This window comes from Heterodontus francisci, chromosome 9 (genome assembly GCF_036365525.1).
Source record: "Heterodontus francisci isolate sHetFra1 chromosome 9, sHetFra1.hap1, whole genome shotgun sequence".
NCBI lineage: Eukaryota > Metazoa > Chordata > Chondrichthyes > Heterodontiformes > Heterodontidae > Heterodontus > Heterodontus francisci.
In genome coordinates, this window is record NC_090379.1 from 12,824,585 (window position 1) to 12,886,349 (window position 61,765).

Here is a 61,765-nt window from a genome sequence, read left to right on the forward strand (position 1 = left end):
ACTGCCGTGGCTATTTGCAATCTATGCAGAAGAACGGAGGAAGGAGCGTGTAGATTCTGTGCAGAGGTAAGAACTGCCCTGAAGCCATATGTCTCATGAGCTATACGCTGATGACACCCAGCTCTACCCCACCAGCACCTTTCTCGACTCCTCCGCTGTCTGAATTCCAGTACTGAATGAGCAGAAGTTTCCTCCAGTTAAATACTGGCAGAACTGAAGCCATTGTCTTCAGCCCCCTGCCACTGACTCCATCCCTCTCCCTGGCCACTGTTAGACCCTTCAAAACCTTGGTGTGGTGTTTGACCTTCAGATGAGCTTCTGACCCCATATCCACAGCATCACCAAGACTGCCTACTTCCACCTCTGTAACATCACCCGACCCCTCCCCTGCCTCAGCTCATCTGCTGCTGAAATCCTCATTCATGGTTGCCTATAGACTCGACCAAGTCCAGTTCACCATCACCCTCCCTGTACTCGCTGAACTACATTGACTCCCTGTCCAGCAACATCTTAAGTGTAAAATTCTCACCCTTGCTTTCAAATCCCTCAATGGCCTCGCCCCTCCCCCTGTAACCTCCTCCGAGATGACCTGTGCTCCTGCAGTTCTGACCTGTAGTGCATCGCCACTTTTAATCACTCCGCCATTGGCTTTCAGCTGCCTAGGCCCAACACTCTGAAATTCCCCCTCTAAATCTCTTTGACCAAGCTTTGTGGTCACCTGATCTAATATCTCCTTATGTGTCTTGGTGCCGAATTATTTTTGATAACGCTCCTGTGAAGCGTCTTGTGACGCTTTATTATTTTAAAGGCGATGTATAAATACAAGTTGTTGTTAAGTTCACAGATTCTAAGTGTTGAAGAAACTGGGAGAGAGGAACGAGTGCAGGAACGAGTCAGTGAACGTTTTTCTTTTTCCCCCTTTCCATCTCTTTTCTTCTCTGCTCTGCCACTGTTTCCACAGCAACAAGTTGCCCCATCGTACATTCTCCCTGTGCCAAATAAGCCTGGATAATTATCTGAAGAGAAAAAATTTGCAGACCAACAGGGGAAAGATGGGGAGTGAGCCGAGCTAACTTGCTCTTGCAGAGAGCCAGCGTGGACATGATGGGCCAAATGGCCTCCTTCTGTGCTGTAACCATTCTATGTATACACCTGTGCATTTCCAGCAGGGACCCTGAGGCCAGTTGTAACACAACCTTCTGCTACCCTGACTAGTTGATTCAGCATAGACCAGGGTAATGAAGCTCGGGGACTTGCTGGTCTGCATGGCTCTGCTTCTTCACTGTGCTATTTGGCAGAGCCATTTAAAAATGTGTCTTGAGTTTGACCTGTCACTATAATCAGTCTTCTGACTGAAATGTTGGCATGTTAGTAGGCTGTGACACAAATGTCAGTTCCAGTTCAGCCTATTCCTGTTCAGTGCCAGGGCACAGGGGAGCCAGGGAAATGGGCCCCCAAAAACTTTAGGATTTCCAAAGCTTTAGGAAGGTGATAGTCAGTAATTGAATGTGGAAGGGTGAGGGTGTTTTTTTTTCAGTTAAGTATGTAAATCAGCAGGCTGCAGAGAAGTGAGCTGCTGGAAGTTTTAGTCAGGGACAGCTGGCACCGTGTGCTGGCCACTCTGAAACAGGAGAATCTCATTCTGAGCTGCGAGCAGCCCGGGGACCCCGCCGCCTGGAATGGTCTCACCAACGGAGCCGGCTCGCAGAGTCCTCAGCCCGGATCCCTAAGTCCGAAAGCCACCGGGATCCGCAATGCCTACACCAAGCTCCCGGAACAAATCCCTGAGACCATCAGCAACAAGAAACGAAGCGTCAGGGTCATCAAGCACGAAGTCGGGGGCCTGGGGATCAGCATCAAGGGAGGCAGGGAAATCGAGCTGCCAGTCCTGATCTCAAAGATCTTAAAAGGTCCGGCAACCGACAAGACCAAGGCCCTGCGCACCCTCTCCCCCCTCCATCGCTCCCCCTTCCCCCACTGGCATCCACCTATCCCTGAGCAGGGGCCCTAACAACTCCACTGCCTTGTGGGTGTCTCGGGAGAGACCAAGGCTAAGGGAGTAAACCCGAACAGAAAATCCGGAGCGGAACCCCGAAGGCAGTCACGTGTCACCTTTGGCATGTTTCCGGCAGTTCCTGCAGCCATACCGGTGCCAAACGTCGTGTCCTGCACTCCTTTGGACCCCACCAGGAAGGCCGAGAGGGGTGTTTTGACGCTTGGGCAACTCACAACCTCCATACATCCGCCCAGGCATGTGCCATGGAGAGGTCACTCCATAGTCGCCTCACAGCGACCAAAAACAACACGGAAGGCAGCAGTTACGGGTTACAAGCCCAGCTCAATTGGCGTAGAGATTGGGCGCCATGGGTTGCCTTTGTTGGTGGGAGACGTCATTGCAGCTCACTGGACAGCTACCGCCTGCCTCAAACCGGGCAGCCCCCGGTCAGTAAGGTTCTGTCCCGCCACAGTCCACCTGCTTCAATGGGTGCTTGGAGCTCAGGGTCACTGCCGACCAGCGGACTGTAACACCGCAACAAACAGCATGACAAAAAAAGGAAAGCAGGTACCAGCCCTTCATTTTGCAAGCTGGAACGTCAGAACTATGTGTCCTGGCCTGGCGGAAGACCTTACACAAATCAACGATTCTCGGAAGACTGCCATCATTAACAACGAGCTCAGTAGACTCAATGTGGGCATTGCAGCACTTCAGGAGACACGCCTCCCTGCGAGAGGATCTCTAAGAGAACAAGACTTCACCTTCTTCTGGCAGGGCAGGGATCCTGAAGAACCAAGACAGCACGGAGTGGGCTTCACCATCAGAAACTCCTTGCTCAGCCTGATAGAGCCATCTTCAAATGGCTCAGAACGCATACTGTCCATCCGACTGCTCACCGCCTCTGGTCCAGTACACCTACGCAGCATCTATGCTCCAACACTCTGCTCCCCACCTGAAGTTAAAGACCAGTTCTACGAGGAACTCCATAATATCATTAGTAGCATCCCCAATACTGAACATCTGTTCCTGCTGGGGGACTTTAATGCCAGGGTTGGGGCTGACCATGATTCATGGCCCTCCTGCCTTGGGCGCTATGGAAGGATGAATGAGAATGGACAGAGACTGCTTGAGTTGTGTACCTATCACAACCTCTGCATCACCAACTCATTCTTTCATACTAAACCCTGTCACCAGGTTTCTTGAAGGCACCCAAGATCACGTCGTTGGCACCAGCTGGACCTCATCGTCACAAGGCGAGCCTCTTTAAACAGCGTTCAAATCGCACACAGCTTCCACAGTGCGGACTGCGACACCGACCACTCCCTGGTGTGCAGCAAGGTTAGACTCAAACCAAAGAAGCTGCATCACTAAGCAGAAGGGCAGCCCGCGCATCAACACTAGCAGAATTTCTTATCCACAGCTGTTACATAAGTTTCTAAATTCACTTGAAAAAACCTTTCAAAACACTCCTACAGGGGATGCAGAGACCAAGTGGGCCCACATCAGAGACGCCATCTATGACTCAGCAATGATCACCTATGGCAAACGTGAGAAGCAGAATGCAGACTGGTTTCAATCTCACGTTGAAGAGCTGGAACCTGTCATAGCCACTAAGCGCATTGCTCTGTTGAACTACAAGAAAGTCCCCAGCGAGTTAACTTAAAGCAGCCAGAAGCATGGCACAAAGAACAGCCAGGCGCTGTGCACATGACTACTGGCAACACCTATGCAGTCATATTCAGCTGGCCTCCGACACCGGAAACATCAGAGGAATGTATGATGGCATTAAGAGAGCTTTTGGGCCAACCGTCAGGAAGATCGCCCTCCTCAAGTCTAAATCAGGGGACAGAATCTTTGACCAACACAAGCAAATGGACCGCTGGGTTGAGCACTACCTGGAACTGTACTCCAGGGAAAATGTTGTCACTGAGACCGCCCTCAATGCAGCCCAGTCTCTGCCAGTCATGGATGAGCTGGACGAATAGCCAACAAAATCGGAACTCAGTGATGCCATTGATTCTCTAGCCAATGGAAAAGCCCCTGGGAAGGACGGCATTACCCCTGAAATAATCAAGAGTGCCAAGCCTGCTATACTTTCAGCACTCCACGACCTGCTTTGCCTGTGCTGGGATGAGGGAGCAGTACCATAGAACATGCGCAATGCCAATATCATCACCCTTTATAAGAACAAGGGTGACCGCAGTGACTGCAACAACTACCGTGGAATCTCCCTGCTCAGCATAGTGGGGAAAGTCTTCACTCGAGTTGCTTTAAACAGGCTCCAGAAGCTGGCTGAACGTGTCTACCCTGAGGCACAGTGTGGCTTTCAAGCAGAGAGATCCACCATTGACATGCTGTTCTCCCTTCGCCAGCTACAGGAGAAATGCCGAGAACAACAGATGCCCCTCTACGTTGCTTTCATTGATCTCACCAAAGCCTTTGACCTCGTCAGCAGACGTGGTCTCTTCAGACTACTAGCAAAGATCAGATGTCCACCAAAGCTACTAAGTATTATCACCTCATTCCATGACCATATGAAAGGCACAATTCAGCATAGCGGTACCTCATCAGACCCCTTTCCTATTCTGAGTGGCGTGAAACAGGGCTGTGTTCTGGCACCTACACAGTTTGGGATCATCTTCTCCCTGCTGCTCTCACATCCGTTCAATCCTTCAGAAGAAGGAATTTTCCTCCACACAAGATCAGATGGCAGGTTGTTCAATCTTGCCCGTCTGAGAGCAAAGACCAAAGTACGGAAAGTCCTCATCAGGGAACTCCTCTTTGCTGACGATGCTGCATTAACATCCCAGACTGAAGAGTGTCTGCAGAGACTCAGCGACAGGATTGCCGCTGCCTGCAACGAATTTGGCCTAACCATCAGCCTCAAGAAAACGAACATCATGGGACAGGATGTCAGAAATGCTCCATCCATCAATATCGATGACCACGCTCTGAAAGTGGTTCAAGAGTTCACCTACCTAGGCTCAACTATCACCAGTAACCTGTATCTGGATGCAGAAATCAACAAGCGCATGGGAAAGGCTTCCACTGCTATGTCCAGACTGGCCAAGAGAGTGTGGGAAAATGGTTCACTGACACGGAACACAAAAGTCCGAGTGCTTCAAGCCTGTGTCCTCAGTACCTTGCTCTACGGCAGCGAGGCCTGGACAACGTATGTCAGCCAAGAGCGACGTCTCAATTCATTCCATCTTCGCTGCCTCCGGAGAATACTTGGCATCAGGTGGCAGGACCATATCTCCAACACAGAAGTCCTCGAGGCGGCCAACATCCCCTGCATATACACCCTACTGAGCCAGCGGTGCTTGAGATGGCTTGGCCTTGTGAGCCCCATGGAAGATGGCAGGATCCCCAAGGATACATTGTACAGCGAGCTTGTCACTGGTATCCGACCCAACGGCCGTCCATGTCTCCACTTTAAAGACGTCTGCAAACGCGACATGAAGTCCTGTAACATTGATCACAAGTCGTGAGAGTCAGTTGCCAGTGATCGCCAGAGCTGGTGGACAGCCATAAAGGCGGGGCTAAAGTGTGGCAAGTCAGAGACTTAGTAGTTGGCAGGAAAAAAGACAGAAGCGCAAGGCGAGAGCGAACTGTGTAACAGCCCCGACAACCAATTTTATCTGCAGTGCCTGTGGAAGAGTCTGTCACTCTAGAATTGGCCTTTATAGCCATTCCAGACGCTGCTTCACAAACCACTGATGACCTCCAGGCTCTTACCCATTGTCTCTCGAGACAAGGAGGCCAAAGAAGAGAAGATGTAAATCAGGCTCAAAGGAGCTTGGGTGAGCAGGAGGGCCACAAGAAAAAATTTGGAGAGGGGAGAGCGAGAGGGAAAATGAGAGGAGGAGTCGGGAAGAGGTGCAACTTTGGTTTTTGTGAGAAAATGTAGACTGGTGTCAGATGACTGGAGATGAAATTGGCACTAATTCAAGGAATTGTTGGGTGTTGGAGGAATAGGTGGAGTGAGGAGAGCAAACCACAAATGTGTGCTGCGGAGGCCACTGGAGGCCTCTCTGGGCTGTACTTGGGAATAGTATTCCTGCCGTCTGGTGCGATCAACCTTTGTCGGAGGAAGAACTGGTCATTTATTTTTACCCTTCTGTCACCTTTTACATGGTCCATATCTCCGACACTTCCCTTCCCTTCATCAGCTTCTCTGTCTCCATCTCCGGGGATAGGCTGTCTACTAATATTCATTATAAGCCCACTGACTCCCACAGCTACCTCGGACTACACGACTTCACACCGTGCCTCCTGTAAGGACTCCATTCCATTCTCCCAGTTTCTCCATCTCCGACGCATCTGCTCTGATGATGCTACCTTCCATGACAGCGCTTCTGATATGTCTTCCTTTTTCCTCAACCAAGGATTCTACCCCACTATGGTTGACAAGGCCCTCAACTGTGTCAGGCCCATTTCCTGCACCTCCACCCTCACCCCTTCCGCTCGCTCCCAGAACCGCGACAGGGTTCCCCTTGTCATCACTTTCCACCCCACCAGCCTCCACATCCAAAGGATCATCCCCCGCCATTTTCACCACGTCCAGCGTGATGCCCACTACCAAACGCATCTTCCCTTCCCCTCCCCTGTCAGCATTCCGAAGGGATCGTTCCCTCCGTGACACCCTGGTCCATTTCTCCATTATCTCTACCACCTCGTCCCCTTCCCACAGCACCTTCCCATGCAATGTCAGGAGGTGTAAAACCTGCACCTTTTACCTCCTCTCTCCTCACTATCCAAGGCCCAAACACTCCTTTCAGGTGAAGCAGCGATTTACTTGTACTACTTTCAATTTAGTATACTGTATTTGCTGCTCACAATGTGGTCTCCTCTACATTGGGGAGACCAAACGCAGATTGAGTGACTGCTTTGTGGAACACCTCCGTTCAGTCCGTAAGCATGACTCCGAGCTTCCGGTTTCTGGCCATTTCAACACTTCCCCCCTGCTCTCATGCCCACATCTCTGTCCTGGGATTGCTGCAGTGTTTCAGTGAACATCAACGCAAGCTCGAGGTACAGCATCTCACTTACCGATTAGGCATGCTACTGCTTGCCGGACTGACCATTGAGTTCAATAATTTCAGAGCATGATGGGGCCCTCCACTTATTTTCATTTTTTTTCTTTTTTCTTTTTATTTTATTTTAGTTTGTTTCATCATTCATTTTTTTTGCCATGTGCCTGCCCACTATTTTTTTTCATGTTTGTGCTTTGGGCCAGGGCTGTTCGTTTTTCTGTCCATTAATACCCTCTCTGCACTAACGCTTTGTCTTTTAACACACCATTAACATACCGTTTGCCTTTACTCCATGACCTCCTGGTCAGTTATTCTCTGTGACCCTGTCCTATCAGCACTTTGCCTTTTATTATCTCTTGCCCCATCCCCCGCTTTATTTGCTTAAAACCTATTACATTTCTAACCTTTGCCAGTTCTGATGAGGGGTCACTGACCTGAAACATTAACTCTGCTTCTCTCTCCACAGATGCTGTCAGACCTGCTGAGCATTTCCAGCATTTCTTGTTTTTATTTCAGATTTCCAGCATCTGCAGTATTTTGCTTTAATTTATTTCTGAATCCTGTCTCCCCAGGGCTGACATTGGGCTTGTGTACAGCACTCTCCCAGAAACCGGCCTCACCAATCGGATCAGGGCACTGTTTGAGCACGCTGTTCAGACTGAGGCTGGTGCGCACTGTGTTTTACTCTGGAGGATGTACCTGAACTTTATGGTAAGAGCCAACTGCAGACATTGGTGCCAGTGGGTAGGAGGAGCCTCCTGTTCTGCAGCCACCCTGAGCGTTTACATTTATATAATATCCTTAGTGTACCTGTAAACCTATCAAATCATAACCCTAGGGGTCGACTGAATGATTAATGGCAAACCCTTTGGGTGGATCTGACACTTGAAAGTTGATGACAAAATAATACGGTAAATTGGCTGGTACCCTTTGGTTATAAGTCATAGGATCATACTGCACTGTAGGATGCCATTCGGCCCTTCGTACCAGTGCTATCTGTCTGAAAGAGCTACCAGTAAGTCTCAGTATTGTGTGCAATTTTTATTCAAAAAAAGTATGCAACTTTTTAAGAAGGGACTCGAGTTCCTGAATGAAGTGGACATTGAAATGTAGCTGGGAGAGGGAGTGCAGGCTGGTTAAATTCACTCAGTGATGGATAACCATTGACTTCTGTGCCTCACTTGATTACCTCAGAGTCTGAGAGGAACTTTATAAATTATTTTCCATTAGTGGCCACTATCGATTACTTTGCCTCCTTAGAGTTAGTTGCTGATTAAAGGTTGGGAACAACACTGAGGTTACACTTCTCGTGAATTGTGTGCCCTGGAGCGAGTGTAGAGCAGATTTACTAGAATAGTTTCAGGGATGAGGGAATTATGTGGAGAGACTGGAGAAGCTGGAATTGTTCTCCTTGGAATACAGAAGGTTGAGAGGAGATTTAGTAGAGGTGTTCCAAATTATGAAGCGTTTTGATGGAATAGATAGGGAAAACCTGCTTCCACTGGTAGGAGGGTCAGTGAGCAAAGGACAGATAAAGATAATTGGCAGAATAACCAGGGGAGTTGAGAATTTTTTTTTATGCACCAAGTTGTTGTGATCTGGAATACACTGCCTGAAAGGGCGGTGGAAGCAGATTCAATAGTAACTTTCAAAAGGAAATTGGATAAACACTTGAAGTGGAGAAATCTGCATAGCTGTAGGGAAAGAACAGGGAAGTGGGACTAAATGGATGGCTTTTTCAAAGAGCTGGCACAGTCACAATAAGCTGTACAGTCTCCTTATGTGCTGTATGATTCTATTCTCATCATGGACAAGAAGTGCATTGAATTACATAGAGTCTACAGCACAGAAACAAGCCATTCAGCCCAACCAGTCCATGCAAACATTTATGCTGTACTCAAGCTGCTTTCCATCCTTCCTCATCTAACTCTATCAGCATAACCCTCTATTCCCGTCTCCCTCGTGTTTATCTACTTTAAATGACTCTATACCTTTCGCTTGAAATACTCCCTGTGATAGCGAGTTCCACATTCTCACCACTCTGGGTAAAGAAGCTTCTTCTGAATTCCCTATTTGATTTCTCGGTGACTATCTTATATTGATGGCCTCTATTTTTACTCTTTAGTTTAGTTTAGATTTACAGCACTGAAACAGGCCCTTCGGCCCACCGAGTCTGTGCCGACCATCAACCACCCATTTATACTAATCCCATATTCCTACCACATGCCCACCTGTCCCTATATTTCCCTACCACCTGCCTATACTAGGGGCAATTTATAATGGCCAATTAACCTATCAACCTGCAAGTCTTTGGCATGTGGGAGGAAACTGGAGCACCCGGAGGAAACCCACGCAGACACAGGGAGAACTTGCAAACTCCTCAAGTGGAAACATTCTCTCTCTCTTTCTCTCTCTCTTTCTCTCTCTGTCTACTCTAAAATTATGAAAGGTTTTGATAAAGACCTCTATTAGGTCACCCCTAAGGAAAAAGAGAGCAGTCTGCTTGTGCTTTCCTGGTGAGTATAGCCTCGCAGCTTTGGTTACATCCTTGCAAATCTTGTTTGCACCCTCTCCAGTGTCCCCATATCCTTTTTATAATATGGTGACCAGAACTGTTCACAGTACTCCAAATGGGTTCTAACCAGAGATGCAGTGAGCCCATACATTTGAGCACCAGCCTGTGTTGGACCCACCTGGGTTTGCAATGCCAGAGGGGATAAGTGCATTAACCTTTGTTAATATAATAAAAGGTTCTCCTCCATCATAACTACTTATCATAATTTTGTTCCCATCTTCTATTGCATGCAGTTCACTGCTGAAATTTCCCTGTTGATGAGAAGTTCCAGTTCTAATATATTTCTTTTTTTCAACCCTCCCACATAACAGGCTACTCAAGGAAATGTTGAGAGAATTAAGGGTGTGTTTTACAGAGCACTACAGGAGTGTCCATGGGCAAAGGTAGGACAGCAATTGAGGCTCCGAACCTTTAACTATTTAACAAGGTGGATATCACGTTGCACCTAGGATCATCAGACTGCTGTTTGTATACCATGGCTAATGTTTTAGATGTTCTGTGCACCAGAATGCAGTGTGCATCTCTAAACTCTGGCTCAGATGATTATGGGCTTGAGCCAATACCTAAGTTTGAACTCATTGCCTAAAGATTCTTATAGGACAGGATCAGACAATTCCGCCCCTTGGACCTGTACCACCATTCAGTTAGATCATAGCTAATCTGTACCTCATGTCTCCTTTACCCGCCCCGCCCCCCCCCCCCCCCCCCCCCCCCAAAACTTTTGTTCTTTAGCCTTTAACATTCGTACCCAACAAAAATCTGATCTCAATCTGGGAAATTTTGGGGGGACAGAGTTCCACATTTCCGCTATTCTTTGCATGAAAAAGTACATCCTGATTTCACTCCTAACTCTAACAGTCAATGAAATACTTTGAAAGTGTAGTCATTTTTATAATGTAGGAAATGCCAATTTGCGCACAGCAAGCTACCACAAACAACAACGAGGGAATGACCATTTTGGTGGTGTTAGTTAGAATCGTAGAAAAAATTATGGCACAGAAGGAGGCCATTCAGCCCATCGTGTCTGCACCGGCCAAAAAATCCAGCCACCCCATCTAATCCCACCTTCCACACCTGGTCCGTAGCCTTGCAGGTTACAGCACTTCAGGTGCATGTCCAGGTACCTTTTTAAATGAGTTGAGGGTTTCTGCCTCCACCACTGATCCGGGCAGTAAATTTCAGACACCTGCCACCCTCTTGGTGAAAAAGTTTTTCCTTATGTCCCCTCTAATCCTTCTACCTTAAATCTGTGCCCCCTGGTAATTGACTTCTCCACTAGGGGAAACAGGTCTTTCCTGTCTATCTATGCCCCTCATAATTTTGTATTAATTAATCAATTAAGTCACTCCTCAGCCTCCTCTATTCTAAGGAAAACAACCCTAGCTGATCCAATCTTTCTTCAAAGCTGCAACTTCCAAGCCCTGGCAACATTCTTGTAAATCTCCTCTGCACTGTCCCCAGAGCAATTATGTCCTTCCTGTAATGTGGTGACCAGAACACTACGCAATACTCCAGCTGTGGCCTAACCAGCGTTTTATACAGTTCCAGCATTACATCCCTGCTTTTGTATTCTGTACCTTGGCCAATAAAGGAAAGCATTCCGTATGCCTTCTTCACCACTCTATTTACCTGTCCTGCTACCTTCAGGGACATGTGGACATGCACTCCAAGATCTCTCACTTCTTCTACCCCTCCCAATATCCTCCCGTTTATCGTGTATTCCCTCACTTTGTTTTCCCTCCCCAAATACATTACCTCACACTTTGTTGGTGGAGACACCATGAAAGCAAGCTGCTTTTCCTCAAGTAATGCCATGGGATCCTTCACCTGAACAGATGGGGCCTTGGGTTAGCATCTAAGATGATGGTACCTCTGACAATGCAGCGCTCTGTCACTAATGAATCGGGAATGTCAGGTTGGGTTTTGTCCTCAAGTCCTGGAGTGGGACTTGAATCTGTGACCTCGGAGGCAAGACTGCTAGCCACTGAGCCAAGGCTGATGTGATGAATGTTCTGTAAAAATACTAAGTACCTTCTTCCTCATTCCTCAGGTCCTGTACCTGGATGCAGTTGGCCACTTACCTGGGCAGCTCCAAGAAATCGTGGACTTAATGACTGAAAAGGAGATCCGGATCCGGGTTCCTATCGAGGAGCTGGAAATTCTCATGGAAGATTGATTAGGGAAGAAAGAAGACTTGCATTTACACAGCACCTTTCACAACATTGGGACATCCCAAAGCACTTGACAGCCAATTAGTCAGTGTTATAAACCTAGGGAAATGAGGCAGTCAGTTTGTGCACTGCCAAGCTCCCACAATCAGCAGTAGTGAGATAAATGATGTGATAATGTATTGGCTGAGGGATGAATGTTGGCCAGGACAGCTGTTATGCAGGCAAATATGGCAACACTTTGGAACGCAGCAAGATCCCGCCCCTCCAAAAAGTGCAGCAATTAACTCGGTGATACCGGTTGAGTGGGCAATACCACCAGCCGGGATATCGAGAGAACAACCTGCTCTTCAAATGGTGCCATGAGATCTTTGACATCCACCAAAACCGACTCGATGGGGCTTGGTTTAACATTCCATCCGACGGATGAATCATTGAAGCATTCAGTAGTAGGATTTAAAGAAAAGCAGAATATTTATTTTGTAATAAATAATAAACATGTACAGTTTGTTTATTTGTATTTTTACTGTTTGCTAAGCTGGAGATTAAAAATTACTGAGTAAGGTGCATGGCAATGCAATTTATTTATTCCTCAATCTCCTTTTGGATGCACTGAGAGTCTGAGAAGCGTGGGGTAGGAAGCTCCCACTGTTATTGGAGGGGCATTAAACCCTTCTAGCTGGGCTAAACCAAAACACTTTCAATCTTCATACTCAATGATACGGCACAGAAGTTCATTCAGCCCATTGTGCCTGTGCTAGCTCTTTGAAAGAGCTATCTAATTACTCAGATTCCCCCTGCTCTTTCCCCACAGATCTGCAAATGTTTCCCCTTCAAGTATTTATCCAATTCCTCTTTGAAAGTTACTACTGAAACTGCTTCGACCAGCCTTTTTCCAGATCATTGCCCTGTAACTGAATTCAGTTTGTGTGTGGAGAGGTGAGGTTGCCCTTTGTATATTCTATGTATGGATTCCCCTCGCGACTGTTTGCATCACCTTAGAGATTGTGGTTCTTTCACTGGCACTTACAAGGTTGAAATTCAGTTCAGTATTATGCATCAGATTTCATTGTCTTTTTTATTTGCTTTAAATGGCACTAACAGGAGGATTTCAGAGTCCCACTTTATTTGCAGTAACATACAAAATGTACATTTAATCCCAGGTGGGATATGGTTCCATTTACCAGCAGCAACCCACTATTATCTTGATCTTCATGTGAGCTTGATTTTCTTTTGTCAGCATGCTGTTTGACAGGGAGTGGGATCCATCCATACACATTAATTATTATTTTTAATTAAGTCACAGGATTTGTTGCCCATCCCTAATTGCCCTTGAGAAGGTGGTGGTGAGCCGCCTTCTTGAACTGCAGTCTATATGGCGTAGGTACACACACAGTGCTTTTAGGGAGGGAGTTCTAGGACTTTGACCCAGCAACAGTAAAAATATGTTTCCAATTCAGAATGGTGTGTGATTTGTAGCAAACCTTGGAGGTGGTGATCCCATCCATCTGCCGCCCTTGTTCCTCGGTTCTTAAATTTGGGTCTGGAAACCCCTTAGGAGTCCATACTTTCCAGGGGGTCTACTAAATCATGTGAAAATGCAGCACAAGGTGGGCTGGCTATCTCGCCTAGGAGAGGAGCACTGGGAGTGGCATGACGGTAAATACCTGTTTTCTTAAAAGCATTGCTAAATGGAGCACCTTTTTATATTATGAGTATTGTAATTTAGATGGGGGTCTGTGATTGCTAATCCATTTGAAAATGAGTCCTTCAACCACAAAAGTTTGAGAACCCTGTCCTAGGTGATCGAGGTCCCGAGGTTTGGAAGGTGCTGTCAAAGAAACTTTGGTGAGTTGCTGCGGTGCATCTTGTAGGTGGTACACACTGCAACTATGTTATGCTGGTGGTGGAGGGAGTGAATGAGGTGGCAGATGGAGTGCCAAACCATTTTCCAACATGAGTAACTTATAACGAAGGGGCAATGCTGTCCTGATTTATTATTTGATTTTACTCTTGGACAGTAAATCCCCTGGGACTCGTAAGCCTCAATATCAAACTGGGTGGTGCGTTTATTAATGGAGGCAACAGAACCTGATTATTTCTTTAAAACCTATCATTCCTCTATTAATGGTTGACAAAAGAAGACAATAAAGCGGGTGTAGTTCAGCCAGTTCTTATAAATATTCAATGAGCAGATATGAATGGTAGATATCAGATTGTGTTTCCAGCAATAAAGTGCATTTAGATGGTGCCTTTAATGTTGTAAAACATCCCAAGACGCTTCACAGGAACATTATCAAATAAAGTTTGACACTGGGCCACATGAGATATTAGGATGGGTGACCAAAAGCTTGGTCAAAGAGGTAGGTTTTAATGAATTGCTTAAAGGCTAAGAGAGATGGAGCGGTATAGCAAAGCACTTCCAGATCTTAGGGCCAGCTAGCAATGAAGAAAATCAGGGATGTGCAAGAGGTCAGAATTGGAGGTGTACAGAGATCTTGGAGGATTCAATGTAGTATACTGTATTCGCTGCTCACAATGTGGTCTCCTCTACATTGGGGAGACCAAATGCAGACTGGGTGACCGCTTTGCGGAACACCTCCGCTCAGTCCGCAAGCAAGACCCCGAGCTTCTGGTTGCTTGCCATTTCAACACTCCCCCCTGCTCTTGTGCTCACATCTTTGTCCTGGGATTGCTGCAGTGTTCCAGTGAACATCAACGCAAGCTCGAGGAACAGCATCTCATTTACCGATTAGGCACACTACAGCCTGCCGGATTGAACATTGAGTTCAATAATTTCAGAGCATGACCGGCCCCCCATTTTACTTTTATTTTTAGGTTTTTTTCTTTTTCCTTTTTTTTATATATATTTGTGTTTATTTTATTTTATTTCAACTTAGTTTGTTCAGTTTGCTTACCCACTTTTTTTTTCATCTTTGTACTTGCGGCTGTTCAATTTTCAGTCTGTTAACACCCTATCTGTACTAATGCTTTGTCTTTCAACACACCATTAACATATTGTTTGCCTTTGCTCCGTGACCTTCTGGTCAGCTATTCTGTGATCTTGTCCTGTCTACACCTTCTCCTTTGTTATCTCTTGCCCCACCCCTGCTTTACTTGCTTATAACCTTTTACATTTCTAATATTTTCCAATTCTGATGAAGGGTCACTGACCTGAAACGTTAACTCTGCTTCTCTCTCCACAGATTCTGCCAGACCTGCTGAGTATTTCCAGCATTTCTTGTTTTTATTTCAGATTTCCAGCATCCGCAGTATTTTGCTTTTATCTTGGAGGATTGGGGGAGGTTACAGGGATAAGGAGTTGGTGGGGTGGGGGGGGGGGGGGGGTGGTGGTGGATGGCAAGGCCACAGAGGAAATTAAAACGGGGATGAGAATTTTAAAATCAAGGTGTTGCAGGTCCGAGAGCCAATGTATAAGTGAGCATAGAGGGTGATGGGTGAACGGGACTTGGTGTGATGTTGGGGTACAAGCAGCAGAGTTGTGGATGAGCTCAGCTCAGGTTTTCAGAGGATGCAGGGTGGGAGACCAGCCAGGATAGCATTGGAATAGTTGTACCTGGAGATAACAAAGACATGGATGAAGGTTTCAACAGTAGATGAGCTGAGGCGGGGTAGATGTTAGAGGTGGAAATAGGCGGTCTTGGTGACGGAGCAGGTATAGTCATCTGAATGGTGGCCAAGTTAATTATACATTTGTTCACATCTTGCAAATGAGATTTTGTTTTAACAGTCCCAATGTCCTGAGTGATTTTTATTATCTTTTGTAGTGAATTGGGAATTGGTTTTGTTTTATGGATGTTTTTTATATTGAATTGTCCAGTATAAGACAACTATTTTAAGGATCCAATGACATCTCAGTCACCAACAGAAATAACTTGTATTTAAATAGCACCTTTAACATGGAAAACTGTTCCAATGAGTTTCATAGAAACATAATCAGACAAATATTGACATGGAGCCAAAGCAACAAGATAGTAGGAGGGGTGAGTAAAAGCTTGAGGAGGTGGAATTTAAAGGGGGGGGGGGGGTCTTAAAGGGAGAATGAGAGGCAGAGAGATTTAAGGAGGGAATTTCAGAACATAAGGATTATATGACTGAAGGCCGATGGTGGAGTGAAGAGAATGGGAGATGCTCAAGAGGCCAAAGTTGGAGGAATGCAGAGTTTCCAGAGGGTTGTTGGGCTGGAGGAGGTTACTGAGGCAGGGAGGAGTGAGGTCATGGATGGACTTGAACGTAAAAGATGAGAATTCTGAATTCAAGTACAGAGTGCTAAACTCAGCTTTACACAAATGATATCGAGGACTGAACAGATCTGTTTGATGTCCTATTAAATAACTGTTCAGCTAGCCCAATTGTCCCTGATTCTCACAAACCAAACAGCTTTTCTGGGTTATAATAATTCTGGGTTCAGTTTTGTGCAACTAATTTAATGTTAAGACTAAAATATTTGCTTGACAGCATTGGCCCTTCTCATTTTATATAAGGAAGATACAGATAGAAGTTATAATTTTGTTTAAATTTGTTTTGAGCTGATTAGGACATGCAGCTTTTTGATGTGGTAGCAGTTTTATTGCTGTTTTGGATCAAGTCCATGTTTTTCTGTAGTGTACTGCCTCTTGTCTAATTATGTCTTCAGTGAGTTGGCTGTAGTGTCATTTCCTAATTCATCAGCAGTCTTCTAACTTCAAGCTGGTAGCTCACACATACTTATTATCCTATACTTGTTCCGCCCCCACACTGCTCCAAATACGAAAGTAGACTGCCAGCTAGTGGATTACTCTCAGCTATACTTGAACATGCTCACTCCCTGCTATGGGTAACCTATTTATACAGACTTCAAAGGAGGAAGAATATCTTGGTTTTTAAACCCAAGGTGAAAATCACTTCTCTTAGTACCTAAGCCGATCAAGATACTTCAGGCAATTTGACTCGTCAATCACCCAAGGGATGACATTTTCCCAGTCCTATGATGGGCTGGGAGGCAGAAAAAAGGGGGAAGCCACCTTGTGGTGGCTCACTGACACATTCCTGCCGTTGGGGATGTTTCCCCTGGGTGGGCGGGAACCGGTTCGGCTGCCCACACCACAGAGTAAGGCAGCAAATTAAGCTGATTACGTCAATTAGGTCTGATTTTTGCAGGCCCACCGACATTTAGCCACCAGTAGAGTAGCCCCTCCGCCGCATGCACAGGCTGCCAGTTGAATGGAGGTGGCCTCCCTGTAGCAGGCTGGGGGGAAGGACCATCGGAGCTAGAGGCTCCGTGTCCCAAAGAGGAAGCCAGCAGCAGGAAAGGCAATCCCCATGGATTTCCCCTCAGCTTCAAAGGGCCTAAAGGCTTCACTCCAAATAATTTAAACTTTAAATACACATCTCTGAAGGTGCCTCCATGTTTAGGCACCCTCTTGATTCCTGACTTGCCTCAGCAGTGACCACCTCTCCCGATGGGCCAGCAGCATTGAGAGCCTTAATAGGAAGGCAAGTGCAGAGACGGCCAATTAGGAGGCCAGCTCCGAGAAGACTGAGCCATTGGGTGCGCTGCTGGTAAGAGTGGACTCGGGAGCCCTGTTTAGTCCCGAAGTCCATGGAAAAATCCAACCCAGGTTTCTAAATAACTATCTTTAGAAGTTTCATCACTGCCACATCGAATGTGCACTTGGTATGTTATTGTTAATAAAGTGGATTCTGAAAACCTGCTGTTAGTGCCAGTTGGGCATATAAAAAGTGTTCCTTATGTCCAGGAAAATTTGTGTATCACGGTCATCTTTGAGTCATTGGGTTGGTGGGGAACCAGCCCTACAACCCTCGGTGCTCCTCCAATCATGGGTTCTTGTGCATCCCCAATTTTCCTTCTTTCTGCCGTTGGCTTTGCCTTCAGTTACCCAGGTCCTAAGCTCCGTAATTCCTTCCCTAAATCTCTCCACTTTTCTCTCCTTTAAGTTGCTCCTTAAAACTTACCTCTGACTAAGCTTTTGGTAACCTGACCTAATAGCTCTTTAATTCTCCATCCCACTCTGACCTTTCTGTATTGAGGGACTAAAATTCGACAAGTCTCCGGGATCAGATGACCTACATCCTCTGGTTCTAAAAGAGATAGCTGCAGAGATAGTGGATGAGCTGGCTATGACTTTCCAGGATTCCTTAGATTCCAGAATGGTCCCGTCAGATTGGAAGTTGGCAAATGTTACGCCGCTTTTCAAGAAAGGAAGTAGAGAGAAAATGGGGAACTCCAGGCCAGTTAATCTAACATAAGTCACTGGAAAGATGCTGGAAAGTATGATTAAAGAAGTCTTAACATTGCACTTGGAAAAGCATAGTATGATTAGAACAAGTCGGCATGGTTTTACTAAAGGGAAATCCTGTTTGACAAATTTATTAGTTTTTTGAGGATGTAACTAGTAGGGTAGATAAAGGGGAACCAAAAGATGTAGTATACCTGGATTTTCAAAAGGCACTCGATAAGGTGCCACACAAAAGATTAATAGGCAAGATAAGGGCTCATGGTGTTGTGGGGGGGGGGGGGGGGGAATATATTAGCGTGGATAGAGGACTGGTTAACACACAAAGCAGAGAGTGGGCATAAATGGGGCATTTTCAAGTTGGCAGGCAGTGAATAGTCGGGTGCCGCAAAGATCACTGCTGGGGCCTCAGCTATTTACACACTATATTAATGACTTGGATGAAGAGACAGAGTAATGTATCTAAGTTTGCTGAAGATACAAAGCTCGGTGGAAAGGTAAGCTGCAGGGAGGATGTACAGAGGCTGCAAAGAGATACAGACAGGTTAAGTGAGTGGGCAACAAGATGGCAAATGAAGTATAATGTAGGGAAGTGTGAAGTTGTTCACTTTGGTCATAAAAATAGAAAAGAAGAATATTTTTTAAAAGGTGTGAAACTGGTAAGTGTTGATGTTCAGAGAGACTTGGGGGGTACTCGTACAAGGAGCACACAAAGTTAACTTGCAGGTGCAGCAGGCTGTTAGGAAGGCAAATGCCATGTTGATCTTTATTGCAAGGGGATTGGAGTACAGGAATAAAGAAGTCTTACTAAAATTGTACGGGCTTTGGTGAGACCGCACCTGGAATACTGTGTGCAGTTTTGGTCTCCACTTTTAAGAAAGGCTATGCTTGCACTGGAGGCAGTGCAGCGAACATTTACTAAATTGGTCCCTGGGATAAGGGGGTTGTCCTGTGATGAGAGGCTGAGTAAATTGGGTCTATATTCTATGGAGTTTAGAAGAATGAGAGGTGATCTAATTGAGACATACAAGATTCTGAAAGGGTTTGATAGGGTAGAAGCTGAGAGATTGTTTCCACTGGTCAGGGAATCTAGAACACGGGGACACAGTCTCAGGATAAGGGGTCAATCATTCAGGACCGAGATGAGGAGAAATTACTTCACTCAAAGGGTTGTGAATCTTTGGAATTCTCTACCCCAGAGGGTTGTGGATGCTCCATCATTGAATACATTTAAGGCTGGGATAGATAGATTTTAGGTCTTGCAGGGAATCAAGGGATATGGGGAGCGAGCAGGAAAGGGGAATTGAAGCCCAAGAACAGCCATGATAGTATTAAATGGCAGAGCAGGCTCGATGGGCCATATGGTCTACTGCTGCTCCTATTTCTTGTGTTCTTGTGTTCTCTGTCCTCAGCCTCCAACACGTCCAATGAAGCTCAACGTAAGCTTAAGGAACAGCACTTCATCTTTCAACTAGGCACTTCACAGCCTTCCAGACTCGACATTGAATTCAATAACTGCAGATCATAACCCTCTGCCTCATTTTGTTGGAAGCAGCTTTTGGTGGTGATTTTGCTATTCCCATTTACACCTCCTCTAAAATCATCTTTTGTTTCTATATTTATCTCATTACCGTCTCCTTTTGCTTTGCATCATCATCCCTTTTATTTAATCTCTCCTGCCTTCCAACCCATCACAGACCTTCTATTTTGTTCTTCCCTCCCTCCCCCCACCTTTCCCCTTTCCCTTCCCCTTTTACTTGCTTAAAACCTGTTACATCTCTAACTTATTCTAGTGCTGACAAAAGAACATCAACATGAAACGTTAACTCTGTTTCTCTCTCCACAGACGCTGCCAGACCTGCCGAGCATTTCCAGCATTGTCTTGGTACTATATTTTGACAAATGCTCCTGCGAGATACCTTAGGGCATTTTCAGTACATTGAAAGTGCTATATATAAATGCAGGTGCTTGTTGTTGTTTTGGTAGGTGGTACCTTCAACGTCTGTCAGAATAGTACAATGTGCATTAACACTGTGGTGTCAGCTTTGCTGCACTTATTGTATTCAAGTAATCTATTACCTAATCCCACAGCTCTGCATCTTTGTTTCAAATGTTTATCTACTCTTCCCTTAAAAGATGAAGTGACCTCGTGTTCAGTCACACCCTGTGACAAAGCATTCCCTGCTCTGGCAACTTGTTTTTAAAAAATGCTTTCAAGCTTTCCCCTCATTCTTAGCATCAATTTTAAACTGGCAAATGCATCGTTCTTCTTCCTCGCCCTTCCCTGGACTTCTCACCTTTCCTGAAACCACTGACTCCAGCTGGCTGTGATTCCCTGGCTGCCATGACACAATTACCGACACTGTGAAGGGGGTAAATTCTATGAAACAATAGGCTGGATTTAGCAGAGAGGGGTGACCCCGCCTCAGCAGGTGGCGGGACCTGGGGGCCGCATTTTTCCAATTAAGTGGTTGCTGCCAGGGTTGCCGTCCCTATTAAGGGCTCATCGATGGCCGTGTGCCCTCAAAGTCAGGTAACTGGGGTCTGGGGGTGCCAGGGCCAGTCAGGCAGGCCTGGGTGAGTGGGGCCTGGGGGTGTTGTGAGGGTAGGTGGTACTGTTGCCTTGCAGGGGTGGCCACAGCAGTGGGGAGTGTGGAGGGGTTCTTTCCGTGGGCCAAAGAGTGCCCAAAAAGGATGGTCCGCAGACCATCTCCAAAGCACTGGTAAAATTCAGCCCAATATTTGTGAGTGAGTGGTCAATCTATGGGACAGGCTCCTGATGGAGAGGGTGGTAGTGTTTAATACTGATTCATTCAAATGTAAATTCAAAAGATTTCCCTAAAGAAAAGAACATTTTGGGATACAGTATATGGATAATTTGAGACATGATGTGGGAGTGTCGTGTGCTTTGGAGGGAAAGTTTATTTTGGACCTACAACACTGAGAGTATCCTCACCTCATGTCTGGCTTTGTTATAGACTGATAAAGGTTGATTAAGATTAGTCAACAATTGCATTATTTGTTGTATTGTTTTGACTGAGGCAGGAGTAATGCAGTGTTAATTCAGTCCCATGACTCCACAGGTCACAGCATATTATTAAAGTTTCCCACCTACTGGAAATTAGCCAAATTAAACACTTTATAATGTGTAAACACACCAAACCAGGCATCTTTAAACAGCAAATTAACTACTTATTAATAAACTAAATCTTAGACAGTACTGAGATAAATTTATGTCTGAAAAGACTTTATAACTTCTTATTCCTCCTAACCCTCATGCACACACACATATTCAAAAACCCGCATTAACCGGTTCTAAAATGATGTTTTAAATTAGAGCTGTTTCTTAGGAATATTAAAACAACTGGGTTGTAAGTCTTGGTTGGTTGTGTTCCCGGTTCGGTGAGATGTCCCAGAGTCAAATAGTCAGATGCCATTCGAAGTCTTCAGGCGAGTTTGATGAACAGTCTGTAATGGATAGGCATTCACAGTACTTCGGCTGCAGTAGGCATCTCACAGATCTTTCAACAAGGAGTATAACAACAGGTCTATTTAGATTTTTGAATTAGCAGTCTATCGGTAAAACTTTACTAAGTTTCCAGAACTCCCAGAAATATGAAAGGCAACAGAAAGTCACTCCTGGGGTAGAGACTTCGTAGAGACTGGAAGAAAAAAAGGAATTCCTTTCCAGAGGTCTTTTTCTCTTTAGGTGAAACACAGCCTGTAGGCCAAAGCAGATTTTCTGCTGAGAGACAAATCTTTCCTTCCTTCAAAGAGAATGCTTCACTGGTCGTCTAGTTCAAACCAGTTCTAGCCAGTCTTTACACACAAGTCAAACTGATACAATACACCATGTGACCTCTCTCTCTCTCTCTCTCTCTTGCAGCTCGCACAAGCTGTCTTCAGAGAGACAAACAACTCTCAGTCTTAAAGGCACACAGATCCCCTTTAGTTTTTAAACAGAGGGGAAAAAAACACTTCCATGACAGTATCATGTGGCTACCAGAATGGTGGAAGACAAACTAATGGACCTTAGTCTTTTTGTTTGATCTAGTGCTTCTATGAGCCCATGTCCTAGTGCTCTGTAGCCACCTCACAAGGTTTGTCCAACAGATCCTTTTGCCTCCAACCACCCAGCATATCCCCCCTCACCAGCTACCACCAACAGGAGAAGCCCACAACCGCAGCCAGGCTCCCCCACTACCACCACCCCCCACCCCACACCCCACAATGAAGTTTAGTCCTCAAACACGCTTCGGGATGCCGCCACCTCCCATCTCAGCACTTCTTAAGCCACAACAGCTGTGATATGAAACCCACATTGACTGTGGGGATTGAGCCCCTCTCCACTCTGTGGAGCGCCTCACTGTTGTACAAAATATTGCTCCTGTCCATTCATCTTTCAAAAAAAGCCGAGATCTGTGACCAACATCATTGGAAATTACTAAACAAAATCTACACCCAAAATCCAACTTTGCGTTCAAATCTCACTGGCAGCTGGTGGAATTTGAATTCAGTTAATTAATAAAAATCTGGAATTGAAAGCTAGTCTCAGTAATAGTGAGCATGAAACTACGGGGTTGTTTTTAAAATCCCATTTGGTTCACTCATGTGCTTTTTGAAATCTGCCGTCCTTACCCAGTCTGGCTCCTATGTCACTCCAGACCCTCAGCAATGTGGTTGACTGTTATCTGCCCTCTGAAAAGGCCTAGCAAGCCTCTCAGTTGTCAAGAAAGGGGGCTTCACCATCACCTTCTCAAGAGCCATTAGGGATGGGCAATAAATGCCCACATCCCATGAATGAATGAATAAGAAAAAAAAACTCTCAATAATGTAAATTTTTTTGTCTAGCAATTCCTGTTAATTTTTTCTGCATTTTTTTTTTTGTGTTTGTTAGTCTTCCTGCGTTGTCTTGTGTTCTCTGGTGGGAGACTGACTTGCAGCAATGCCACTTGTTTATGCATAACCCATGGCAGCCACATTAATGGAACTCTGGTGGTGATGGGTCTTAAAAGACTAGTCGTGCCTTGAAGGTATATCAACAAAACAGGCTGTTAAATATAAACAGCTTGGAATGTGGGGTTTGCCTGATTGATTTAACCTCCCTCCTCGCTAAAGCTGAAGGTGATCTGGTCACCAGCTTGTCAGACTGGCACTTTGCTGGGAGAGGCGAGGGGCTAGCATTAGATTCTGCAGCAACTTCAGTGCGAGACGCACAGCCATGGGAAAGTCTGGCTGCTTGTTTGTGGTGGTACTGATGGCAGATTATATTTGCACAGTTTCAGCAATACCAGGTAAGCCTGTGAAATGAATTACTTTAGTACGAAATTTAGGCTGACACTTCCAGTATCAGTACTGAGGGAGTGCTGCACTGTTGGAGGTGCTGAGATGTTAAACCCGAGGCCCCGTCTGCCCCCTCAAGCGGGCGTAAAGGGTCCCACGGCACTGTTTTGTAGAACAGCAGGCGGGTTCTCCCTTGTGTCCGGGGCCAATATTTTATCCCTCAACCAACATCACAAAGCAGATGAGCTAGTCACTTAACTCACGGTTTTTTTTTTTTCTGGGATCTTACCATGCACAAATTGGTTGCTGCATTTCCTACATTACGCACCTGTAATGAGACTGCATTTCATTGGCTGTAAAGCATATCCTGAGGTCGGGAAAGGCGCTATAGGAATGCAACCTCATTTCTTTATTCGCTGGAGGTGGCGTTGGATGGGCCGAAGGGCCTGTTTCTGTGTTGTATAATTCTAGGACTCCAGGACTCTCAGTGTACAGGTGAACTCAGCCATTGTCAGTAGCATGAAATGGGCACACACATTGCCCAATTCTCTTCTCCATTGTCGGTGTTGGGGGTGCTGATTCACGATGAATCTATTCACACACTTGCAGGAGACCAAATTCACCCACTTTCTTCAGCACCTTACATGCGCTAAACGTAAGCGAGGGAGGGGGAGTTAGGCTGTGGGTTGTGGAAGGGGGAGGAGGGGGACAGGGAGGGGAGGTAGGGTAGTGAGAGGGGAGGGAATGGGGCAGTGGGAGGAGGGACGGAGGGGGTAGGAATGGGGGACGGAGCAGAGAGGAGATGAAGGGATGAGGAGGGGCGGTAGGTGGTGGAGGCAGGGTGGGGAGGAGGGAGAGCGAGGGAGGGGGTCTGAAAGGAAGGAAATATAAATAAAACTCACATTAAAAACATATTTGCAACAAATTTTGCTGAAGAATTGCTGCTGTTTGTTTTTGGAGCCCAGTGGAACTGACTGCCTCTCTCCTCACTTACCTAGACGATGAATGCCCTGATGCCTACCCAGCCCGAGAGAATTGTGAGTTTGATGAAGTGTGCGAGGACGCCAGCTGCAAATATAATCAGTACGTGACCTGCCACCTCAACCGATGTGGAACCTGCGAGGCTGTTTTCCGTGGTTACGACAATCTGACTGTCAACTGCAATCAGCGTGAGTCTCGGCTTTTGCTCTCACTCTGTGTGAGCACCATTTATTTCTACCTCTGTGTAAACCTGCTCAAAGGACAGCTGACTCTCGACAGAAAAACCCCTCCTTTCATTCCGCTCCAGGGTCGAGCACCAGTGAATTAATAAGTTGTTGGAACAGGAAGCACATCAATAAATTAATAATCTAATGGGCCAGTGGTATGCTTTTACTCTGCTAGTTTTATATATCTAGATACAGGCAGGACATTATATAATATGATAGGTATGTTTAGCATGGTAGAACTCGTTTCTCTGAGTAGGGGCTGTGGGTTCAAGTCCCACTCCAAGAATTCAGCACAAAAAGCATAGCTGATAATCCAGTGTGGGGAATGCTGCATCATCTGCAGTAACACCTTTTGCATCAAACGTTAAACCAAGGCTCCATTTGCCCTGAGGTGGATGTAAAAGATCCCATAGCCACTAATTCACAGAAGAGCAGCGGAGCTCTTCCTGGTGTCCTGGCCAATATTTATTCCTCAACCAACATCACAAAAATATCCATTATCTGGACATTACCTTATATTTTCCATGTGCAAATTGGCTGCTGGGTTTCCTACATTACAACAGTGACTACACCTCAAAAGCACTTCATTGGCTGTAAAGCACTTTGCGGCTTCATGAGGTCATGCTACAGAAATGCGAGTCTTTTTTGTAGAGTGTATAACACATTCAGTATAGCGTGTGTAATATATGCACTATAAGGATTACTATATATGTTACCCTGTCGATGAGTCTCTGCAGACACTCTTCAGTGTGGGATGTTAATGCAGCATCGTCAGCAAAGAGGAGTTCCCTGATGAGGACCTTCCGTACTTTGGTCTTCGCTCTAAGACGGGCAAGGTTGAACAACCTGCCACCTGATCTTGTACGGAGGAAAATTCCTTCTTCTGAAGACTTGAATGCATGTGAGAGCAGCAGGGAGAAGAAGATCCCAAACAGTGTAGGTGCGAGAACACAGCCCTGTTTCACGCCACTCAGGACAGGAAAGGGGTCTGATGAGGCTGAATTGTGCCTTTCATATTGTCATGGAATGAGGTGATGATACTTAGGAGCTTTGGTGGACATCCGATCTTTGCTAGTAGTCTGAAGAGACCACGTCTGCTGATGTGCTGACGATTGCGGCTGCCTGCAATGAATTTGGCCTAACCATCAGCCTCAAGAAAACAAACATTATGGGACGGGATGTCAGAAACACTCCATCCATCAATATCGTTGACCACGCTCTGGAAGTGGTTCAAGAGTTCACCTACCTAGACTCAACTATCACCAGTAACCTGTCTCTTGATGCAGAAATGAACAAGAGCATGGGAAAGGCATCCACTGCTATGTCCAAACTGGCCAAAAGGGAGTGGGAAAATGGCACACTGACACGGAACACAACAGTCTGAGTGTTTCAAGCCTGTGTCCTCAGTACCTTGCTCTACGGCAGCGAAGCCTGGACAACATATGTCAGCTAAGAGCGATGTCTCAACTCATTCCATCTTAGCTGCCTCCGGAGAATACTTGGTATCAGGTGGCAGGACTGTATTATCTCCAACACAGAAGTCCTTGAAGCGGCCAACACCCCCAGCTTATACACACTACTGAGTCAGCGGCGCTTGAGATGGCTTGGCCATGTGAGCCGCATGGAAGATGGCAGGATCCCCAAGGACACATTGTACAGCGAGCTCGCCACTGGTATCAGACCCACCGGCCGTCTATGTCTCCGCTTTAAAGACGTCTGCAAACGCGACATGAAATCCTGTGACATTGATCACAAATCGTGGGAGTCAGTTGCCAGTGATTGCCAGAGCTGGTGGGCAGCCATAAAGGCGGGGCTAAAGTGTGGCGAGTCGAAGAGACTTAGCAGTTGGCAGGAAAAAAGACAGAAGCGCAAGGGGAGAGCCAACTGTGTAACAGCCCCGACAACCAATTTTATCTGCAGCGCCTGTGGAAGAGCCTGTCACTCTAGAATTGGCCTTTATAGCCACTCCAGGCGCTGCTTCACAAACCACTGACCACCTCCAGGCGCTTACCCATTGTCTCTCGAGACAAGGAGGCCGAAGAAGAAGAAATGTTATATTTTATCATTTTGAATGTGTACAATAGCGTGTACACTATAAATTATAATAAAAATTGCAGTATATCATGTAATCTAAAGTGTATATAATTTATGTACTATGATTTATTATGTATTAATTCTTCTGATTAATTTCAATTTTTTCAGTGACTCCGAAATGCCGGCTGTTGCACCTGGAGATGCTTCACAAGAGCCGAACAGCCAGCAGCCAGCCAGGGGGTAGGCGAGTGGATGATCTGTACGATCCCGAGTGTGAGACCAATGGCACCTTCAAAGCCAAACAGTGCGACGACGACTCCAATCTCTGCTGGTGTGTGGACAGTGCGGGGGTCAGGGTCACTGACAAGACTGGGGATGATCCCAAATGTGACCAGCTCGTTCGTGTCCAGTGAGTTTTATTCTGTGACCTCCAGGTTAAGTTGACTTTTCTCTCAGGAAAGCTGACTGTTGTCTCCCCCACACCCACCCGATGGCTCAGGTACATGGCCAGGCACAGCAGGCAGATCCCTGCACCATGCTGAGCTCAGCCAGTGCCAAAAGCAGAGATCTTACAGGCGACCTCAGTCTGAGTGGTAGGAGGGAAGAATTAAACTGGAGAGTCTGTAAATCCAGATGGACATCTAGTGGCTGCTTCTGGAGCCAGCAGCTGTTTAGATGTGGCTTGCTCTCTGTGTGAGATCTTTGATCATGCAGCACTGAAGGAGGCTATTCAGCCCGTCCTGGCTGTGCCAGCTATTTGAAAGAGCTATCCAAATAATCCCTGCTCTTTCACTATAGCCCTCAAATCTTTCCAACAACACTCAGAAGCTCAACACCATTCAGGACAAAGCAGCCCACTTGATCGGCACCACATCCACCACCTTCAACACTCACTCCGTCCACCACCAACGCACAGTGGCAGCAGTGTGTACCATCTAGAAGATGCACTGCAGCAATTCATCAAGGCTTCTTCAAAGCACCTTCCAAACCCACGATCTCTACCACCTGGAAGGACAAAAGCAGCAGATGCATGGGAACACCATCACCTGCAAGTTCCCCTCCAAGTCGCACACCACCCTGACTTGGAACTATACCACCATTCCTTCACTGTCGCTGGGTCAAAATCCTGGAACTCCCTTCCTAACAGCACTGCGGGTGTACCTATCCCACTAGGACTGCAGCGGTTCAAGAAGGCAGCTCACCACCACCTACTCGAGCCCAATTAGGGATGGGCAATAAATGCTGGCCTGGCCAGCGACGCCCACATAACCATGAACGAATTTTTAAAAAAAATGATTTATCTAATTCCTCTTTGAAAGTTACTAACGAAATGCTTCCACCACCCTTTCAGGTAGTGCATTCCAGATCATAACAACTCTGATAGGACTAGTCATAGATGTGTGGATAAGGAAAGAGGCCGAGGTGTTCAAGAGAATAAATTCATTAAACAGTCAGCAAGGCAAACCATGACCACGATGACTGAATGGCTTGTTAGGCCATTAGAGGGCCATCAACCACATTGCTGAGGGTCTGGAGTCACATATAGGTCAGACCAGGTCAGGACGGCAGATTTCCTTCCCTAAAGGACGTTAGTGAACCAGATGGGGTTAATAACATATATAACAATCCACTAATTTCCTAGCAAGTATTACTGATACTAGTTTTTTTTATTCCAGATTTATTTAATTAATTGAATTCCCCAGTTGCTATGCTGGGATTTGAACTCAGTTCTCTGGACCTTTAGTCCAGGCCTCTGGATTACTAGACCAGTAATATAACCAGAATGCTACCGTGTCCCCAGTCTCTGCTAATTAAGATAAGGAAGAAAACGTGTGCTTATGACAGATGCCAGCTCGAGAATACTATTGAGAACCAGGCTGAATATACAAGGTTCGGAAGGGAAGTTAAAAAGCGAATTAGAGAAGCAAACAGAGAGTATGAACAGAGACTGGCAGCTAACATTAAAAGGAATCCCAAACTTTTAATAGACATATAAATAGTAAAGAGGTGGTAGAAAAAGAGGAGTGGGGCTGATTAGGGACCAACAAGGGGATTTGTACATGGAGGCAGAAGGCATAGCAGTGGTATTAAATACTTTGCATCAATCTTTACCAAAGAAGAAGATGCAACCCAGGCAATGGTGAAAGAGGAGGTAATTCAGCCACTAGAAGGGTTTAAAATTGATAGAGGAAGTATTAGATAGGCTGTTTACTTAAAGTGGATAAAACTCCTGGACCAGATGAGATGCATCCAAGGATACGGAGGGAAGTGAGAGTGGAAATTGCAGAGGCACTGATCATAATTTTTCAGTCTTACTTAGACTCGGGGTGGTGCCAGAGCACTGGAGAATTGCAAACCCTCCACTCTTGTTCCAAAAAGTGTGTAAAGATAAGCCCAGCACTACAGGCCAGTCAGTTTAACTTCGGTGGTGAGACAACGTCTAGAAAGATTAATTCGGGACAAAATTAATAGTCATATGTACAAATGCGAGTTTTCTTTTAGAGATACAGCACTGAAACAGGCACTTCGGCCCACCGAGTCTATGCCGACCAACAACCACCCATTTATACTAATCCTACATTAATCCCATATTCCCTACTACATCCCCACCATTCTCCTACCACCGACCTACACTAGGGGCAATTTACAATGGCCAATTTACCTATCAACCTGCAAGTCTTTGGCTGTGGGAGGAAACCGGAGTACCCGGCAGAAACCCACGCAGTCACAGGGAGAACTGGCAAACTCCGCACAGGCAGTACCCGGAACTGAACCCAGGTCGCTGGAGCTGTGAGACTGCGGTGCTTACCACTGCACCACTGTGCCAAGTTAATTAAAGAAAGCCAGCATGATGGCTCAAGGAAAATATCATGTTTAACGAACTTGCTGAAGTTTTTTGAGGAGGTAACAGAGAAGGTTGATGAGGACAATGCAGTTGATGTGGTGTACATGGACTTTCAAAAGCTGTTTTATTCAGTGCCACACAACGGACTTGTGAGCAAAGTTTTAGCTCATGGAATAAACAAGACGGTAGCAACATGGATACGGAATTGACTGAGTGACAGGGAACAAAGAGTAGTGGTTAGTGGATGTTTTTTGGACTGGAGGAAGGTTAGTAGCGGAGTTCCCCAGGGGTCAGTGTTGGGACCCTTTCTTTTCCTGATATATATTAATGACCTAGACTTTTGTGTACAGGGCACAATTTCAATGTTTGCAGATGATACGAAATTTGGAAGCGTTGTGAACTGTGAGGAGGATAGTTTAGAACTTTAAAGGACATAGAAAAGTTGGTGGAATGGGCAGACAGGTGGCAGATGAAGTTCAATGCAGAGAAATGTGAAGTGATTCATTTTGGTAGGAGAGACAATATAAAATAAAGGGTGCAGTTCTAAAGGGGGTGCAGGAGCAGAGGGACCTAGGTGTATATGTACATAAGTCATTGAAGGCGGCAGGACCAGGTTGAGAGCAGTTAATAAAGCATACAGTCTCCTGGGCTTTATTAATAGGGGCAGAGAGTACAACAGCAAGGAAGTTATGTTGAACTTGTATAAGACACTAGTTCGGCCTCAGCTGGAGTATTGTGTCCAGTTCTGGGCGCCGCACTTTAGGAAAGACATGAGGACATTGGAGAGAGAACAGAAAAGATTCACGAGAATGGTTCCAGGGATGAGGAACTTCAGTTATGAAGATAGATTGGAGAAGTAGGGACTGTTTTCCTTGGAGAAGAGAAGGCTGTGAGGTGATTTGATAGAGGTATTCAAAATCATGATGGGTCTGGACAGAGTAGATAGAGAGAAACTGTTCCCACTCGTGAAAGGATTGAGAACGAGAGGGCACAGATTTAAAATATTTAGTAAAAGAAGCAAAAGTGACATGAGGAAAAGCTTTTTCACGCAGCAAGTGGTTAAGGTCACGTGGTTAAGAGAACGTGGTGGAGGCAGGTTCAATTGAAACATTCAAAAGGGAATTAGACAGTTATATGAAAAGGAAGAATGTGCAGGATTATGGGGAGAAGGCAGGGGAATGGAACTGAGTGAATTGCTCTTTTGGAGAACACGATGGGCCGAATGGCCTCCTTCTGCGCTGTAACAATTCTGTGATTTCTACAAAACCATGCTCTGTCATTCTTCAGTGACTCAAAACCCAGCTGTGCTGACTGTGGACTCTGCTCACTGCTCGTTCCGGCACCTCCTGTACCCACCAGTTCCACTCCGAGCTGTATATTCCCTCTCTACGCTTGGCACAGAGTATGTGCGTTGGTATGTTGGGTTTGAAGAGCCTGTGTTTACTTTGTGTACAAACTATCTCTCTTTGAAGATTTCAATGTGTTTCACCGAGCTCCACTCGCAAGGATCCTTCTCTGTCCTTATCTGCCCAGAGACTGGTTGTCAAAGCTTGTTCAAATTTCATGCTAGTTAGCATCTTTCAAAAGAAAGATAATGTAAGTATCCCTCTCAAATCTCATTACTAATGGAAACATTAAGGATAATAGGCTGTCAAATTCATAACTGACCAATCACAAAGTCTGTCTATATATATCTGAAATTGTATGTAAGTATCCCTCTCAAATCTCATTACTAATGGAAACATTAAGGACGAACTTTTCAATTTATATAAGGATGGGACAACGTTATAGGCCGGGACGGCGAGACAGGCTGGGCTAGTGACATATAGTGTACCTGATCTAAAGGGACAGCTACTGGATTGAAGTAAGACGGAACTGCTTCATTCTAATCACAAATCTTGCTCCTGATGTTTGCCTGGTATTGTTGACAATGGGGCTTAGAGTTTGTGGCAAGAAATCAAATGGTTCATCGTTCACGTGAAAGTTAAATGACTAAACCTGCTTCTCTATTTTCTCCCATAGTCTCATTCAGATCGATTTCAGTTTTAAAGTGGAGTTTGTCTTTCTAAAGATGAAGGAAGAGGCACTCCGCCGGTGAGTTGGCTTGGAATCTGACTCTGCGGTCATGCAGTATTGAGTGGGCAGGTCTCTGCTGGGCTGCTGACGGGGCGCTCCAATTGGCCTCAGTGCCACTCAGCTAGGCAGAGGGATAAACAATAACCAGGGTTCCGAAGCTTATCACTGTACAGTGTGTATGTATGTGAACATCAGGCTTGGTTGTGATGCCTCACCAGAGTTGAATATCCTGCCAATGCATAGTGTCTAGACACTTGTGTGAGGATTGGTCACCTAAAGCGCAGGGTTAAGATCAGCCGTGAAACTGTTCACCAACATGAGCTGCACATTCAGTACAGGAGAGAGTTGGGACAGGAAGGCCCTCTAATAGGCAGCTCGTGCCCCCTTCACACAGAACACAAGATAAAAATCTCCATCCATACACTCTGAACAGGAGGAGGCCATTCAGCCCCTCAGACCTGCTCCGCCTGTAGCTCAACTCTATTTACCCGCCTTTGTTCCATATCCACAATGAAACTAAAAGGTTGGTCAATTCTAAACTGGATTTAGGAATCTGATGTCCAGTTCCTGGAGGAACTGGGTTTAAATCCAGCCCAATCCCGCTCTGCCTATTGGCTGTAAAGATAATCTGTGGTCTCAGTTTGGGGTCAAAACTAACCCAGTCCCAAGTGTCTCCGAACCCCATTGGATTTAGGCTGCCAGTCTCACTCAGAGAAGTACCTGGTTGGCAGGACGTGTGTGACCCAGAAACTACATGCTTTAATTTACTCTGTGTCATCTTTAGCACATTGGTTAACAAATTCATGTAATATTCCAATCTGTGCTACTCCTTTTAAATATATTCAAGCCCGTACTTAAATAGCACAGACAAAAATAAAACACCCATGGGTTAACCAAGATCTTAAAATAAGTCACAGAACCCGTGCGTGTAAAATGAGATCATGTTGTATTTCCCAGCAGTAACTTCCCTCCACAGATCGCACTCCACAGGTGCTGCCTGACCAGCTGTATATTTCCAGTATTTTCTGTTTCTATTTTAGTAAGATCCCTCGCCTTGATGAGTACAACAATTCAATAACATGTTTTGAGCAGAGAATTGATTCTGTGAGTGAATGGTCTATTCTTTAGTTCTTTTTTAATATAGAATATATAGCACTGCAACAGGCCATTGGGCCCGACTGAGCCATACTAGTGTTCATGCTCCATAGGAGGCTCATCTCTCCTTATCAGCATCTCCTTCTATTCCTTTCTCCCTCATGTACTTGTCTAGTTTCCCCTCATATGTTATTCACTTCAACCATTCCCTGTAGTAGTGAGTTCCACATTCTCACCACTCCCTGGGTAAAGAAATTTCTCCTGAATTCCCTATTGGATTTATTAGTGACTATCCTATATTTATGGCCTCTGATCTCTTCCCTGTGGAAACATCTCTATATTTAGCAAACCTTTTTATAATTGTAACAACACCAGCCCTTTCTTTGCTAGAGAAAAGAGCCCCAGCGTGTTCTGTCCTCCTTGATAAGTATAATCTCTCAGTTCTGGTATCATCCTTCTAAATCTTTTTGTAATTACTCCAGTGCCTTTATATGCTTTTTATGATGTGGAGACCAGAACTGTTTGCAGTACACCACAGGTAATCGAACCAAAGTTTGATACAAGTTTAATATAACTTCTCTGCTTTTCAATTCCTTTCCTCTAGAAATGAACCCAGTGCTTGGTTTGCTTTTTTATTTAATGAACTTATTAACCTGCCTTACTACTGTTGGTGATTTGTGTATCTGTATCCCCAGATCCCTCTGCTCCTCTACCCCGGGATACACACATTCTCCAAGCAGTCTGGGCCTGCTTATTCCTCTTACCAAAATGTGCCACCTCACACTTACCTATATAGAAATTTATTTGTCAATTACATAGAGAGAGAGAGAGAGAGAGAGAGAGTCATAAACAGCATAGAAGGAGGCCATTCGGCCCATTGAGTCCATGCTGGCTCTATACAGAGCTATGCAGTCTGTCCCACTCCCCGGCTCGATCCCCGTAGCCCTGCAAGTCTATTGCTCTCAGTTGACCATCCAACTTCCTCTTGAAGTCATTGATTGTTACCATTTCCACCACCCTTGTGTTCTGTCCATCCTGCATGTTTATTAACGTCTTCCTGCATTTTGAGGAGACTTTACTGAGGTGACTTTTTCCTGATTTTGCCCACTTGCCAGCCCCCTCCCCTCCCACCCACCCATCACGTTCTTTGCACAGGGACTGAGATGGAATCAATGACGCAATTGAAACTGAGGCCTGACCATGTAGGGAAGTACATGGACCCTTCTCAGACTTGGCCAGTGATCTGCTGTGTGCATGGGATCCTCACCATCTTCAAATTGTCAATGCACATGCATGTCTGGTGACATAATGCTTGTCCAATCAGAGGCCTCTGTTTTGGGTAGCACAGGAAGGATGAACCTGGCCCAGACTGACAGGACGGCACCTCCTTTCAGTTGGATGTTGGGTCCTACAAGAAATGAGGTTGGACAGGCTCATCCCAGTTTCTGGTAGGCACAGTCCCACCCAACAGACTGCCTGCTGACGGGCTACAGCTTAACTCTCATGCACTCTGTCATCAGGGATAGTTGGTGTGAGAAATGGTGAGATCCATAACATGAAGCCACATAGTAATGGCTGCTTGTCCGAGTTCCCCTAACTCAGACCTCTCATCCATTCCCCACTTCTTGTCCTGTTGAAATCAATCACAAATTTTGGATTCTAGGGATTTGCACAGCTGATTTTGGACTAACTGGTCTATCATTACATGGTTCATCTTTCTCTCCTTCTATAAACAGGAGTGTTACAGTCGCCAGTCCAAACTTGCATATCTAAAGAGAAATATTCTATTGCTCAAAATTAAATTCCTTTCAAAACTAGTCATTGAAAAATTAAATGTAGTCGTTAGGAAGGTAACTTATTTCTTGTGTTTCAGGAAAGTGGCTATTAAGTTGGTTAAAGAGTACACGCTAAAGGCAACTCAGATCCTGGAGATCAAGGCAAGTATCTGATCCCTAACCTGGAGATCCTGTCTTACTATTCAAGGAAGCGTAGGGTGTTCTCCTGTTGTCCTGGCCAACATCGATTCCTCAAACAACTCCGCCCAAAAAAGGGCCTCTCGCCTCTGAGTCAAAAGGTTGTAGGTTAAAGTTCTACTCTAGAGACTTGAGAACACAATCCCGGCTGATGCTCTCAGTGCAGTACTGAGGGAGCGCTGCAGTGTCAGAGGTGCTGTCTTTTGGATGAGACATTAAACCAAGGTGCCGTCTGCTCTCTCAGATGGAGGTAAAAGATCCCACGACACTATTTTGAAGAAGAGCAGAGGAGTTCATCCCGATGTCCTAGCCAATGATCATCCTTCAGCCAATATCACCAAAGATGATAATCTGATCATTTATCACATTGCTGTTTGTGGGAGCTTGCAATATGCAAATTGGCCGTCCAGGTTATTACACTTCAAAAATCCTTCTTGGGCTGTACTTTTCTTCCCTTATGGTTGAACCTTTATCTAAATCACAAATGTCATCCTATGTGATAAACTATCCCTCCTCATCCTGCTCAACCTATCTCCAACCCTCAATACAGTTGACGGCACCATCCTCCTCCAACGTTGACTACAGTCAGTTAGCTCTACCTCACCAAGACATCTCTCGACTCCTCCACTGTTGCTAAATTATCAGACTGCTTGTCTGACATCCAGTACCGGATAAGAAAAAAATTTTCTCCAGTTAAATATTGCCAAAACTGAAGCCATTGTTTTCAGTCCCCGCCACAAACGCCGTTCCCTAGCTCCCGACTCAATCCCTCTACTTGACAACAGTCTGAGATTAAACCAGTCTGTTCACAACCTTGGTGTCATATTTGACCCTGAGATGAGTTTCTGACCATACATTCATGCCATCACTAAAACTACCTGTTTCCACCTCCATAACATTGCCCAACTTCGCCCCTGCCTCAGCTCATCTGCTGCTGAAACCCTCATCCATGCCTTTGTTGCCTCTAGACTTAACCATTACAATGTACTCCTGGCTAGCCTCTTAAGATCTACCCTTCTTAAACTTGAGGTCATACAAAACTCCGCTGCCCGTATCCTATCTCAGACCAAATCCTGTTCATCCATCACCTCTTTGTCCTCGCCGATGTACGTTGACTCCTGGTTAAACAATGCCTTGATTTTAAAATTCACATCCTTGTTTTCCTCCATGTAATCCCAAGTCTGTAATCTCCTCCAGTTCTACAGCCCTCTGAGATCTCTGCGCTCCTCCAGTTTTGGCCTTTTGAGCATCCTTGATTTTTATCGCTCCAACATTGGCGGCTGTGCCTTCAGCTGCCAAGACCCTAAGCTTTGGAATTCCCTCCCTAAACCTCTCCGCCTCCCTTTCCTCTTTTAGGGTGCTCCTTAAAACCGACCTATTTGACCAAGCTTTTGTCACCTGCCTTGATATCCCCTTATGTAGCTCTGTATCAAATTTTGTTTGATAACATTCTTGTGAAGGACCTTGGAATTTTTTTTTATGTTAAAGGTGCTATATTAATGTAAGTTGTTGTTGTGATGTCTTTAAACGATGGCAGATACACCTCCGGGAATTGATCCACTGAATACCTCAATGGTATGTTCAATGAGCTGAACAGAGAAGTGCTGAGGGCGGGAGGCTTGGAGGGAAATGTCACGTCTGGGTGGTCCCAGGTGAATCTGGGCTGTCACTTAGAAGATGAGGGCGGCGCAGTGGTTAGCACCGCAGCCTCACAGCTCCAGGGACCCGGGTTCGATTCTGGGTACTGCCTGTGTGGAGTTTGCAAGTTCTCCCTGTGTCTGCGTGGGTTTCCTCCGGGTGCTCCGGTTTCCTCCCACAGCCAAAAGACTTGCAGGTTGATAGGTAAATTGGCCATTATAAATTGCCCCTAGTATAGGTAGGTGGTAGGAGAATATAGGGACAGGTGGGGATGTGGTAGGAATATGGGATTAGTGTAGGATTAGTATAAATGGGTGGTTGATGGTTGGCACAGACTCGGTGGGCCGAAGGGCCTGTTTCAGCGCTGTATCTCTAAATAAATAAATAAATGTATTGAGCACTGTTGGAGCAAGTTATATTCATGCTTTCCTGAGTACGGTCATTTAAAAAAAAACATTGTTACTACTCTTTGAGTAAAGATGTTCATCCTGAATTTTTACTTTTTTAATGAATTCTGGGGATGTGGGCTTCATTGGCTAGGCCAGCATTTATTGCCCATCCCTAGTTTCCCTTGAGAAGGCGGTGGTGAAGGTAATCCCACAATGCTGCAAGATCGAAGCTGAGGGATCCCAAGTGGTTTTATGCTTCCCAACCATTATTTTGTAGTGGTTTTGATACTGAGTGCCTTGCTAGGCCACTTGAGAGGGCAGTTCAAAGTCAACCACTTTGCGGTGGAGACTGAGTCATATGTAGGCCAGACCAGGTAAGGATGGCAGATTTCCTTCGCTGAAGGACATTAGTGAATCAGCTGGGTTTTTGCAACAATCCTCTCAGTCACTGTTACTGACACTAGCTTTTTATTCAGGAGTTATTTAGTTTGTGAAAAGCTGAATTCAAACTCACAAATTGTCATGGTGGGATATGAATTATTAATCCAGTATCCTAACAGATAGTCCAGGCAAGTGACAAATAAGGGAAAAAATCCAAAAAGATAGAGTGGAGGTTTGTCCAAGCTAAACCCCACCCACACCGACCCCCGACCATCTCCCTGCCCCCCCCCCCACCTCCCACCCCCCCAAACCCACCAACCACAACCCACCACCACCAAGAACTTCGATCAAGATTTAAGGAATTGGCTGGAAGGTAGTTATAGCACCCTGTGGACCACAGTTATACTTCCAGACACTGGCACTAATTAGCAAGGACATGGCCACCCAGTAGAACTGATCATCTGTCTCCCTATCCTTTCGACAATAGGTCCACGAGATATCCAGGGAAATCTGCATTCGACTCGGTGAGAATGGGACAAAAGACCCGACTGACATCTCCACAGTCGCCTACTACATTGAGAGAGACGTGAGTACGGCCCCTGGCTCTCCTTCCCAGCTCACACCTCTACCTTTCTATTTTGCTACCATGTACGGGAACAGTAGCATAGTTGTAATGCTGTTGGACTAGTAATCCAGACGCCCAGACTAATGCTCTAGAAACATGAGTTCAAATCCCACCACAGCAGCTGGGGAATTTAAATTCAATTCATTAATAAATCTGGAATAAAAAATTATTCTCGGTAACGATGATCATAAAACTACCAGATTGCCAGAAAAACCCATCTGATTCACTAATGATCTTTAGGGAAGGAAATCTACTGTCTTTACCTGGTGTGGTCTACATGTGATTCCAGACACAACAATGTGGTTGACCCTTAACTGCCCTCTGAAATGGCCTAGCAAGCCACTCAGTTGTATCAAACCACTGCAGAAAATTCAAATATGAATGAAACCAGATGGACTACTGGCATCAAATTGGCACTGGAAACAATCAAGGCACACCCTACCCAGTCAACCCTGGGGATTTGTGCCAAAATTGGGAGAGCTGTCCCACAGACTAGTCAAGCAACAGCTTGACACAGTCATACTCACCAAATCATACCTTACAGCCAATGTCCCAGACTCCTCCATCACCATCCCTGGGTATGTCTTGTCCCACCAACAGGACAGATCCACCAGAGGTGGTGGCACAGTGGCATAGAGCTAGGAGGGAGTTCTCAACATTGACTCTGGACCCCTCAAAGTCTCATGGCATCGGGTCAAACATGGGTAAGGAAACCTACTGCTGATTACCACCTACCGCCCTCCCTCAGCTGATGAAACAATTCTTCTCCATGTTGATCACCATTGGAGGAAGCACTAAGGATAGCAAGGGCTCAGAATGTACTCTGGGTGGGTGACTTCAATGTTCATCACCAAGAGTGGATCAGTAATATCTAAACTGACCATGCTGGCCAGATCCTGAAGGACATTGCTGCTAGAATGGGTCTGCGGCAGGTGGTGGGAGAATCAACAAGAAGGAAAAACCTACACTCATGTCAGCCTCGTGAAGCTACAGCACAGGACTACTTGCATGCTAGACAGCAGAAGCAGCATGTTCTTGACAGAGCTAAACGATCCCACAACCAACAGATCCGATGTAAGCTCTGTAGTCCTGCCACATCCAGTCCTGAATGGCGGTGGACAATTAAACAACTAACTGGAGGAGGTGGCTCCACAAATATCCCCATCCTCAATGATGGGAGAGCCCAGCACATCAGTGCGAAAGACAAGGCTGAAGCTTTTGCAACAATCTTCAGCCAGAAGTGCCAAATGGATGATCCAACTCGGCCTCCTCTGAGGTCCCCGGCATCATAGATGCCAGCTTCAGTCAATTTGATTCATTCCATGTCATAGCAAGAAATGGCTAAAGGCACTGGATACTGCAAAGGCTGTGGGCCTCGACAATATTCTGGCAATAGTACTGAAGACCTGTGCTTCAGAACTTGCCGCGCCCCTAGTCTTGCTGTTCCAGTACAGATACAACACTGGCATCTACCAGGCAATGGGGAAAATTGCCCAGGTATGTCCTGTCCATAAAAAGCAGGACAAGTCCAACCCGGCCAATTACCGCTCCATCAGTCTACTCCTGATCATCAGCAAAGTGATAGAAGGTGTTGTCGACAGTGCTATCAAGCAGCACTTACACAGCAATAACCTGCTACCGATGCTCAGTTTGGGTTCTGCCAGGGCCACTCAGTTCCTGACCTCATTCCAGCCTTGGTCCGAACATGGACAAAAAAGCTGAATTCCAGAGGTGAGGCGAGAGTAACTGCCCTTGACATCAAGGCAGCATTTGACTGATGATGACATAAAGGAGACCTAGCAAAATTGGAGTCAATGGGGAATCAAGGGGAAAACTCTCCACTGGTTGGAGTTACCTAGCGCAAAGGAAGATGGTTGTGGTTGTTGGAGGTCAATCATCTCAGCCCCAGGACATCACTGCAGGAGTTCCTCAGGGTAGCGTCCTAAGTCCAACCATCTTCAGCTGCTTTATCAATGACCTTCCCTCCATCATGTCAGAAGTAGGGATGTTCGCTGATGATTTCACAGTGTTCAGCACCGTTTGCAACTCCTCAGATACTAAAGCAGTTCATACCTGCATGCAGCAAGACCTGGACAACATTCATATGCTGATAAGTGGCAAGTAACATTCATGCCCCACAAGTGCCAGGCAATGACCCTCACCAACAAGAGAGAATCTAACCATCTCCCCTTCACTTTCAATGGCATTATCATCGTTGAATCTCCCACTATCAACATCTTGGGGATTACCATTGACCAGAAATTGAACAGGACCAGCCAGATAAATGCTGTGGCTACAAGAGCAGGTCAGAGTCTGGGAATTCTGTGGCGAGTAACTCACCTTCTGACTGCCCAAAGGTCTGTCCACCATCTACAAAGGCACAAGTGAGGAGCGTGATGGAATATACTTCATTTACCTGGATGAGTAGCTCCAACAACATTCAAGAACCATCCAGGACAAAGCAGCCCGCTTGATTGGAACTCCATCCACCACCTTAAATATTCACTCCCTCCACCACCACACACAGTGGCAGCTGTGTGTACCCTCTACAAGATGTACTGCCGCAACTCACCAAGGCTTCCTCAAAGCACCTTCCAAACCCATGAACTCTACCACCTAGAAGGACAAAAGCAGCAGATGTTTGGGAACACCACCACCTGCAAGTTCCCCTCCAAGCCACACACCATTCTGACTTGGAACTATATCGCCATTCCTTCACTGTCACGGAGTCAAAATCCTGGAAATCCCTTCCTAACAGCACTGTGGGTGTACCTACCCCACAAGGACTGCAGCGGTTCAAGAAGGCAGTTCACCACCACCTTCTCAAGGGCAATTAGGGATGGGTAATAAATGCTGGCCTGGCCAGTGATGCCCACATCCCAACAGCAAATACCAAAAACATAGAATTCCCAGCACAGATATAGGCCATTTGGACCAACTGGTCCATGCCAGTGTTTATGCTCCACATGAGCCTCCTCGCATCCCACTTCATCTAACCCCAGCAGCATATCCTTCCATATTCCTTTCTCCCTCATGTCATTATCTAGCTTCTTCTTAAATACATCTGTGTTAGTTACCTCAACTACTCCCTGTGGTAACAAGTTCCACGTTCTAACCACTGTCTGGGTAAAAACATTTCTCCTGAATTCCCCATTGGATTTGTTAGTACCTATCATATTTATGGCCCCTAGTTTTGGTCTCTCTCCCAACATTATCTCTCTATATCTATCATATCAAACCCCTTCATAATCTTAATGACCTCTAGCAGGTCAACTCTCAAACTTCTAGGGAAAAGAGTCCCAGTCTGTTCAAACTTCCCTGATAGTTATAACCTCTCAGTTCTGGTACCGTCCTTGTGCATCTTTTTTGCAACTTTTTCAGTTTTTTTTATAATATGGAGACGAGATTATATTGAGAAACGGAGATGGAGAGAAAGTGCCTACTGGGCAGTGCTTGACTAATAGGAAAGGAGAGCAGCATCAGCTGATCACTCACTGCTCCTCAACCTACATCCTCTTCTCCTTTATGTTTGTGCTCATGTCCTGCAGTCTGGCCACAAGATGCGGTTTGAACTAGTTGGTCATTCTCAGGAAGTGGGCATCGCTGGCAAGGCCGGCGTTTATTACACAGTCCCCGAGTTGCCCTTTTGTAGGTGGTTGTGTTGGTGAGACATCTTCTTGAACTGCTGCAGTCCTGTGTGGTACAGGTGCTCCCCACGGTACCGGTGGCTTTTGACAATGGTGGTGACCAGACAACAGAGGTCTGTTAATAGCATATCAATTGGTTGTTTAATCGTATTCAGGTGGTGGGTATAACCTGGGGCCTCACCTGTGCTCATATATACAGGGGCAGACTGAAAGAGGGGTTGTTGGTTGGAGGTGCACAATGTGTGTCTCTATAAATAAAAGCTTGTAATTGTTAAAGACCACTTCTGTCTTTCAGCGTTTGTTTATCCGAGCTCTAACATGGTAGCAGAGGATGGTTGCCTAAAGGTGAAAGTTGGAAACTAAGATGCTTTTTTTTTTTCTCCAGACACAGAATTAAAATCCTAGTGTGGCCATTGTAGAAATGGCAGAAAGCAAGTTTAAGTTGTCAGGCTCATATGATCAGTGGAAAAACCTCGATAATTTTACTTGTTACTACTTTACCAAAAAAAAAACGAGACCTGACCTTGGCCTCGCTTCCTACAAGAAACAAGATTAGAATTAAAGTTGTTTCTGAGTTGGATGCTTCTCAGTTCGATAATGATGAAGGTTTGGGCTCTCGAATAGAATTCCTGGATGAAATCTACAAGAAAGAGGACCTGTTTAGTATCTATGTGGCCTGGTCAGAATTTGGTAACTTTCGGAAAACAGAGGGTCATTCCACGGAAGAGTAGATCATGGACTTTAATAAATTGTCCAAAAGATTGACAGAGTTCAAGTTGGGGATCCCAGAAGTACAAGTGTTTCAATTACTAGATTGTGCTAAGATATCTCATATGGACCGGCAAGTGGTCCTAATGGGCGTCCAGTCCTCAGAGAAGGAGATTCCATTAGATCAGATGTGTTTCCCCAGGAAATTAGAACCATAGAAAAGTTACGGCACAGAAAGAGGCCATTCAGCCCATCGTGTGCGCGCCAGCTTAAAAAACTAGCCGCTCATTCTAATCCCCCAGCGCCTGGTCTGTAGCCTCGCAGGTTACAGCACTTCAAGTGCATGTCCAGGTACCTTTTAAATGAGTTGAGGGTCTCTGCCTCCAACACTGATCCGGGCAGTGGATTCCAGACACCCACTACGCTCTGGGTGAAAAGATATTTTCCTCATGATAGAATTTTTTAAGGCGTCAGTCTTCATGGGATAAATGAGGCATTCTGCTGTGACACCAAGAATAGAAGGCTTGATGGTTACCAAGTTTCAAAATATTGCAGTTACTGAACGCAGGTGTCAATGTAATGGAAGAATTAAAGACAGGCGGAATGGTGATGAAAACACGTATAGTAAATCCAGTTAGATCAGCAGAAAATGAAACTGGAACCAGTAATAATGGGCGAATGAATTGCAGCAATGCCCATGCAGAGGTTAATAGATGCTTTAGATGTGTCTCTAAGTATCATAGTGTGGTAAATTGTCCAGAGTGAAGAGGCAGGATCTTTGAAATGACACATGAAGAAAATAGTTATGAGGAAGCAGATGAATGTAATGATGAATCCAAATAAATTATACCGGTCACAAGGAGTTTATATGGAGAATATGTTAGTCACAGGGTTATTGCAAGGGGATTAGAGTACAGGAATAAATGTCTTGCTGCAATTGTACAGGGTTTTGGTGAGACCATATTTGGAGCACTGTGTTCAGTTTTGGTCTCCATATTTAAGAAAGGATATACTTGCATTGGAGGCAGTACAGTGAAGGTTCACTATATTGGTCCCTGGGATGAGGGGGTTGTCCTGTGATGAGAGACTGAGTAAATTGGACCTGTATTCTCTGGAGTCAATGAGAGGTGATCTCATTGAAACATACAAGGTTCTGAAGCGGCTGGATAGGGTAGACACTGAGAGATTGTTTCCGTTGGTGAGGGAATCACGGGAGCCCAGTCTCAGGATAAGGGGCCAATCAATTAGGACTGAGATGAGGAGGAATTACTTCACTCAAAGGAATTTTTGGAATTCTCTACCCCAGAGGCTTGTGGATGCTCCATCGTTGAATACATTTAAGGCTGGGATAGACAGATATTTTAGTCTCTCAGGAAATTGAGGGATACAACGAGTGGGCGGGCAAGTGGAGTTGAAGCCTAAGATCAGCCATGATCATATTGAATAGTGGAGCAGGCTCAATGGGCTATATGGTCTACTCCTGCTCCTACTTCTTGTGTTCCTGTGTACTGTGTACTCCTTCAGTAGATAGTACATGTACTTCAATGGTATGTGGGGTTATTCTTTGGCCTCCTTGTCTCTGGAGACAATGGGTAAGCGCCTGGAGGTGGTCAGTGGTTTGTGGAACAGCGCCTGGAGTGGCTATAAAGGCCAATTCTAGAGTGACAGACTCTTCCACAGGTGCTGCAAAAAACATTGGTAAGTGATTGGGATCAACATAAGGTTAAGGAATGTACAAGTACTATTTGCTTTAGGTTTGCCGATGACACGTTGAGACCACTCAAAAGAGGGCTAACTCCATGTAAATTAGCTGGGCTAAACCATTTTATAAGTGCTGATGTAGTCTGTAGTGAGATACCTTTGCTGTTGAGTAAACCTTCTATGAAAAAAGGCAGAAACGAAACTTGATATGGAGCATGATGAGGGGAAATCAGTCGATCTGCAGTTTACCCAGTCAGGACAGTATTGTATCTCCTTAACAAAAACTGATGTTTCTCACCATATGCAATTGCAGTTGATGAGCAGCATATGAGGCTAATAGAAGAGGCTGTGAAATCTGTAATAAAAATAAAGTATCATAGGATGCCGCCATGTCCCATTGTAAGCCTTCCATTGGCATGTGACTTTAATGAGGTAGTTGCCATGGATCTAAAGGTATGGGACAAAGACAGAAATGTTTTCATCCTACATGTTATTGACCTGACTCTGAGATTTAGTATTTCTACACTAATAAACAGCAAGGAGAAGAAAGTTCTTATAAATAAAATTATAGAAAAATGGATAGGGACGGGACTTGGGTCACAGCATTTTCTTTGGCTGATAATGGTGTAGAGTTGAGTTATATGTTAAGAAAATGAATATCATTGTCATAAATACTGCAGCTTAGAGCCCTTTTAGCAATGGTCTTTGTGAAAAGAATCATGCACTGATTGATGACATAGTATATAAAGTTTTAGCGAATTGACCAGAGTGTATATTGTCAACTGCGCTAGCATAGGCAGATCATGCTCTGTAGATGGTTGAAGGACACAATATTTACCAGCTAGTTTATGATCGAAATGTCAAAATATCTTCTGTTCTTTGTTATAATCTTCCTGCTGTAGAAGATACTATTAGTGCCATTTTTTTCTGAGCATTTACTTGCTTTGCATGCAGGAGACAAGCTTTTATCAAGGCTAATGTATCAGAAAATTCATGGAGTACAGAGGCATTTTATTAGAGCATCTGAGACCGTGTTCAATCCAGGAGATTTAGTATACTATAAAAGAGTCATAGGAAATGGAAAGACACTGGCAAAGTAATAAGTTGTGACAGTAAGACAGTACTTATCAAACATGGCAATCAAGCTGTTAAGGTTCATTCCTCACAATTAATCGGAATTAGTTGCAAAATCTTGGACTCTGAGCAGTTGCTAGAAGTAAACATAGCACCTTGTACCTCAAATGCTCATTTTTTTTGAGGAGAGTCGAGAGGAACAGAACGTGGTAGATCAAGGGCTGGATGTGAGTGAATGTGACAGAGCTATCACATCCACAGGTGAATTGCCCACAGGGGGTACACAGGTGACATATATTCCAGAGGGATCTATGAATGGAGGGATGTGACAATTGTGGGACTTGCAGGAAAAGCTACAGGTAAGTTTAAATATTGGCTGAATGTTCAGGATCATAGCCAAGAAGCAAGGTCCATAGACTGGCAGAATGGGGTGAAAGAGTGGAGAGTAAGAAAGCACAGTACCAGTAGTGATAATGAGTCCAGAAGTGAGTCTTGTATCAGAAAATGAGAAAGCCTCTGACAGTGCAAGAGAGAGATCTCACAGTAATAGACCCTACAGACATAAAAGTAGAAGTAGAGGCCTGAGCTTGAATCGATTACACAATGAAATAAAAGCCATTGAACAGTCTCACAACAGAAGCCCTCATGATCGTGAGGTTTTGGTGGCTGCCAATAAACTTGAGGATAAACTAATAAGAGAGGCAAAGCAAAGGGGTTAGGTAGTTTGGTGTTTATTCTGAGGTACCAGATAAGGGACAGTCACATTAAGGGATTTGTACTGAAAAGGTCCTTGCAGATAGGATTTATAAGGCTAAAGTGAGGCTAGTTGTGAGGGGTTTGATTAGGTGATACAGATGTGAGCGTGCACTCTCCCACAGCTGGAAAAGTAATGTAAAAATCTTTTTCGTTCTTTTGGCCACATATTCATGGGAGTGTAGATCAATCGACATAAAAGCCACATTTCTGCAAGATGATACTTTTCAGAGAGAAGTGTTTCTGAAACCGTCCAAAGAGACAGCAGATGCAGAAGTAAAACTACGGAAACTAAACAAATGCGTCTGTGGACTGAATAATGCTTCTAGGGTGTGGTATTTCTCAGTGAGATCTGTTTTGTTGAAAATAGGTTGTGTTCAACTAAAAGCAGATCCCACTTTGTTTTATTAGTATCATAAAGGAAAACTTTGAGACATCTTCATGATGCATGTTGATGATTTCTTACGGGGTGGTACTACAGAATTTGAGAAATGTGTTATTTAGGACAGAATTTAAAAATTGGAATCATGCTTGTGCGGTTTTTAAAATACATTGGTTTAAATATTAAGCAGAGTAGGTCTGGAATAACTTTAAATTAAGAATATTCTTGAGACAGCATTACTCCCCTCCCAGTTAATCACACTCGGTTATCACAGAAAGATGATATCTAAAGAAGAGACAGCGCAATTGCGAAGCTTGATTGGTCAATTGAACTGGCTGTCCACTCAGAATAGACCAGATACTTATTTTGATGTACTGAAGAACTACAACAAAACACCCTAAAATAGAGACTGCTTTAAAGACCAATCCAAACTAGGAGCAGTAGGCGATTCGGCCCCTCGAGCCTGCCCTGCCAATCTATAAGACCATGGCTGATCTGACTGTGGACTCAACTCCACTTTCCTGCCTACCCCTGATACCCTTTGACTCCCTTGTTTGTCAAGAATCTGTCTACCTCTGCCTTAAAAACATTCAATGACCTGGGCCCCCACCACTCTCTGGGGAAGAGAGTTCCACAGACTCATGACCATCAGAGAAAATGTTTCTCTTTATCTCTGTCTTAAATGGGAGACCCTTATTTTTAAACTGTGACCCCTAGTTCTAGTCTCTCCCACAAGGGGAAACATCCTTTCAGCATCCACCCTGCCAAGTCCCCTCAGGATCTTGTATGTTTCAATAAGATCACCTCTCATTCTTCTAAACTCCAATGAATACAGATCCAACCTTTCCTCATAAGATAAGGGCGGCACAGTGGCGCAGTGGTTAGCACCGCAGCCTCACAGCTCCAGGGACCCAGGTTCGATTCTGGGTACTGCCTGTGCGGAGTTTGCAAGTTCTCCCTGTGTCTGCGTGGGTTTCCTCCAGGTGCTCCGGTTTCCTCCCACATGCCAAAGACTTGCAGGTTGATAGGTTAATTGGCCATTATAAATTGTCCCTAGTATAGGTAGGTGGTAGGGAAATATATAGCGACAGGTGGGGATGTGGTAGGAATATGGGATTAGTGTAGGATCAGTATAAATGGGTGGTTGATGGTCGGCAGACTCAGTGGGCCGAAGGGCCTGTTTCAGTGCTGTATCTCTAAACTAAACTATAACCCTCTGATCCCAGGAATCAGTTGAGTGAATCTTCTCTGAACTGCTTCCAATGCAGTTATACCCTTTCTTAAGTAAGGAGACCAAAACTGTGCACAATTCTCTAGATGTGGTCTCACCAATGCCCTGTACAACTGTAGCAAAACTTCCCTACTTTTATATTCCATTCCCCTTGCAATAAACGTCAACATTGCATTTGCCTTCTTACTCACTTGCTGTACCTGCTTTCTAACTGTTTGTATTTCATGTACTGGGACACCCAGATCCGTCTGCATCTCAGAGTTCTGCAATCTCTCTCCATTTAAATAATATGCTGCTTTTCTATTCTTCTGGCCAAAGTGGACAAGTTCACACTTTCCCACATTATACTCCATCTGCCAAATTTTTGCCTACTCACTTAATCAAACTATATCCTTTGGCAGACTCCTTATGTCTTGTTCACAACTTACTCTCCTACCTACCTTTGTGTCATCAGCAAATTTAGCAACCATACATTTTGTCTCTTCATCCAAGTCATTGATATAGAGCAAGGTTGTCCAACATACGGCCCACAGGCCAGTATCCGGCCCGCCAAAAGTTTCCATCTGGCCTGCGGATGTTTTTCAGAGATGAGAAATCTCCCATTGGGTTCTTCTTTCAGACCAGCTTTTAAAAAAAATTGCACTGTCAGTTTCACAGCTGACAGGTGCTAGGAACGGGAACAGCAGTTTCCAATTTCGGACAGATTTGGCGTTTTCCGGCGTGCTTTTTAAAAGAAAAAGTCGGAACCAGCTGGTTTGAGTTGGTCTTCAGGTGTCAAAATGAATCTCCCAATTCATTTTTCTCGTGCTGTTCTTAACAATGTCTTCACTTTGCAGCTAAAGATGAACAAATTCACCCTGGAAGTAGACGGAAAGAGCCTGCAGGTTGAGAGGGAGTCGGTACAAGTTTGGTTCTTCGATAATGAGCCTCCTCGGATCAACATGAAGACCATTTCCCCCGGTTTTGCTGCCATTATCATCATCATCGCACTGGCTATCCTAACGGGGATTGCAGTATTTGTAAGTACAATCGTGCCCACCAACATCTCAATCCTGCATAGACAGTTATCCTCGGATAAACCAGTTCTTACCGATTCCCAACACATTACTGATTTCTTCAGTTGGTCCATTAAATGAGTTTCTGCTGGATATTCATGGACATGGACACAAGCTCAGAAGAGGAAAGGTAAGCAGAGAGTTAGAGAGTTTATTTAGTTTTAATAAACAGGTCGGGGGTTAGTGGAGATCATTCAAGCCAATCTAGACAATTATCAAAAGATGATCAATTTCAGGAAACCTGACCACCAGAGATCCCCAATAAAACTGCAGCTTCTTGGGGCGGGGAGTACATTTTTTAAGACAGTGGTTCTCAAACTGGGGTCCGCAGAACCCTGTGGGTCGGTACAGACTTTCCAAGGGGTCCACAAAATAATCTCTCTAGCAGGTGAGAGAGAGAAAAACACAAGGGAAAGGATGGGGCGAAAAGGCAAAAGGCAACCCACCGGCTTTGTATAAATTAATGGGAGTTAGCTGAAAAGTTGCTTATTCCTGAATACTTGCCCTTCTTTGTGGTGATGGGTGTCTCAGCTGCCATGGTTCTCAGCAGGGAGACTCGCAATTACATTCAGCAGGCGAGCAGAGGAAGTCGGAGGCCAGCTACTGCTCTGATATTTATGTATCAAGCAAGTACCATTACAAAGCTGCCCGGTTTGCTGAGAATTTCCAGCATTGTCTGTTTATTATTCTCTTGTTGGTTCGTTTCTTGTAATCGTGGAAAAGCTATCAGTTTTTTTTCTTAAATAATGTTGCAATGATGTAAATTCCTTCAATGATTAAATAACACTGAGAAACTGCTAAGGATTTGCACAGGTCTGTAAAATAATGATACATTATACAAGTGAGTATTCTGTTATAGAACTGGAGTGAAGGAAACTCGTCTGTTTATAGGAAGTTGTTTTTTAAAAATTAAAATAAGGTACCTTGAGCCTGTTAAACATCCAAATATGATGAGAGGGCTGATTTGAGTAACAACTGTCTGTATTGGATGCGATCTGTGAATTGATTGGGTATGTCGTCAAAACAGGCAATCTTTAACCACATTAAACAGTTCAGTTGACATTCACTAGGATGTTCATGGAGTCACACTTATCCTTTATCTCTGGTTTGTCTGACTTATCACTGTCTACATCAGTGAAATTGTCCTCAAATTGCTACTCTTAAGTAATTGCCTATTTTCTTAAAAGCATTATTAAAACACTCTTTACAAGCAGCACTTTACTTATGAGTATTATACGGCAGTATAATTTAGATTGGGGATCCGTGATTGCGAGTCCATTTGAAAAGGGGTCCTTCACCCTTCAAACCACTGGTTTGAGTTTAAAATTAGATGCTTCCCTCCACTTATTTGACCTGCAACTCAGACCCTCGCTGACCTTTTGTAGGAGCATCAGATGGGATGCTGGGAACAGTCTCCCTCTCTCAACAACAACTTGCATTGATACATCACCTTTACCATAGTGAAATATCCCAAGATGCTTTACAGGAGTGTTTTCGGACAAAAATTGCCTCCATGCCACATGAGACATAAGGATGTGGGACCAAAAGCCTGGTCAAAGAGGTAGGTTTTAAGGAGCCTTAAAGGAGAGAGATGAGAGAATTCCAGAGCTTAGGGCCAAGGCAGCTGAAGGCAAAGCCGCCAATGGTGGAGCGATGAAAATTGAGGATGCACAAGAGGCTAGAATCGGAGGAGCAGAGATGTCGGAGGGCAGCCAGACCTTGGAACCTGATATACATGGATGGGACGCTTTCGTGGTCTGTCGGTAGCTGCATCTTACCCATTAGCAGGGGGTGGGGAATTATACCTCAGCAACAAAACACAACATAACCAAGAGGATTCAGAGGGGAAAATGGAGAGGAAGAAAAGGAAAATGATCAAATGTTGACTGTTAATAACATTGTCTAATTGCAGGTTGTTGTCAGAAGGAGAGCAAAAGAGGACAGACAGAGAATCCAGTTTGAAGTGATTGAGGTGATGTACCTTAAACATCAACCATTCTTTGAGTGCTCCAGTACTGGAGCCATTGAGATGCAAGTTCGGCCGGAATTAAGAGTCGTGACTGACTGGGTATTTATGGCAGAACTGACCTTCTCCCTTATCCCACCAATGGCTCTTGGTGTAAGATTGGCTCAGATAAGGTTTGATCCTACCTTTGATATTTTTCCAATTTTGTTGTATTTTAAAGAGGCATTGACATCCTGCTTGGGGAAGGAAACAGGTGAGTGTTTGAAAACCATTTGCAATCTCAGATGGAGTCCCCTATCTCTTCTGTTGTTAAATCTGCCCTCAAGAAATCTTGATCGTCACTTCTTTTTCCTGGAATATCTCCTAACTCTATAAAGCCCAGGTCCATCCATCCTGCTCCCAAATTTGGGGAGACCCTTTCAACGCCTTTTCAAGCTCGTCGTCCTTCACTTACTTCTAATCTCCGACTGCTCTCTCACCATCTCATCCCTGTTTTATCAATTCTGCTATGGCCATTGATCCTTGAACTTCTATTGAACCACTTAAGTCACAAATACTCTGACTCTACGCATTCTTCCCCCTATATCCTCCCAGTGTTGAAATCATCATCTAGTTCAAAACCTCAAAAACAGGAGAGCTGTTTACCTCCCTCAGTTTTCCCCCTCTTCCTACAGGCGTCCAAAACTCAACAATGATTCACCTCACCTCTTTACTGGGTTTTGGCACTTTGAACTCTTGCTCAATAATACTGAAAGGCCCATGGGCTATGGGTTGACCAGATGCTTGACATGAAGAAGTTGTTACATGAAAACTGAAAAGATTATATAGCTCATTGTCCTTGACAGGATCAGGGAACGGTTGGACAGGCAGTTTGTTTACAGCAGGAAGCTCTTTTTTTTAATCAGACCTTGTCTTAATTTCTTCAGATGAGAGTACGTCACCAACATGGGAGGGAATAAAAGAGGGAAGGCTGAGGGATGACCTGACAACAGTCTTTAAAATGAAAGGGTTTGATAGGATAGGTAGAGAGAAAATGTTTCCACTTGTGTGGGACCATAAACATAGGATAGCCACCAATAAATCCAACAGAGAATTCAGGCGAAACTTCTTGACCCAAAGAATGGTTAGAATGTGGAACTCGCTACCACAAGGAGCAATTGAGCAGAATAGTGTAGATACATATAAGGGGAAGCTAGATAAGCACATGAGGGAGAAAGGAACAGCAGGATATGCTGATAAGATTAGATGAAGTAGGGTGGGAATGTTCGTGTGGAGCATAAACACCAGCATGGACGAGTTGGGCTGAATGGCCTGTTTCCGTGCTGTAAATACGATGTAAGTAATGAAAATATAGTGATGGGTCTTTATTAGCTCAAAGATGAGCAAACACTGGGCTGAGCAAATTTTCTTTCTTTTTTCTTTTGGGCCTCCTTATCTCGAGAGACAATGGATACGCGCCTGGAGGTGGTCAGTGGTTTGTGAAGCAGCGCCTGGAGTGGCTATAAAGGCCAATTCTGGAGTGACAGGCTCTTCCACAGGTGCTGCAGAGAAATTTGTTTGTTGGGGCTGTTGCACAGTTGGCTCTCCCCTTGCGCCTCTGTCTTTTTTCCTGCCAACTACTAAGTCTCTTCGACTCGCCACAATTTAGCCCTGTCTTTATGGCTGCCCGCCAGCTCTGGCGAATGCTGGCAACTGACTCCCACGACTTGTGATCAATGTCACACGATTTCATGTCGCGTTTGCAGACGTCTTTATAACGGAGACATGGACGGCCGGTGGGTCTGATACCAGTGGCGAGCTCGCTGTACAATGTGTCTTTGGGGATCCTGCCACCTTCCATGCGGCTCACATGGCCAAGCCATCTCAAGCGCCGCTGACTCAGTAGTGTGTATAAGCTGGGGGTGTTGGCCGCTTCAAGGACTTCTGTGTTGGAGATATAGTCCTGCCACCTGATGCCAAGTATTCTCCGAAGGCAGCGAAGATGGAATGAATTGAGACGTCGCTCTTGGCTGGCATACGTTGTCCAGGCCTCGCTGCCGTAGAGCAAGGTACTGAGGACACAGGCCTGATACACACGGACTTTTGTGTTCCGTGTCAGTGCGCCATTTTCCCACACTCTCTTGGCCAGTCTGGACATAGCAGTGGAAGCCTTACCCATGCGCTTGTTGATTTCTGCATCTAGAGACAGGTTACTGGTGATAGTTGAGCCTAGGTAGGTGAACTCTTGAACCACTTCCAGAGCGTGGTCGCCAATATTGATGGATGGAGCATTTCTGACATCCTGCCCCATGATGTTCGTTTTCTTGAGGCTGATGGTTAGGCCAAATTCATTGCAGGCAGACGCAAACCTGTCGATGAGACTCTGCAGGCATTCTTCAGTGTGAGATGTTAAAGCAGCATCGTCAGCAAAGAGGAGTTCTCTGATGAGGACTTTCCGTACTTTGGACTTCGCTCTTAGACGGGCAAGGTTGAACAACCTGCCCCCTGATCTTGTGTGGAGGAAAATTCCTTCTTCAGAGGATTTGAACGCATGTGAAAGCAGCAGGGAGAAGAAAATCCCAAAAAGTGTGGGTGCGAGAACACAGCCCTGTTTCACACCACTCAGGATAGGAAAGGGCTCTGATGAGGAGCCACCATGTTGAATTGTGCCTTTCATATTGTCATGGAATGAGGTGATGATACTTAGTAGCTTTGGTGGACATCCGATCTTTTCTAGTAGTCTGAAGAGACCACGTCTGCTGACGAGGTCAAAGGCTTTGGTGAGATCAATGAAAGCAATGTAGAGGGGCATCTGTTGTTCACGGCATTTCTCCTGTATCTGACGAAGGGAGAACAGCATGTCAATAGTCGATCTCTCTGCACGAAAGCCACACTGTGCCTCAGGGTAGACGCGCTCGGCCAGCTTCTGGAGCCTGTTCAGAGCGACTCGAGCAAAGACTTTCCCCACTATGCTGAGCAGGGAGATTCCACGGTAGTTGTTGCAGTCACCGCGGTCACCTTTGTTTTTATAGAGGGTGATGATGTTGGCATCGCGCATGTCCTGGGGTACTGCTCCCTCGTCCCAGCACAGGCATAGCAGTTCATGTAGTGCTGAGAGTATAGCAGGCTTGGCACTCTTGATTATTTCAGGGGTAATGCTGTCCTTCCCAGGGGCTTTTCCGCTGGCTAGGGAATCAATGGCATCACTGAGTTCCGATTTGGTTGGCTGTATGTCCAGCTCATCCATGACTGGTAGAGGCTGGGCTGCATTGAGGGCAGTCTCAGTGACAGCATTCTCCCTGGAGTACAGTTCTAGGTAGTGCTCAACCCAGCGGTCCATCTGTTTGCGTTGGTCAGTGATTATGTCCCCCGATTTAGATTTGAGGGGGGTGATCTTCTTGATGGTTGGCCCAAGAGCTCTCTTCATGCCATCATACATTCCTCTGATGTTTCCGGTGTCTGAGGCCAGCTGAATATGACTGCATAGGTGTTGCCAGTAGTCGTTTGCGCAACGCCTAGCTGTTCTTTGTGCAGTACTTCTGGCTGCTTTAAGTGCTGCGGATGTTAAATCGCTGGGGGCTTTCTTGTAGTTCAAAAGTGCAATGCGCTTAGCGGCTATGACAGGTTCCAGCTCTTCATTATGAGATTGAAACCAGTCTGCATTTCTCTTCGCACTTTTGCCGTAGGTGGTCAAAGCTGACTCATAGATGGCGTCTCTGATGTGGGCCCACTTGGTCTCAGCATCCCCTGTGGGAGTGTTTTGAAGGGCTGTTACAAGTGAATTTAGAAATTTTTGTAACAGCTGTGGGTGAGAAATTCTGCTCGTGTTGATGCGCGGGTGGCCCTTCTGTTTGGAATGATGCAACTTCTTTGGTCTGAGTCTAACCTTACTGCACACCAGGGAGTGGTCGGTGTCGCAGTCCGCACTGTGGAAGCTGCGTGTGATTTGAACACTGTTTAAGGCGGCTCGCCTTGTGACAATGAGGTCTAGCTGGTGCCAACGACGTGATCTTGGGTGCCTCCATGAAACCTGGTGACAGGGTTTAGTGTGAAAGAACGAGTTGGTGATGCAGAGGTTATGATAGGTACACAACTCAAGCAGTCTCTGCCCGTTCTCATTCATCCTTCCAACGCCATAGCGCCCAAGGCAGGAGGGCCATGAGTCATGGTCGGCCCCAACCCTGGCATTAAAGTCCCCCAGCAGGAATAGGTGTTCGGTGTTGGGGATGCTGCTAATGATGTTATGGAGTTGTTCATAGAACTGGTCTTTAGCTTCAGGTGCGGAGCAGAGTGTTGGAGCATAGATGCTGAGTAGGTGTACTGGACCAGAGGTGGTGAGCAGTCGGATGGACAGTATGCGTTCCGAGCCATTTGAGGGAGGCTCTATCATGCTGAGCAAGGAGTTTCTGATGGCGAAGCCCACTCCATGCTGTCTTGGTTCTTCAGGATCCCTGCCCTGCCAGAAGAAGGTGTAGTCTTGCTCTGCTAGAGAGCCACTCGCGGGGAGGCGAGTCTCCTGAAGTGCTGCCATGTCCACATTGAATCTACTGAGCTCGTTGTTAATGATGGCGGTCTTCCGAGAATCGTTGATTTGTGTAAGGTCTTCCGACAGGCCAGGACACATAGTTCTGACGTTCCAGCTTGCAAAGCGAAGGGCTAGTACCTTCTTTCCTTTTTTCATGTTGTTTGGTGCGGTGTATCAGTCCACCTTTCGGGCAATGACCCTGAGCTCCAAGCACCCATTGAAGCAGGCAGACTGTGGCGGGACAGAACCTTATTGACCGGGGGCTGCCCGGTTTGAGGCGGGCGGTAGCTGTCCAGTGAGGTGCAATGACCTCTCCCACCGAAAAACTGAGCAAATTAGTGTTTGTTATTACTCCTTTCACCTCGCTCCAATTTCTCATCTCATCGCCTGATGGCAATGGCTTATGGCCCCAGTACAGCGGAGAACCAGAAGAACCGACGGCTTCCAGTAGCTCACCGTAAGTCCCACCTGAGCCTTGGCAGTGAATATCATTGGGCTGTCTGATCACAAGGGCTAACACTGCTGAACCCCGGCCTGTTCACAGAGTTGTGATCAGGATACTGGTTTTCTGCTTCCTAATCAGGGTGCCACTGAGACCCCTGCCGTCCGGGTGAGATGAGGTAACCTGGCACAGAGAGGGTTGCCAACTGTGGTTAGACATAATCCTGGAGGTATCATCACATGATCTCATGCTTTCACCCACCCCCAACAATGGGTTGCCTAACATGTCCATCCTTGGGACAGACTGACTTCCCACAGCCAATGAGAAATCAAATAGCTTCTTCATTACCCTATTGGATGATTCCTCACTGTCAGTTTTTATATTCTTTTGCTCCAATATTTTAATAACTAATAAAATTCTTTGAACACTTTTATTTTTTTAAAAACACAATTTTTTTTAATGCCTCCACAATTTTCTCCTGGGTGTCTCCTATAGCAATATAAGTGTCTCTTGGCAATTACTAACATATAAATTAAGAGCAGAAGTAGGCCATTCGGCCCCTCAAGCCTACTCCACCATTCAATAAGATCATGGCTAATCTGTTTGTGTCTCCAATTCCACACTCCCATCTACCCCCAATAATCTTTGACTCCCTTGCCTAACAAGAATCTATCTACCGTCGGCTTAAAAAAAATTCGATGACTCCGCCTCCAGCACCTTTTGAGGCAGAGAGTTCCAAAGTCCCACAACTCTGAGAGAAAAAAATTCTCCTCACCTCCGTCCTAAAAGGGTGACCCCTAATTTTAAAACACTACCCCTTAGTTCTGGACTCACCTACAAGAGGAAAAATCCTTTCCACATCCACCTTGTCAAGACCATTCAGAATCTTATATACTTCAATCAAGTCACCCCCTCACTCTTCTAAACCCCAATGAAAATAAGCCCAGTCTGTCCAACATTTCATTGTAAGGCAACTCGTTCATTCCAAGTATCAATCTTGTAAACCTCCTCTGAACTGCTTCCAATGCATTTACATACTTCCTTAAATAAGGAGACCAAAACTGCACACAGTATTCGAGATGTGGTCTCACCAATGCCCTGTATAACTGAAGCATAACATCCTTACTTTTATTTTCAATTCCTCTCATAATAAGGGATAGCATTCCATTAGCCTTTTTTATTTGCTGTACCTACATATTAACTTTTTGTGACTCATGCACTAGAACACCTAGATCCCTCTGCACCTTGGAATTCTACAGTCTTTCTCCGTTTTTTTTTATTCTTCCTGCCAAAGTGAACAACTTCACATTTTCCCACATTATACTCCACCTGCCAGATTTTTGCCCACTCACTGAACCTTTCTGTATCAGTCTGCAACCTCCTTATGTCCTCATCAAAACATACTTTCCTATCTATCTCTGTGTCATCTGCAAATTTAGCTATCAAGCCATCACTCCCCTCATCTAAGTCATTGATATAAATTGTAAAAAGTTGAGGCACCACCTCCTTTTTCCTTTCTTCCTGTCCTTCCTAAATGTCACATATCCTTGAATATTCAGTTCCCAGTCTTGGTCGCCCTGTAGCCACGTTTCCATTATGGCAATTAGATCATACCCATGCACCTCTATTTGGGCCTTTAAATCATCTACCTTGTTGCGAATGCTGTGTGCATTCAGGTAGAGTGCCCTTAACCTTATCGTCTTGACACTATTCTGCATTCTAAGCCTAGTTGATGCTCGCCTTTGTCTCACCTGCCTTCTAATGTCACTTGCTACTTTTCTACTTCCTGTTACCAGCTTTACTTCCTTCCAATTTGAGCTACCCCTCAGGTTCCCATCTCCCTGACAAGCTAGTTTAAACCCTCCACAACAGCAGTAGCAAATCTCCCTGCCAGAATGTTAGTTCCAGTCCTGTTAATGTATAGCGCATTCATCTTGTACAGGGCCCATCTGCCCCAGAACCGGTCCCAATGCCTCAGAAATCTGATACCCTTCCTCCCACACCAATTCTCCTGCCATGTGTTCAATCGATCTGTCCTCCTATTCCTACGCTCACTAGCACGTGGTACTGGGAGTAATCCTGAGATTACTGCTCTTGAGGTCCTGCTTTTTAATTTCCTTCCTAACTGCCTAAAATCTGCTTTCAGGACCTCATTCCTCTTCCTACCTTTGTCATTGGTACCAATGTGGACCACGACCTCTGGCTGTTCAACCTCCCTCAGAAGGATGTCCTGCAGCCGCTCTGTGACGTCCTTGACCCTGGCACCAGGGAGGCAACACACCATTCTGGAGTCATGTTTACTATCGCAGAAACGCCTGACTGTTCCCCTGGCTATCGAATCCCTATCACTATTGCTGTTAATTCCTGGAGACTCCAGGACAATCCTGGAGAGTTGGCAACCATCTTCATCTGCGACTCACTGGATAAACAGGCCAAACAATCTGTGCTGCTCTTGTTACTCCTGCAACATTATTGTCTCTAATGGAGTTTTTTCTTGTTGGTTTACACAGGGACAGGAAATGGAGGAGCACCATATTGCTCGGAGGATGGGTTTAGCACATTAACTATCAAGAAGCTTTGTGCGCCCTTGGCTGGTGGGAACTAACTCTTGTATTTGTTGCACACAAGCAGTTTTTGAAAATGAGCCTCGTATTTATATTTTGTTCCACACAGCGCCATGAGTAAACACAACAGATGACTCGATGATCACGTTGATTCAATGCAGAAGAAAACCAAGAAGGTTGTGGATAGTCACCCCATAGCCAGGAATTTTCATCCACTGTGTGGGCTGACACTCCAGTAATATGCTGGGACAGATGTTAAAGCAAGGCTCCAACTTGGCGTTGAAGATCCCACAGCATTATTAGAAGAGCATTAAATTCTGCCTGGGGCCAACAATCCTTCCTCAACCAACAGCAGATGAATCGGTCACTCACTCTTGCTGCCTGTGGGACACTCACCAGTTCCTGCTCTTCAAAAATCTTCGAGGGTGACATTCAATGTTGACGGTGGCGCAGAAAGGGTCAGGTAGCGTATGAGCTGTCCCTTCCAGTCTGTGGAATGGAAAATTGGTGGGGCGCGTAGAGGGTAGCTGTATAACAGGTGACTGATCCTCTATCGCCTGTAGTGCACCTCCACCGAAGACGAATTTCACCCCATTCACCACTCCCCCCCCCACCAACTGGTGTGAGGTTTGGAAGGGCCGTGATTTCCTCAGAGCTGCTCCCTCTTCCTGCTATGAGCTACAGAAATCTGTGCAAACAGGGATTCCTTGGCAGAATACGAGCAGCGGCAAGGAAATTGCTAGCCAAGATGTTTCAGTGATATACGTTATGTTTTGTTTAAAAATGATTTTAACCACACTGTAACAGTATTATGTTTTAATTGTAGCTGCCCAGCTTGTGAAATAAAGACGCCTGTACTATATAAAGGTCGAAAGTACAATCACATCACAAGCACGCAGACTTGCAGAGTTTAACAGCAACTCATTAAAAGCAAATGGGCTGTGAAATCTGCACGTGTCTTATGGGATGTTAATGAGGCTGTTTAAATACACCTTTAACATTAAAATGACACTATCTGCTCAGGAAAATGCACTTCTTGAACAGGAGACAGCAGGTATGGCCAATCTAACACATGACACTGAACAATTTGTTTTGTTTTATGCTGCAGTTTAATCCATATCCCCTTTGACAAGGACTGCAGCAAAATCACCTTCGCTATTTAAAAAAAAGACATTCGTAGTTTCAATTAATTGATGTCATTCTCTCTGGCAAAACCCTTCTGTTGGACACATCATGACACACAGAAGTTATAACTCACATTATCACTGAAGAGTTGTAAGATTTAAAGAGCAGCGTTTGAGATATATGACAGGTCTTCTCCGGGACCGTGTACTGCCCTAGACAACAACCTGATCTCTAGATCAGTTTTTTTTAAAAAGCCTGTCAGAGGTGTTGTCTTTTAGATGAGGCAATAAAGCAAAGCCCAAACCTGCTCTCTTAGGTGGATATAGAAGATCCCACAGCACTGTTTCCAAACAGAGCAGGGGAGTTCTCCCTGGTGTCCTGGGCTAATATTTATCACCTCATCAACATCACAGATGATCTGTTCATTAGCACATTGCTGTTTGTGGGAGCTTGCTGTGTGAAAATTGGATGCTGCATTTCACACATTCCAACAGTGACAACACTTCAAAAGTACTTCATTGGCTATTCAGCACTTTGGGACATAAAAAGGTGGGCGATAAATGCAAGTCATTTGTCTCTTTACAGGTTCTTGGAACTATTACATATTGTTTAGAGGCTGTCAGGTAGGTTAGTACAAAAACAAGAAATGCTGGATTCACTCAGCAGGTCTGGCAGCATCTGTAGAAAGAGAAGCAGAGTTAACGTTTCGGGTCAGTGACCCTTCTTCTGAACCCTGCAGGTAGGTTAGTAACTTGTCCCAGTTAATTCTGCCCAAAACGTCCTGACACTGTAATTGCACTGAACTCGTTGGGGAGGCTAAGATACAAATGTCTCACTGCCATTTTCCCCTTTAGTCTCTGTGAAGCCGACAGAATGGAGCCAATTCAGTGGTTCAGCCAGTGGGCAAACTAATACAGTGTGGCATAGACAGATGGGCATCTGATCACTGAACAGACATTCCCTTTGGGAAAGCTTTTCCATCTGTATTGTGAGGCAGGAGGATCTCTGGCGTCCCCTGCTGAACACTGACAGATCAGTATCAGAGACCTCACAGCAGTCTATGATCTCAATTGAGGTATATATGAAGGGAGGGAGGGGGGGGAGCTCTAAGACAGAACAACACCTGTGTGGGGAGAGAAATTATAAAAATATTACTTTGAATCATGCAATGGCTGTGCCCCTAGCTGTGAAATCTCCTCCAACCTATCTTCCCCACCAAACTCCTTGGAACCTTTATTTCTGCACTGAAGGCACAACACAAATGCAGACTGTTGCTGTTGTGTGGGTTTACATCACATGGACAAAATGTTAGCAATATGCTAAATGCTGTCAAAGATTAACTGAGATTCCAATTAACGCCTGCCTATGGCTGAATTTGAGTGATGATTAGCACTGCCTACTTACAATCCTCTTGTGTTAAAAGCAGTTACAATAACACACCTAATTAATGTTTACAGAGGATGCACTGGAAGTAAATGGTTTCAGGTTAAAAATGTGTGCGATTTTGCCGTTAATGGTTTAACAAAGGAATTTATGAGCAGGTTTAGTGCATTATTCGAGCAAATGGTATTGTGCTTTACCTGGGCTGTAAAAGTGTTCTATTTTTAACAAGCAGCTTCAATCTGATAGCTTGTTTGAAAAGTCGCAATTTTGCAGTACTCGTCTCATAGAATTATACAGCACAGGAGGCGGCCATTTGGCCCATTGTTCCGTCAGCTTTTTGAAAGTTATCCAATTAATCTTACCTCCCCTGCTCCTTCTTCATAGCCCTTAAAATGTTTTGTCAAGAAAATTCCATATGCCAAATGAGAAATATTAATTTCATGAGTTGGAAACTTAAATTTTTAATGGAAAAATCCTATAGTAACTTTTTTAAAAAACTAGCAGCCAAGATGGCCACTGCAATTTGCATCTGTAACACCTTTACATATTCAAAAGATCCACCTGGAGCCAGAGGTTTGAGTAGCATAGACCCCGAACAATGGCTTGCTCTAAGTGATTGAATTACCTAAAATGGCTTCATTAGCCTGGCAGTCAAGGCAATCCTAACATATTGACTTTGAAAGAGCAAACCCTTCTTCAATTGTAAATTAGTATCCTGGGGCATGTGGAGCCAATTCCTAATCTTGAATTTCATTAGAAGGCTCCAGAAAACCTGAAGCAGCCATGTGACTGTCTGTCCACCTCGGGTCGGGTGGAATTGGTTTTGTTTCCTTCAGACAAAGAAGGAAACAAGCAGTAACTCAGACTACAGCAACAGAAAAAGCGGTGGGCATCCCTTTCCCCAGAAAACATGAAGTTTGAAAACCGTCTGCAACTGTGGACCCTCCAAGCCTACAGATTGCTACAACCAGAGACCAGGGGAGAGAGCCAACTACAATTCTGCCTTCAAGAAAACCCTGAGCAAAGCAGGCCAACCACAAAGTGCACTTTGACCAGCGAAGGCTTCAAGAATACAGCTTTAGTCGGAGGACCACCGGATCATCCACTTCACAGACTGTGTACCTAAGTTCCATTTATTCTAGACTTTATTCCAAACACCAAGTCTATTTTTCCCTCTGCAATCTATCTGTGAGTGTGTGAATGTGTAGCATATTTTTCTTTAGTATTTTTAAATTGGGGTTAGATTGTGAAATATAATAAACTTACCTCTTGTTTAAACTCAAGAAAACCTGTCCAATTGGTTCTTTCACAATCACAGTAAAGGTAAAAGATAAAAACATTCACAGAGGTGGTAAGCATAACCACTGTTTGAAAGGAATAAACCCTGTTGTGGTTAAACAAGAGGAAGGGCAAGAGGGGAGCCTGAGACCCCCTCCTCACCTGGCCATAACAGTTTCCATTTCAAGTATTTATCCGATTCCCTTTTGTAAATTACTACTGAATCTGCTTCTACCACTGTTTCAGGCAGCGAATTCCAGATCACAACAACTCGCTGTATAAAAACAATTTCTCATATTGCCTCTGGTTCTTTCGTAAATCATTTTAAATCTGTCCCCTCTGCTTACTGACCCTCATGCCATTGGAAACAGCA

The 61,765-nt window shown here is 45.1% G+C and overlaps 2 protein-coding genes across 3 annotated transcripts in view; both read left to right on the forward strand.

Annotated features, from left to right (window-relative positions):
- nrde2 (NRDE-2, necessary for RNA interference, domain containing) overlaps positions 1 to 12,336 on the forward strand; it is a 94,613-nt gene extending 82,277 nt beyond the window's left edge. The window contains exons 11-14 of the mRNA XM_068038569.1: positions 1 to 66; positions 7,605 to 7,743; positions 9,919 to 9,990; positions 11,658 to 12,336. The exon at positions 1 to 66 is cut by the window's left edge and continues 872 nt beyond it. Of these exons, the coding sequence (XP_067894670.1) occupies positions 1 to 66; positions 7,605 to 7,743; positions 9,919 to 9,990; positions 11,658 to 11,783 (403 nt within the window). The 3' untranslated portion in view covers positions 11,784 to 12,336. The remainder of the gene's footprint in view (positions 67 to 7,604; positions 7,744 to 9,918; positions 9,991 to 11,657) is intronic.
- Positions 12,337 to 23,161: 10,825 nt separating this feature from the next.
- LOC137373587 (epithelial cell adhesion molecule-like) lies at positions 23,162 to 59,821 on the forward strand. 2 transcript variants are annotated; one of them, XM_068038571.1, is made up of 9 exons: positions 23,162 to 23,326; positions 24,314 to 24,484; positions 26,726 to 26,966; positions 31,425 to 31,496; positions 34,447 to 34,510; positions 37,442 to 37,540; positions 47,912 to 48,094; positions 50,043 to 50,102; positions 57,553 to 59,821. In XM_068038571.1, the coding sequence occupies exons 1-9, from the start codon at positions 23,254 to 23,256 to the stop codon at positions 57,604 to 57,606; spliced, it is 1,017 nt and encodes a 338-aa protein (XP_067894672.1). In that variant the 5' UTR covers positions 23,162 to 23,253; the 3' UTR covers positions 57,607 to 59,821. The 2 variants fall into 2 exon arrangements, with proteins under 2 accessions (XP_067894672.1, XP_067894673.1); XM_068038572.1 differs by lacking the exon at positions 37,442 to 37,540.
- Positions 59,822 to 61,765: the final 1,944 nt, after the last annotated feature.

Coding starts and splice junctions, on each gene's coding strand:
- LOC137373587 (XM_068038571.1), top strand. CDS start 23,254: ATGGGAAAGTCTGGCTGCTTGTTTGTGGTGGTACTGATGGCAGATTAT. Junction 26,967..31,424: donor GACCAGCTCGTTCGTGTCCA/GTGAGTTTTATT, acceptor TTTCTCCCATAG/TCTCATTCAGATCGATTTCA. Junction 34,511..37,441: donor CTCAGATCCTGGAGATCAAG/GCAAGTATCTGA, acceptor TTTCGACAATAG/GTCCACGAGATATCCAGGGA.